This window comes from Limanda limanda, chromosome 7 (genome assembly GCF_963576545.1).
Source record: "Limanda limanda chromosome 7, fLimLim1.1, whole genome shotgun sequence".
NCBI classification, from domain to species: Eukaryota; Metazoa; Chordata; class Actinopteri; order Pleuronectiformes; family Pleuronectidae; genus Limanda; species Limanda limanda.
In genome coordinates, this window is record NC_083642.1 from 6,166,901 (window position 1) to 6,223,317 (window position 56,417).

General features: G+C 42.6%; 3 protein-coding genes across 8 annotated transcripts; 2 read left to right on the top strand and 1 right to left on the bottom strand.

Moving 5' to 3' along the window:
- Positions 1–20,165: 20,165 nt before the first annotated feature.
- On the top strand, positions 20,166–25,978 carry LOC133005683 (protein-serine O-palmitoleoyltransferase porcupine-like). 4 transcript variants are annotated; one of them, XM_061075439.1, is made up of 14 exons: positions 20,166–20,301; positions 20,406–20,598; positions 21,322–21,365; positions 21,464–21,645; positions 21,753–21,883; positions 22,127–22,147; positions 22,402–22,416; positions 22,527–22,652; positions 22,739–22,839; positions 22,964–23,040; positions 23,156–23,219; positions 23,430–23,515; positions 25,182–25,292; positions 25,877–25,978. In XM_061075439.1, exons 1-14 carry the CDS (start codon positions 20,166–20,168, stop codon positions 25,976–25,978), a joined length of 1,389 nt encoding a protein of 462 aa, XP_060931422.1. The 4 variants fall into 4 exon arrangements, with proteins under 4 accessions (XP_060931422.1, XP_060931420.1, XP_060931423.1 ...); XM_061075437.1 differs by lacking the exon at positions 22,402–22,416; XM_061075440.1 differs by lacking the exon at positions 22,127–22,147.
- A 4,617-nt stretch (positions 25,979–30,595) lies between these two features.
- wdr13 (WD repeat domain 13) lies at positions 30,596–40,215 on the top strand. The gene is made up of 10 exons (XM_061074379.1): positions 30,596–30,635; positions 31,942–32,029; positions 33,732–33,963; positions 35,176–35,285; positions 36,053–36,183; positions 36,270–36,577; positions 38,137–38,317; positions 38,468–38,609; positions 38,714–38,832; positions 39,816–40,215. The coding sequence occupies exons 2-10, from the start codon at positions 31,989–31,991 to the stop codon at positions 39,998–40,000; spliced, it is 1,449 nt and encodes a 482-aa protein (XP_060930362.1). The 5' UTR covers positions 30,596–30,635; positions 31,942–31,988; the 3' UTR covers positions 40,001–40,215.
- A 5,269-nt stretch (positions 40,216–45,484) lies between these two features.
- On the bottom strand, positions 45,485–46,705 carry LOC133005693 (probable G-protein coupled receptor 173). Of its 3 annotated transcripts, none has more exons than XM_061075454.1 (2): positions 46,603–46,705; positions 45,485–46,554 (listed from the first exon to the last, which is right to left on the bottom strand). In XM_061075454.1, the coding sequence occupies exons 1-2, from the start codon at positions 46,694–46,696 to the stop codon at positions 45,485–45,487; spliced, it is 1,164 nt and encodes a 387-aa protein (XP_060931437.1). In that variant the 5' UTR covers positions 46,697–46,705. The 3 variants fall into 3 exon arrangements, with proteins under 3 accessions (XP_060931437.1, XP_060931435.1, XP_060931434.1); XM_061075452.1 differs by having other exon boundaries at positions 45,485–46,595; positions 46,641–46,696; XM_061075451.1 differs by having other exon boundaries at positions 45,485–46,696.
- Between the last annotated feature and the right edge of the window lie 9,712 nt (positions 46,706–56,417).

A 56,417-nucleotide genomic window follows, 5' to 3' on the forward strand; every position in this document is an offset into this window, starting at 1 on the left:
GGCTTATTGGAGAAGTCGGACACTGTTAATCACGAGAACTATCAATGTTTGCTTTTTAAATAACCACTAATTTGATTTCGAATCAATGAGGCTCCACACATTCTCTTAATGTTTCAGTTTTCCACCTGATGTTATAAACACAACCTTTCAGGTTGGTATTCAACTCCCATTGGCTCTATGACTGCTTCCCTCCAAGATAACCTGAATTAGACTGGAAATAGAATCTCAGTATAAGTTTCTCCTGTCTCCTGGTCTCTGTCCTTGACCTCTGAGTCTCATCATGCTGGATGAAAAAGCTTTTTATCTTTAATCCTGCAGCGGGTAACTGGGAGCACAGTCTTGTGTGAACGCTCCGTGGACCCGTGCGGTGCCAGGGACAAGGTGTTAGAGCCACTAATCCTCATTCAAGGCTCGGCTACACCTGTATCCTTTCCAGAGGCGGCGTAATCCCGAACTCTAACTGGCTTCTAACCTCCAACCAGGCACAAACACACACATCCCGACTCATGCCACCTCAATGAGAAGCAAGGTAGCTGAGTTAGAGATAACCTGATAGTCAAAGCAGCCGCTAATCGAGCCACAAAGAGGTGTCAGACATCCTCAGCAGGCGGGCAACTTTCATCCCCTCTCTCCATCTCCTCTTCATCTCCTGTACCTCTGTCTACTGTAGCCCCCCATAGCATAGGACATGCTTCCAGAATCAAATACAAGACGGGAAATTACAAATACTTCCTTTAAAAAAAACACTTTCTTCTATTAAAGCACTGCGTATCAAAAAAGGATGTTCTCCTATGGCACAAATTCAGGTGTAAAAGTTAGTCCATCTTTAGGGGGAAAAGAGAATTCAGCAGTGAGTAAGTCCATCTTAATCCTCCTTTTGTCCTCTGGCCATTCACTTTGAAATATCCACAGGAGGGGATTTCTGCTCAAGGAGAGAAGGTATCAAAAGCCTGGCGAGTATTTCCAGGTGTCTGCAGTGCTGAGCAGAGTGCACCGCTTGTCTCAGGTCAGTGATAAATCAGCATCAGCACCCTCACCAGATGAGAGGAACCACTGACGGCTGATTGGAGGATACTTCTTGGCTTCTCCTCCTTGGGCGCGACGGTAAACGCACTCCCCCCACTCTGCAGCGGGGGGGAGGAGGAGGAAGGGGGAGACACACACACACACAAACACACACACAAAAAAAGGCGGTTGTTCCCCAGCAGTGGAGGAGCCTGCTGCTGATGTGTGTGTGTTCGCTGCACTATACTACCACAGCTCCTCTGGATTCTACACTGTATAATCTCTCTCTCTCTCTCTCTCTCTCTTTCTCTGTGTCATCCCCACCCTCTTTCTCTCCATTTCCAGGGCTGGGCTACTGCTCTCCTCTCTAGTCGCCCCATAATTTGTACCCACACCTCATTTGCTATACCCTCTCTCTCCCTCCCTCCGTACTCTCTCCTCCTCTCTCTCCCTCCCTCCCCTGCCTCCCTCTGCTTGTCTGCAGGCAAGAGAGCAAGCAATGGGAAGCCTGTGCATACTGTTTGAGCAGGACAGGGCGAGATAACCACATAAAAGTGAATGGAATATCAAGGTTTTCATGCATTTCACTATCAAGAAACACAAGCAGAGAATTGTCTCCTTCCCCTCGTGGCGTGCGGTCAATCCTGTGTGACCTGTGAGAGGGTTTACAAGGAGGAAGGGATGAACGCACTTCTTTTTCATATCAGTAATAAGAAAATGCAGTGTTCCAAAAGCAGGTGGAGAGCTCCTGAGCGTCCGTGCATTCAGATGAGATTCTGCATCGCCACAAAGGGAAGGGGGAAAAGAGGAGAAACAAGAGAATAACAGGTGTGACAGGAGCAATTGGAAGATATGGAGGAGAGCCAAGAAAAGGAAGAAATGCAAATGACTGTGTGGGAGAGCAGCGGAGACGCAGGGACGGGAACAACAGTTCTGTGCAGTAATCAAAATGACCTGCTGAGGGTGGGGGGGGGGGGAGGCATATGGAGACATTTCATTTTAAGTATAAGCCCAGTCTGGGTGGTATTTATGAGTAAAATCCCCCCCCTCCCCTTCCCTCGTGCAAGTCCACACTCACAGTCACTCGCAGAACCATTCACTTGCTAATTTTCAATTTTGAAAAGATTTCACTGGCACATTAGCTGCAGCTCCACTGCCAAGAAGCTCAGGGCGGGAGAAGTGAGGCAGTCCGGGGGGGCACAAAAGATATCCACACACCGAGAATCTTTTATTTATCATTTGCAGAGTGTAACCACGCTCAGGGATGACCTTTCTGTGGGGGGTGCTGCAATTTTCTACTTGTCCGTTTCCTGTTTTTCCATCTTCATGTGCATCAGAGTCGTTTATCAGCTGCCGTGAAATGAAGAACAACCTCTGTAGGCATGCTTGTACACAAATACACACACAAACACACACACACACACACACACACACACACACACACACACACAGACGCTCATTTCGCTGTAAGCCCGTCTGAAACAGGATTTCATGGTGACAGTTTCTGGTTCAACAGGCTTACACGTATTTCAGAATGCTGCAGAGCCACTAATTCTGAATGCACCGCACAAACATTCAGACGTACGCCAACCCGTGCACGCAGACACACACATCTTGTTGTTATCACTCGTGCATAACTCAGCCTCAATCTGTCTGCTTTCATTTTTTTCCCCATCTCAACACAAAAGGTCAGTGTTATGCAGAAAACTGGAGATGATCACTTCAAGTCGGACATGTCCTCCTACTACAGGTCATGTCACAATCTCTTTGCAGCTTAAATACAAGCTCCTGTCATCTGATATTAGCCACAACGGGTTTGTGCACCCCCCCCCCACACACACACACACACCTGTACAAAGGGCCGGTAGCCTGAGGCTAGGTGATGAGTGCTCCTCTACTGATCTCTGCAGTAGTCATGGAGTAAAATGCTGAGAGACTTTCACATCTCACTGTTCCTGTCATGTTCCACAAGGTCGTGTTCAAAATGCACGAGAGGGGAAAAAAATTTGTCTTGCATAAATGATAATGGGAAATATTATGCATACATGAGGACAAGTAAAAGGAGTTCGCAAGAGCGCCGCTTGACAGAGATTCAGCAGAGAGAAGTTTTTTTTTGAGGGGAATAAAAACAGAGAGACTGAGAAGTGACGGAGCAGAAGAGAGGGATGAACGGGATGGAAGGGATAGAAATGTGTAAGAAGAAAAGAAAAAGAAGAAGCAGCCGTCTGTGTTTCCAATGAGGCCTGGCTTTCCTTTAGAGGACTGAAGGCAGCAGAGCAATGGAGTACTGGCAGAATTTTAAGTGTTCTCATTATTTATTTACTGCTCTGAGGAGAAGAAGACTGGCAGTGAAGAATACAATTCTGCAAGAAACATATTTTGAGTCTTTTTTGTGCACATTGGTGTGTTTGCATGTGTGTGCGCATGGGGCCTGAGACATGACTGCGATATCATAGTGAGGGCCGGTGACTGACAGTCCATGGAAAAGGACTCCTCACAGCGGCTTCATTCACATTCTGGAGAAGTTGCCGTGAGTGAAAGACATTTCACAGCAGACACGACGAGGGCCAGTTGCCTCAGAGCGACACAGAGACTTGGACGGTGGAGAGAGGGAGAGATGAGAGAGTGAAAGAAACGAGGGGAAGCCAGTATGTTGACGGAGAGCAAAGGGATCTGGTGACTCTGTCTAATCACACTTGAGTGGAGGAAGCTTCGGTTTGGCAGAAGTACAGACTTGTAAATTAACTGGATGAGGAAAATAGACTCGAGACAGGATTCAACCCTGATGAACATCACAGGAGTTTATGAGGGTAGACACCATGAGGCTGCTGCTGCTGCTGGTAACTGAGCTATTCCTGCAGAAAAAGAGAGCTATCAATGGGAACTTAAACATTGTAACTCACATTGTGCTGCTCTCTCGTCTGTCCAAGGGTTCTGATTCTGCTGATTACACCCTCTGGTATAGTTTTCTTTCTGAAACTTTAAACGTGACCTGCAGGATTTGAGCTGCAGCAGAGTAAAGAGCTCCTGCAGGACTCAGTCCATTGAACCCTGACACTGCACCACCGCTTCTGCACAAAGAGCCGTTCACCTGTTCATTCAGAGTTCGGTGGATCTTGACTCAGTACGCACAAACACAAACTGGAGAATCAGTTGTCGTGATCGAGCTGTTGCTGTGATCAACAGTGTCATTCATACTAATGAGGCCCAAGCCACAGCTGCCACAGAGCACTGGTCGCCAGTTTATAGAGCTGATCATTCTGCTGGTAGAGTTCAGACTATTGATGCTGTTGGTTTCAAATCAAAACATGAAAAGATTGATAAAGGTGTCCCACAAGGATCAATGTTAGTCCCCCTACTATTTATTCTATAAATTATTCTAGGTTTGAGTTAAAGGACTGAACTCAAGCTGAAGTAAAAACATAAATTTGCTTATTTACAAAATAATCTAGATTTAGTATTTGCAAGCAGTCTATCAGCAACACAGGGTATTAAACAAATATTCATACTCATTCATAGATTTTGTGTCTGGCTGGGACCTCATCAGTGCTTCAGGCTGAGAGCTCCTGCTTGCAGCTGATACTGAGACAGTCATGCTGCTGTCAGGCTGCTGGCTGAAGGAGCTAAAGGAGCTGAAGGAGCAGAGGGTTTAGTGCCGTTAACAAAGGATACAGAGGCAGTGTGGCTGATTGTGGCAGAGAGAGCTGAGGTGGAGACAAGCGGTGATGTGTTGGCTGAGCAGACGGAGGGAGCAGGTGAAGCTGAACACAAGAGACAAATGGTTAAAGGTCTGTCAAAGCAGTTTCATGACCAGGGTGACTAGGTTGCAGATTAGAAGTGGTTGATGGAAACTGTCTGATTGATGACGGATGATTGATGCAGCTCAAGTATTGGCCAGAGAATCAGGAGAGCAGAAGCCACGCCCAGTTGAACACAGACACTGACAGGCTCAGCATCCGATAACTACACAACTCAGACCAAGCACAGAAAACATACTCCTAACAAATTAATAATATGCAGTGAATGTACAACAGTAGCTTTGATTTACCTCAAACAAGGGATTCTCTCTGGAGGTTTGTTCAAGGATTCAACTCAGACCTCATGAGGAAATAACAGAAACATCATTATAAGCAGTTGGGAAGAAGGTTAGATTGTAGGTTTTAGAAAAGACCCTCACGTTTAACACCACACTCGAACACTGAAAAATCTAATTGGATTCTTATGAAGATTAAGAAGCTTCCTCCAGTCAAATACCTTAAAAGCCATTTACCACAGTGCCATTACATTTATTAAAGTCAGACAGCCATTTCCACATAACATATAAGCTGTAAGGCCTAATGTGATTCTAACGTTTTTATCAATACCGGGTTTATTTAACTGTCATAAAGTGCAACCACTCAGTAGAGATTTTGACTCAGAGCATCATTTTTTAAACAGAGCTGCACGCCCTGTACATAACAATGACTTTTTTAATGAAAGTCGAGAGAAGGGACACGCAGACGCACTTGAGTGTTGCTAAAGAATTGAATTATCAGTCTATCACACGAGGCCGACTGGCATGTGGGACGTGTAAGTCCTCTTGCACAAATTAATGGATTTTCATGGTCGTCGGGCAGATGGGGCCGGGATGGGAGGGGCTGTTATTCCCTCACGCCGACCCATCACTGTTCTGTTCTCAAATCCTCACTTATCACAACTCCGTGCCCTCTATTCCCGGTTCTCCCTGTGTTTTGCTATCGTGTCACAACAGACTCAGCAGAGAGCAGGGACGTGGGCAGAGGGGAGACAAGGGAAGGGGGTGAGGGGTAAAAGGGGGATTGACTTTGGAACAGCATCATCTCACCTGGGCAGCAGGAATGAATGTGACGCCGACTGCGAGCACAGATTTCGGCGGAGAGAGCTGAGCTTCTTTTGGCCGTTTCTGTAAAAAAAATAAAACATAAGTGATGAACAAAAGGGAGAAAATGAGCGAAAGTTTAGAAACGGAGGCAAAGACGAGAGGGTGAAGAGAGCATGGGAGAAAAGTTGGGGCGGAGGAGGAGATTCAGCAGATGGAGAAACAAAGGGATTTGAGTGAGCAGATCACAAAAGAGGAGCAGTGGGCGTTGATTGTAGTTTTCCAAAGGGAAAGGTGATTACCATGGTTCCGTAGGGGAGGAGGACGGCTTAGTGAGAGTGGCCTAATTAATTTGAGAGCTAACACAGGGATGGCAATATGGAGTCCTCGTCTCCAATGTCTGGGCCTCAGCCTGTAGACACACAGCATTACACATGAATCCACACCTAACAGCATGGGCTGGAACTCGGTGTCGCATTAGCACAACAGGGAGGAGGACGGCGCTGCATCAGCAGTCACGTCGGCTGCTGAATTAAAAGAAGGCCCAGTGAGCGCTGATTCAATTCCCCGAATTAATAAATTACCTCAGAATTTAAACCTTCTGGCTGTGTGACAATTTCACTTGTTAGATTCCAGCCTGTTTTCTCCTCGGGCAGTTTGACTATCACAATGCATTATTCTTAGTGTCTCCTCCAATCAATGAAGACGGAATATCCTTCAACCAGAAATGTATTTAATAATCAATATCAGCATCTTTCGAACCCCAAGGGGCCACATGTGCATGGACACGCATGTGCACACCTTGATGCATTATAAAGAGAAAACGTACCAAATCCCATTAATTCCACTCCACTCCTCCTCCTCCCCCTTAGTGATCTCACTTAATGTGATCCCCAGTGACTGTCCGCTCCGTCTAAACGCCGGCTTTTATAGCCACGAGCTTCCATATTATTCTGCTCCATAGCTCAGTGCTCTGGCCGACGGCTGAGCTATCATTTTCCCGAACACAAAAACAATTAAAATTCCCTTCAAATGACTCTTTCGGATGCAAGCGCTGCAGTACGAGGTTGAAATATGAATATTGTCTAACAAAGCCTTGGTTCTGAAGATGTTTTTTTTCAAATTGCGCCTCGACTCCTTCACTCGAGGCAAATAATCAACCAAACTTCTCCCACCCAGGTGTTTTAAGACAAACTGGGACTCTCCACCTCCCACACACGCCCACTGATTTGCCCCAGGCTCAGCCAAATCAATACATCATTACCCACTCTCTCCATTTCTTCTCCATCCAGACAAACCTTCCCTCCCTCCCACTCTTCTCTCTCTCTCTCTCAGCCCTTCCCTTCAAATTCCACACCATTTCATTCTGTTTTTCCCTTCACCTCCTCTCTCATCTCTCCATCGCCTCTGCCTCTTGCTGACCCCGGCTCTGATGCTGGGGGTAAAACTGTGAAAAGAGGGGGCCCGAGAGATGAGACGGGCGGAGGTTAAAGGTGTAACGGGAGAATCTGAGCCGCTTCAGGTAGAGATGGAGGTGGTGGTGGAGTGCAGGCGTTGCAGAAACATGAAGGTGGTGGTGGTGGTGGGGCGAGTGGAGCAGAGCAGGGAGGAGACGGGGAGCGTGAGGGGGGGAGGGGAGCCTGGCTGGCAGTGCGGGTGAAATGAATGTGTAATTGCCTTGTAGTGGCTCAACCCTTCACCAGACATTTGAGCGATGGCAGGAGCGACAGCCGCTGGAAGTGGTTTGAGTCGAGGGGGCTTCTGTGCTGATGGCTGAGCAGAGAGGGCTGTCAATATCAGTGCACGGGTGCCAACTCCACCAGGTGACAACAGGCCCATCCCTCAGTGTAGACGTGGTAAATGATGAGCATGCATGTGTCAGGACTGCTAAAGACAGATGTGGTACAGTGATCACAGGAATAAATACTTTAAGCCTTCGTAAAAAAGGAGGATTTCTATCTTCTTACGACCCGGCCTGCAGATATCTCTCATATGTGACATGTGGAGAGGGTCTGGCACCGTGTCGCTCACAGCTCTGCAACCTTTGATTAAATGTGGCAACCACATCTGTCAGGAGTGGCCTCAAGTGCATGTGTGTATGAGCATGAAGGTGTAGGCCCTAAAGGCGGATTATGTCTTCAAAGGCGTTTATTGTTTGTTTCTCTGTTAGTTTGCAGCGTTACGGAAAAAAACATGTCACGGATTAAAAACATTCATAATTGATGTTTTATCAAATAAAAAATGAAAGGCAGAATAACACGTTGTAGCTGTCACCTTTATGACTGGATGGGATGATGGAGCCTTTTAATCTTGTGAAAGTTCCCTTTCAGTTTCCATCAAAAAGACGACTGGTTGTCCACAGAATCAGCCTTAAGAGAGTTTTTATTTCTTCTCTTCCCTCATTGGCTTCACGGTGGCGCCTTCTTCTACCAGGCTGCTGTATAAAGCTTAACATAAAAATGAATAATATATTTGAATACACAGTACACACGAGTCAAATATGTCTATCTGTACTCTTATCCACTCTGATGATGACAGTGAGCTATTGTACTGCATAATTATCCATTTACAGTTCGATTTATTGACCAAATCTATTATTTATTCTGCTGAAGAGGTCATCTGTTCACCCCTGTCCATTTGATCATTACTGAACTAATTAGCACTTATTTGTTCTTTTTATATCTCGTATATATCTGTTTTGCATTTTACTCTTTATTTTACTTTTTATGTCTTATGTATATTTTTGTTTTTGTTTTATATACAGTTATTTCTTTCTAATGTGAAGTACTTATTGTATTTTTATGCTTTATGTTAAATGTATGCACCTTTTTACCAAAGAAAATTCCAGGTAGGTGTAAACCCACTTGGCAATAAATCCTTTCTGATTCTGAGTAGAGCAGATGTCCTTTTGTTTGTCGCTGTGGTTCTTTTTGCTCTTTGTCTCTGTTTATCTTTAAAGGTATACGATTGGTCACTAGCCGTGATGCTCATTTGTAAAACTGAAAAAGAACAAGAAGCACAGAGGTGTTTAATCTACGCTGTATATTCTGCTGTTAAAAATAGAGACTGTATTAGTGACCCACTTGTGAACAAAAGCGGTGGCAGATTGGTTTGCGTCACCCTCCCTGTGTCTCTTCTTCCTCCTTGCCGCAGCCTTCACCTAAAACAGGCCACCCATCCACTCACAGCCCACCCCACCCTCCGTACACTCTTTCTTTTTCTATATTCTCTCCTCAATCTCCTCTTTATTTCCCTTCCCTGTCTTCTCACCCCCTACTTAGAGGGACGCGAGACGGGGTGAAGATGAGGGTAATTAAAAAAATGGGGATGCTGTGCAGTGAAATGAAGCCAGTACAAAGACACACCTCAAGCCTGACAGGGGGTTAATCAGAATGTGGATGGCATAAAACTGATTGAGTGTGTTATCAGCCTGAAGAAATGCAAATATATTATTTCAGATTTGTTATTTTCATATAATCCTTTGATACATAAAGACATCGATGGTCCACCGGCCTCTCACTTTCCCCCCCGAGCTGTAATTGATGAGCACAGCTCCAGGACTAGTGATGAAACAGGTGGGGCAGTGATAGGCTCTCAAAAAAAGAGAAGGGGAATCAGATTCCAGAAAGAGTAACGTGGTTAACTGCAGGGAGAGGGATTGGCAAAGCAGCGAGGGTGCAGATGGAGGAGTCACCTTGAGGCAGGAGAGGGGAAGGAGGGAGGAAAGGGACACAACGGCAATGCCAATGTGTTTCCTTTCAGGTCAGAGGCTTCTAAACATGGAAGAGACATGCCAGTCTAAATGATAGAATTCAGAAATGGTTTAACATAACTATAGTGGAGATACGCCTCTCCACAGGTGTTCACTGCTGTTTGCATTCTGTTGGGGGTAAACACTGCTGCTCTGTTCAGTGGCACTTAAACGTTGGCGTCAATAGGACTCTGCTCTTTCTCTCAGTGGAGGTGCGAGTGGAAATGAAATAATATTGATTTAACTCTCAGACCAAGCTCCACTGATTGATTTTCATTCCAGACTGCGAGGGAACTCCATGAGAAAGTCCAAGCAGCGTTTATCCACAACAATCCAGATGCTCCACAGATGTGAGGTTGGAGCTCTGCAGTGAGATAGAAGCACTCAAACAGGCAAAGTGAAGGAGATGGATAGATAATAGCTTTTTCTTACACATCCCTGATTATAAAGTCAAGTAGAGTAAATTTTGACATCAATCACCAGAGTGTATGTCAAATGTTTTTTTGATAAAATAGTCAATTGTCATTGTTTTGGTAGTTTACTCTTATTTTGCAATCCTGAAAGCTGAGCAGCACACTGCCTTCTCCACATTACACAACAGTGACATCTGTTGGAGGAACTGTGACACACACTCAGTAGAATCACAGTATTTCTATCTATCTATCTATCTATCTATCTATCTATCTATCTATCTATCTATCTATCTATCTATCTATCTATCTATCTATCTATCTATCTATCTATCTATCTATCTATCTATCTATCTATCTATCTATCTATCTATCTATCTATCTATCTATCTATCTATCTATCTATCTATCTATCTATCTATCTATCTATCTATCTATCTATCTATCTATCTATCTATCTATCTATCTATCTATCTATCTATCTATCTATCTATCTATCCTTTTATCTCTCTCTCTCTCTCTCTCTCTCTCTCTATCTATCTATCTATCTATCTATCTATCTCTCTCTCTATCTCTCTATCTCTCTATCTATCTATCTATCTATCTATATATAAGTCCTGCTTGCATTGTTCAACATTGTAAACAAGTAAAAGTACAAATTAATAGAGACAAATGTACTCAGGCTAAATTGGAAGAACCACATTGACTTTTCTACTTAAGTAAAAGTAATTAAGCACTTGCTGTTAAATAGGTATTAAAAGAAAAAGTACTTAATGAGAGGAGCATTTCCCCAAATCCAATCTGGTACTACATCATTATTGCTGAGTCTGACCTCATCCAATCAGTTTCAGATATTTCTTCTTCACCAGTGACAGGGTCTTATGTTACCTGCTCACTCTGATTGGATCAGTGGACCAATCCCCCTCTGGATATTGATTACTTAAAAAAAATATAAACATTTTATAAATTTATTGGAGCAGAAGGAATCCTTATATGCAGGGCCGGCCCTGGCAATGTTGGCGCCCTAGGCGGGGTTTCAGAATGGCGCCCCCCCCAACATACACACGCAAATTGTCATGCATCCCCAAGAACTTTTGGACTGTATACAGATGCACACACAGGCAGACAAAATTGTAAGCTATAAAAAATAATAAAAATATATAATAAAAATATAAAAAAGTCTGAACTCAGCTGTACTGACAGCATATCATGTCATGTCGACAAAAATAAACATTAATGATGAATTGGGGTGATTCTACCTCTAAATTGTTCTTTCTTCTCCTCCCCTACTTTGCTGCGCTTTCTGAATCGTGCACCTGATAATTTAATCCTTTTTTGACTCATCTTCAACTCTTACCACAGTCTAACACGCCTCCCCACACACACACACAAGAGAGTATGTGCTTGTGTGTTTCTGTCTGTTTAGACACAACTGACAAATGTGTGGATTAAGCAGTGTTTGGCAAGTTACTGAAAATTAGTAATTAGTAACAGTTACTAGTCACTTCTTTTAAAAGTAATTGATTTACCCCACCAGTTACTGTATATCAAAAGTAATTAGTTACTAGGGAAAGTAACTTTTAAGTTACCTTTATGTCTGCTTTTTAAATGTAATGAATATGAACAGTACTGAACAGTCAAACACAATACATATATTTTTTAGACCTATTTATTGTAATCAACAGGGCAACAGGCCCATTTGTGGGTCATTTGGTACCGGGCCGCACAGAAAGAATAAACATTTTACATGTTTTCTGTTTTATCTATTATCCGGTAGTTTTTCAAAATAAAACCGTTTTATTTTGAAAAATTACAGGATCCTCTGCGTTATGACTCATGCTTTATGCATGTCAAGACGCTCGTCTCGGTCACGTCACTTTTTCGCTGACCACAAACCAGCACGGTATTTGTCGGACCCATTTGTCAACAAACCAGGTGAATCCAGCAGGTCTGTTTAAGAAAAAGATCAGCTGCCCGAGATCGCAAATGACGGCGGCCCTTAAAGTATGTTTGAGAAAACAACTCTGCCGGTGTCCTGGATTAAAGTCACAGCAGAATACCCTGAGATCGCCACAACAGCATTTACAACACTGTTGCCATTTCCGACATCATATCTGTAATGACATGATAGATCGTTTGAAATATATCAATTTTCAGTGTGTTTTCCGGCCCGATTTGCTCGCAGCGAGCGAAAAAAATAGAACAGACCCCGGAACCCTCGCTGCAGATCGCGAGCCGGCCGCGGCGCTGCCCGCAGCTTCCCGGCACAACGCTGCCGGTGCGAACAGCCCAATTATTTAACATGGGCGCGGAAAGGAAGCGGACAGCTTTCGTGGCGCCTCGCTGCGCTTCTATCTCCGGTGCGTCCCCGGGTTTAGAAGATGATGTTGTGATGTGAATGTTTTGGTTTATATTGCATGTGTCACGTCATGATAAATCAGTCCCTTGTGCCGCCCTCTCGGCATTTTGCGCCCTAGGCAACCGCCTACTTCGCCTATGCCAGGAGCCGCCCCTGCTTATATGCTGATGGAAAAAAAGAAAGTAAATTCCCCCAAAATAAAATCCAATAAATCGACGCTCGAGACATATTTTTATGTGGCGCATTTCCTGATTTTATCTAATTCGACTTTTTATTATAATTATGGGTGGATCTTGCTGAAATTGGTGGAGTTTTTTTTGTTTTATTTATTCTTTTATGAATTTTCTTTTATGTTATTTTAATGTATTTTACTTGTGTGTCCTATATTTGTGATGCCACTTTGTTTTGAGAAGTGGTATGTGAAGAAAGATATTACTATTTACTGGGGTTATAAAATCCCCAAATCAAAGAAATAATGCATAGTAAGTACAAGTTAGAATAAAACTAAATAGACCTAAACTATAAAACAATATATATTATAAATAGAGTGGAGATTAAAACACAAAACTAATTTCAGGTCATAGAATCTGACTTAGAGAAAATAAAATACAACACAACTACTTTGTTACCTGATTGTTTTTTAAATGTTAAATTTGAAATAAAACTGTTTTAACCAAAACAGTAAATTCAAGGAAATATGGGACACCTTCATGCAATTTTTGGAAAGCGACCGAGTAGAAATTAATGAGTGAAACAGAATAAAATAGCAGCACCTAATGGGACATATATTATTTGTAACTAACTAATATTATGAATAAGAGAACGTTATTTTATCTAGGCTTTTGATTTTATTGATTGGAATTTAATTTAATTTATTTGTATTTGTATAATTATGTCTTTATTTACTTCCATTTATTCTTATATTTTATATATTTATTTTTTTATTATTATTTTATTTAATCTTATTTTAAGTTATTTGATTTCTGCCTCTTTTTCTTTACCCTGAGTGTTTGATTGTGGGTTGGGGGGGGTGTTCATAAACGTTTGTATGTTTATAAATGTTTGAATGTATGTTTCTTATATGTAAAACTCCATAAATATATTGTTAAAAAAAACAAAACGGTTTTAACCCAGTTTATAATCTTTACGGGGGAGCACCGCGCAAAGTTCTCCTCCAACTTCCATTAAACAACAGAAGAAGAAGAAGTAGAAGAAGACGAAGAATGCGCGCGCATCGTGGCAGCGGAAGTGATGGCTGCTCGCTAGCTTCCTTTAGCTTTCTGCTGTTTTCAGAGCCAACATGTCGTCGTGCTGCGTGGCGGACTGCTTCAACCGACCGTCCCGCAAGAGCAAGCTACAGTTCCACCGGATCCCGTCCGGCACCAAGCCGTTCCAGGTCCACAGGCGGAAGCTGTGGCTGCACGCGCTGCAACCATGGATTCAAAAAGGAAACCCCCCCCGCAGCACGAGACAGAGCGGAAGCCCTCGTGTTTGTGGAGCTCATTTTATATCGGGTAAGATAATAAGAGTTTAAAAAAAAGTTTAAAACCCACTGAGGACAGGAGAGGGGGGGCGGGGCATGTGCTGCCGTCCCTGTCAATCAAATCAATCAATCAATCAACTTTTAATTGAATTGTCCAAATTCAGAATCACAATTTGTCTCATTGGGGCTTAAAAAAGTACTGAACATCAACTGTGGTGAAAGTTGTGTATTTGGATTCAGACAGATACACATGAGGAGCAATAAGGAAAAGATACATAATTATGTTCATTAAATAAGGCTGAAGTTAAAAATCATGTCTTTTTAATGTCCGATCACGTCAGACAATAAAAAGAAGTGGATGGGGAATTAAATTTTATTTATTTGTATAATTATGTCTTTATTTACTTCCGTTTATTCTTATATTTTTATATATGTATTTTTTTTAATTATTTTATTTAATCTTATTTTAAGTTATTTGATTTCTGCCTCTTTTTCTTTACCCTTGATTGTGGTTTGGGGGTGTTCATAAACGTTTGTATGTTTATAAATGTTTGAATGTATGTTTCTTGTATGTAAAATGGAGGGGATGGAGCAGTGGGATGGGGGCAAGTTGGGGAAATGGGAGGAAGAAAGAGAGGTAGAGTCTGGCCCAGATTCCAGTCACAGAGACAAACACTAACAGTCACACTCAAGAGGAACTAAAGAAATACTAAAGAAAAGTTCAGGGCTGTTTTTAGAAAAGTACAAGAATAAGAAAGGTGATTTAATTGAGTTAGATTCAACAAGCGTTCTGATAAGCGTTCTGATCCACACTCCTTTCCTTTCCTGTAAGTTGTTTTCCATTAAACACCGGCAGCCCGAGAGGAAGAGAACTGGTTTTACAGGAGGATGGTGTTCTACTCTGAAGCTTTAAACGTTTTGCATGTTTTCATGTCTCACAGGGGAGATGTCACTGGACCGCAACAATGTCGACTTTATTCCCTCTGTGTTCCAAGGCATCAAACATCCCTCCGTGTTCCAATGCATCAAAAAGGGCAGAAAGAAGAAAATTAGACGGTAAGACATGTGGAAATCATTATTAGAAGGTTTGGTTAGTTAAGATAAGTCGGGGACATGATTATCTCGTTGTAGAAATACATGTAAACAAACACACATGTTAAATCCCGACAAGTACAAAAAGTTCTGGCATCAAAATCTACCTGATGCAGAAATAGTCACTGTGCAATGTGGCCCTACTGTTAAGTTTATTAATCAATATAGTTTACTATCATATGATAATTATTGATCTATTACCGACCCACGTTAATGAGGGTTCATACTTTCACTGATCATTATACGTGGAATGATTTAAGTTCCAGATTCCAGATTTCACACACTCATAGATATTAGTTCCCTAAATATGCCTGTTTGTTATTTTTTCCATGAGAAATTTGAAATAGGCTTTTTGCAATGTTAAAGAAAGTGATGTCCTCGACCCGCCTCTATTTTCAGATCTGCTCAAAAATGTTATGTCCCATCCTGCCACCATTTTTTGGGGGAATCTTAGTCCACAATATCTTTACAGTTGAAATAAGCTAGCTTTTCCTTCTTTACGGTTACAAATACATATTTGACACATAAACTACATATTCAAATTGTTCTTCATAGTTTTACGCTAAAAAAAAGGCACTGCCATAAAAAAGAGGCAGGAGAAGAAGAAATGAAGACTCCACCTGAGGCTGATCCTACGGACGAGCAGGCGCCTGTTATGATGGAAAGTGAAAGTGAACTTTCACAAGAGTTGGAGGCACCGTCCCCCCCGTCAGAGGCAAAGGTAACAGCTGTGTTATTCTGCCATTACTGTTTATTACACATCAAATCTCTCTTGTATTCTGTTATTATCATGTTAGAAGGCACAAAAGTTGGCTTCGGCTGTGACTGTAGGACTTATTCTTCTGCAATATCGAGTCTTTTCTTGTTTCTGTGTTGTGAGTTTCTCTTTTATGCTCCATTCCTATCGCTCATCTTCATGTTTGTACTTTATAGGAAGAGGAAACATTGACTGAAGTGGCTGAGGCTGAAAAAGGAGCCAGTACAATCACATCTCAAACAACCTCCAGCCCAAAGAAGACATCCCCATTAGTACCAGCAGTCAGGAATCTTGTCGTGGTCATAGAGCCTCTGATTTTACAAGCAGGTGGGTATCAGTTCCAACTGTGCAGCCGGAACCTCACCACTGCAGCTCAGCCTGTAGAAGACGAACAGCCGGATGAAGAAGAAACGCCCTCTTCCTGTGGAACTTGTGGAATGAAATTCACAAATCAGACCGCTGTCACCCAGCACCAGTGTGTAAAACCCGAGGAGCCCAGCTTTCCGTGCAACATGTGCGACCGATCTTTCACTTCATATCATTGCCTCAAGCGGCATAAACTGCTGCATGTCAAAGACGGCAGGAAGTGCGGCAAGTGTGGCGTCCTGTTCTGTCGACGTCACAATCACACCCCATTCCGTCCGGCTACTGACTTTAGAGAAGCGTCCTCCGATGACGAGTTGCAAACGGAGGAGAGTAATGTGAAGCCAGAGAAAGGAGTGCAGCAGAAGTCTGACCAAAGCTGGGAACCTGGCGCCATGACTGGAGAACCTTGGAGGAGAAATGCTACAATTGTGCCTACTCCTCCTTCTCCTAGTACTACTACTGTGCCTACACCTCCTTCTCCTAGTACTACTACTGTGCCTACACCTCCTCCTACTACTACTGTGCCCACACCTTCTCTTAGTACTACTACTGTGCCTACACCTCCTTCTCCTAGTACTACTACTGTGCCTACACCTCCTCCTACTACTACTGTGCCCACACCTCTTCATAGTACTACTACTGTGCCTAGAGGTCCTACTATTACTTTTACTACTATTACTACTACTACTACTACTAAAGTGCATAAACCTCCAAACCCTCATTGTTTATCCGAGACCCACAAGTTCAAACCTCCAACGCCGGAAAAAAGAGTCAGAGAAAAAACAAACCCCGCCCCTTCCTCTGCGTCGCGTCCCCCCCCACCAGATCCCGGGAGCTCAAGGAACTCGTATACCTCGGCTGCAGCTGTGCCACCTCCTACACTCCCATCCTCACTTAAGCTCTTTTCACCTCAGTACCTCACGTCGGCATTACTTCAGGTTACAAGAAATTACGAGTATATCCTAAGCAAATCAAAAGGGGAAGTGAAGGTTGTGAAGGAGGAACCAAGTGAGCGGCCGATCTCTCCAGTTGAGGAAATCGTAGAGCAAATCGTAGAGCAGATCGTAGAGCCAGTCCCAAAGGGGAGAATTGCTTATGACCTGGAGATTGTGGTCTGATCGAAACCTATTGGGGGATAAGATCTGTTTCTCACCTTGAGACACAGGCAGGAATCTGTCCTGCACATTGTTTTACTAAAGACTGTTTTGCATCTTAAAGCCAATAAGCTTGTTCTTTCTAACCTACTGAGGTTTGGCACCGACTAGAACTAAAACATAAGCTAACGTGGGCTTGTTGGGGAAGGACCTATTGTTCTGGTCTACGTTTGCCACCTGTATATTTTGTTATGGTTTTGTTCTCATTTTATACACATCTGAATGTACGACTGCACACTTTAATACCTCCATTCTTTGGCATTTGTAGCCTTAACCTGGTTCAGAATCTGATACATTTTAATGTAAGTGACTGAACTCATGCTGCTATTTTTTATACAACAGGTTAGTTGAGATTCTGTCACTTCTTAACCACTAGTGATGCAAGGCTATGTTCTGTACTTTGTAATAAACCCTTTAGTCTGAGTTATAAACAGGCTTGAAAGAATGGTCATGACATGGGGAAACTGCAGGACGTTTTCTAACACATTGTTTGTTTTTTTTAATCATAGAAATGTTTATAAATTCCAGTATTTGAGAGTTAAAATCTTAGAAGTTGGATAGTTGAGATTCTGATTTAAAGTGCTAAGTTAATTAGCACGACACAAGCTGCCTGCCTGTTGCAAAGCTGACGTTTTGTTGCTGACACTTCACAACAATTCAAACATATTTGAACCAAACATTTTAATCGACCGACCTTAGAGGCATTAAAGCAGTTGTTAACTTACAAACCTGCTGGTAATACTCTACGTTTTCCAATCAACTTCATATTAGTTTAATGAGTTTTCCTTTTCATCTGCCTAGAATTTGAGATTTACCGTCTGTCAATCAATAACTTGTTTTATTACACAAGTATTAACAAAATCATTCCTTCGACACATGCACCCTTGAAGCATCAAGGCCAAATTTGGAAGAAATTGAAATGGCAAATTATATTTTGTTTGCTTTACCTCATCTCCTAAATTCACTAAAGTAGATAAATAACGACTATCCTAACATGTAGATGTATCTCGATGCATTCTAACTACAAGGTGTACAAATCAGGCTGATTTTCTATTGGACGAAGGAAACAAACTGAAAAATGTCTTAACTGAATGTTTATATCCAGAAATAAAACAACTGTATGTTATTTGCTGGATTTTTTTATTGGAAGAAATTTAGGGGGAAATAGATTTACTGGCAAAATGTGTGTTTTTCAAGGTTTGTCCAGCTGGTGGCACTAGAAACAATAACTTGGTGCTGTTCTTGGCCATAATCTCCCTTGTAAAATTCATTATTAATCTCACCTGCTTAACTGAAGAAAAAATAATAAGCCATAAATCTCTCTCAAAAATGGAGACTTATTGCTTTCATTACACAAAATAACAGTTTTATAAAACATTTTGATGAACATAAATATAATAAATAACCTGCACCTGAAATCAATAATTCATGTTGGTCTATTGATGCTGTTTTTTTTATATTTCTGATGTGAATTTATAATAAACAAATATATGCAAAGAAAAAAGCAGCTCCTGTGTTATTTATTTATGTCCACTGTGCATTTCTCTGCATCCCAGTCCATCTGTACAACTTTGCTCCTCCCATTGGCTGGAGGGTCCCGGGCTAATGCTGGAAGCTGCTCTCTGATTGGTCCTCGTCCCTGTCACTGGAATCCAACGACGTCCACGATTGGCTGAGGTGCTCGGAGCCCAAGCAGCGGATTGGTCGACGCGTTTTTTTTCCGAGTGGTGCTGATGCTGTGACAATGGGAGTCATCCGGATGAGCATCATCTGGACCGAGTGTGTGTGAAAGTGCAGCGGCGGTGCAAACACTCAACTTGGCGCAGAGGAAGCAGGGGAAGGCGACTGGGTCCAGGAGGGGAGGAAGCTCCAGCTGCTGCCCGGAGAGGGTGAGTGATCCCCGGGTTAGGGTCGCTGTCATGCCCGGGGGCGTCCGGCTAGCTGCTGCTGATGAGTGGGGGGCTGGGGAGCCGCTGGTTTGATGGAGCTGAGGCAGCAGTTGTTCCAGCAGCTTTCTCCAGTGAATTCCCTGCGATGCTTTGCTCTCTGGTCTCAGGCACAAAGCTGCACATGCTCCGGTGTTCATGCATTTGCTTGTTTGACCAGATGTGAGTCCTCTCGTCGCTCTGCTCCACCGCATTGCGGAGAGAGAGAGGGATAGAGAGAGAGAGCCTTTGCAGAATAGTGAGTGTTCGTGCACATTGCTCTGCAGAGAAACGACCACTTCACCAGTCCAGCGGTCACGAGGCCTTGTTATTGTGCTGTGGTTCTGAGGCTGGCTCGCATCCTCACATTTCATTTAGTCCTGCAAAAACGTTTCAGTCCCATGGATGCAATTTGATGGAATCATTACAAAAACACGAAACATATGAGCATCATATATGTGCATGCAGAAAAACCTCATTTAACCTAATCGTCATTGAAAGTCTTGACAGCTACTGCATGGGTCTGCACAGATTTCAAGTGAGGTGCTTTGCATGCTGGGATTTGAAGTTTGAAGTGGTGTGCATCGTTTGACAAGTGAGTCCATCCTCACCTGCAAGCCTGCATATGTAGATTACCTGCAGTACACGTATGTTTTACTTTATGTAGGAGCTATGAATGCAGTTACTGGGAATTTATGTTTTAGTTATATCATTTGATTTGTTATGGTCGGCTTTTATTTGAAATTATCATTATGATTACAGTGAATGGTAACATTGGGTTCAGACAGTGTGTGGTGTAGGGAGAGAGGGGGAGTTTTTATCCTGGGGTCATTAATTCCTGCATGTTAAATAAACTCTAGCTTTGTTTATTATTCTTTTTTTTCCGTAATAAAACCATATTTTTGACTGGATTGCAGCGAATATCCCTGAACTTTGACCCGTCTGCCTATCCATCGATTTAAATGCTTGTTGCAGAGTGGCTGTTCTTGTTGCTGTAACGTTTTCCTTCCCTTCCCAGGTCTGGAGATGGGAGCGTTCAGCCGACAGAAGTTCTTCCAGGAGCTGGCCCATGGCTGCCTGCTGCCCACGGCCCAGCAGGGCCTGGAGCAGGTGTGGCAGCTGCTGGTGATTTGCCTGCTGTGCCGGCTCCTCTGGATGTTAGGTGAGAGGCCAGTGCCCTGTCAGTGTGATTCAGCCTTCATATTGTCTGAGTCAGCGTAATCACCTCTGCTGCCCTTTTGTTTTCCCTTCATCTTGCCTCACCAGGCCTCCCCCACTTCCTGAAGCACCTGGGCACGGTGGCCGGGGGCTTCTACGCTCTCTACCTGTTCTTTGAGCTTCACATGATCTGGGTGGTGCTTCTCAGCCTGCTCTGCTACCTCTTCCTCTTCCTGTGCCGCCACTCCACCATGAGAGGCACCTTCCTCTCCATCACCGTGCTCATCTACCTGCTGTTGGGGTGAGCGAGTCCTCCTCTGATAGTCGACAGCTCTTCAGCACACAGCTCAAGCATGTGTTCGAAGTGAACGCTTCAAAGCTGCCGCTGCAATCTCTCTCTTTTTTTGCACACTCTGTCTACATATTCTTACACTCATAGTATTTTATATTATCTATTGTATAGTCAAATACTTATATCTATACCTCTACTACATATCATATATTATATCATACTCTCTGTATATTCTTTGTATATATAAGTCTATTTACACATATTTATACATGTGCACATGTTATAATTATTATTATTATATTACTATTATTATTATATATACTGTTGCTGCCATTATTGCTATATACTGCTATTATATTGGTATAATTACTATCATATATAACTATATTTTTATGTTATATTATATACGATATATACTGTACTATTTTTATATACTGTCTAACAATAACATTACCATCATATCATCAGTACTATTACCATCATCTTGCCACTGCACCTTATCTACCTATTTATCTTGTGTTTCTGTTTTTTTATTCTTTCTACCTCAATATTTTTTATTTTATTATATTGTATTGTATTTTATTGTATTCAAATATACCGGCTGCTATGACGACTTAATTTCCCTTTGGGGATGAATAAAGTAATCTATCTATCTATCCATCTATCTATCCATCTATCTTTTTTCTTTTTCATGCCGCGTCAAAACTGGTTCTGTTCTTTTGTGATTAACAGAGAGCTGCACATGATGGACACCACCAACTGGCACAAGATGAGAGGTGGGTCCCAGGCATCTACGTTTGACACGTTCCAGATACAAGCGATAATTTCCCTCTTTCGTCTGCATTGATGCTGATTTGATTTGCCCTTCCTCCAGGTTCACAGATGGTAGTTGCCATGAAAGCCATCTCTCTGGCCTTCGACCTGGACAGGGGCGTGGTCTCCAGTGTCCCCTCACCCATCGAGTTCATGGGCTACATCTACTTCGTGGGCACAGTCATCTTCGGTCCCTGGATCAGCTTCAACAGCTACAAAGAAGCTTTGGACGGACGTAAGCTGGTAAGTGTGAGACATTATCTCTTCAGTATGGATGAAGGTGGAGGGGGGGAGGATTATTTAAAAGACGGATCCTGACACTAGCTGCTAATTTCCTTTGCTTTCCTCAGAGCTTTTCGTGGTTTTTCAAAGTGTCTGCGAGCTGGGTGAAGAGTCAGGTCTGCCTGGTTGTTTCCAACTGTGTAGCACCGTACCTCTTCCCTTATTTCATTCCTGTTTACGGAAACAAGCTACTGCGAAGGTGAGTCTCTGTTCAGACCCGGTGTTAACATCTGTCCTGACTGGTCCGATTTCAAGTGGTCAAAGTTCAGGTCTGAATCTGCGTCCTGAGATCCGATCACTCCAGATTCGGAGTTGGTCCTGGGCCACATTTAAAGTATAAGAACTGATTAAACCTCTTTACTTGAGTGAAAGTACAAAAGAGTATTTAACTTGGATCACTTATCTCTCATGGATTAAACCCATCCTTTTTTTTTTTTTTCAGTAAAAAGAGGAGGAAGATCAGGTAATTTATTTCTCTCTGACTCTGAACATACCCGACACGCTGCCTGCTCATCATCCTCTCACCATTTCATCCTCTTTATCTGCATGCATGCATCCACATCCCCCCCCTCTCTGTGCAGCCACATGTGCTGCAGGAACATCTGTCTCCAGACATAGCCCCTCACATGGTCAGTCAATATAAGAGCCGTATGAAATTAAATCTGTATCACTGACATTAACTGCTGCATCTTCTCTCTTCACTCTGCTGCTCCTCAGAGGAACACTGGCAAAGTATGTGTTTTAGTTTTTTCTCTAATTCAGCCATTTATGAAGTTGGAACTTACTTGAAAGTGAAACCTAATATCTGCCTGTTTCTTCCTCTGTTGATGTCGTTCTCTCAGGTGGTTGCTGGCGTATGAGAACACGATGTCTTTCCACTTCAGCAGTTACTTTGTCGGGTATTTCAGCGAGACCACCGCCACTCTGGCCGGGGCGGGCTTCACCGAGGAGAAAGACAACCTCAAATGGTCAGAATGTGTTTGTGTAATATCAACAATAAAACTCCCTTCTCTTTATTCACATTCGTAATCATGCTTTATCGTTTGTTTTGCAGGGACATGGCCGTGTCCAAGCCCCTGAGTATAGAGTTCCCCCGGTCGATGGTGGAGGTGGTGACGTCCTGGAACCTGCCCATGTCTCGCTTCCTGCACACCTGTAAGTCACCACGCTTGGAAAAATGCAGCAGCTGGTTCTGCTTTTCGTTCTCATCCTGATTGGAATCATAATGGCCTCATTATGGACTCGCTCTCACCATTAGCCCGATGCTCTCGTCTCACAGATGTTTTTACGAGTGCTCTCAAATTTGGGACTTTCTCTGCCATCATGGTGACATACGCAGCCAGCGCTCTCCTGCACGTGAGTACAGTGGGAACCATTTAGAATGCAATCAAACCCTGTGCTGTGAAACGTTAAAAGTGTCTGTGTGTTAACGAGTGGAATTGTTTTAATCCCGACTCCTGTGACTGGTTAGGGTTTGAGTTTCCACCTGGGTGCAGTGCTGCTCTCCCTGGGGTTCATCACGTACATCGAACACGGTGAGAGTTGTGCCTCACGCTGCCTCTTTTCCACATTAGAACCTTTCCATTTCACGAAGGTGCTTAGCTTTGCAGTAATGGTTAATTGCACCCACCATTACACAGTGTTTCTGTTCACTGCAGTGCTTGTAATTTATCTCTCGCTGTTGCAAGGGGAACTTTTCCTCGAGCTTCATGTAAATGCTTTGGTCTCGTTTTTTTCTGTTGCAGTGTTGCGGAAGAGGCTCGCTGCCATTTTTAACGCCTGTGTGCTGTCGAAGAAGTGCCAGGCAAACTGCACCCATCGAAACAAAAAGGTAGAACGCACCTTTCTCCTCCTTCTCCTTTGTTGAGAGGAAGTGCTTCATCACCTCTCATTCATCAGTGGGCTCTTCAGTTGAGCTTCAGTGTTAAAGGATTAGATCTGCATTCTTGAAAACACACTTATTTGTTTGCCAAGAGTTTGACACGATTAATGCAGATTTATGGTCTTTGCATAGATTCAATAAATCTGCATTACTGTCTATTGCACTATATTGCAATGATGCTTTATTGCAATTCTTTGTTTGATATTTTTTTAACTTAAAAAACCTGGTATTCCTAGTGGAAGGCAAAGAATGAATTTCATTGTACAGGGACTGTAGATATGACAATAAAGGCTTTGATGTATGTACTTCCACTAAGGCCCAGCAGCCCCTTACAGATCAAGCTGCACCAAATCACAACCTCATAGATATCAGTTCCCTCTGATTTCATTCATGGAAGAAAGTGAAAGCAATTCCTTGATCTGATCTGGATACACGCAGAATTTAATGTGTTCTTTCCCGACCTGCACCACATTCCTCCACCAGGTCTGGTCTATACTGCTGACTAACCCTGGTGGAGGTAATGAATGAGACTATCAGCGTAGCTTGGCATAGAGAGTGCGAGCAGGAGGGAACAGTCTGGCTCCGTCCAAAAATAACAAATCAAAAACACCTTCCAGCACTTCTAAAACTCATTAATGAACATTTTGTATCTTGATTGTTTAATCCATACAGAGACTGTGGCTGCAGGGAAATTTGGGTTTTGCTAATCTCGCCAAGAGCCAAGCTTTCCCCTCTATCCAGTCCTCATGCTTAGCTAATCTAATATTATTATTTCACTGTTTATCAGTTTTATAACTCCGTCCAATTTAAAACTAATTTCAGGATTTGTTTTTCTGTTTTGAATTTGTGTGACTCCCATGTTGCCTCATGCAGCATGAATTGAAATCTCAGCTCCCGCCACAGGACTGCAGTGTTTTACCTGGTTTGCTCTCATTCCTGCAAATGGCCACGGCGCAGTCAGCGCTGGCACTTGTGTTCAGAGCAGGAGGTGCTCGAAGGGGGCCGCCCTCCTAGACCCTCTGGCCTAGTTCGCATCCAGAAATTGTGCTCTCTATTTTTACCCTTCTACTCGAACACAAATATGAGAAATAAACCTCTCTCGTATAAGCTTTTCCCTTGGATTTAGACAAAAATCTAATAAGATGGTTTAATGCCAAAAGAAAATTTGAAGACCATAAAACACTGCAGTCTCTGTGGTCTGTCTTGTGCTGTCAGAAGATATATTTTAGGAGTTTACTGACACGATGCCCAACAAATGTCTCTTATGTTATGTTGGTTACACACATCAAGAGCAGCAGGGAGAGGAAATAATGATTTATGTGAAGCAGCAGCAGCCTGCATGAACTGGACAACATGTTCCCTAAAAATATTCAAGTATTTCTCATCTCTAAAAGTAAATGTTAACTAAAACACGTGCAAGGATTAAAGTTAAAGTTTGGACATCATTGATATTAAGATGTTATTTATTACTTTTTGTTTAACAGTCAAACGCTCGGGTTACGTGTTTCTTCAAGACCGTACAAGAAGCTGATTGAGACTAAAGATTGTCAGGTCCTTTATGAGAGAAAACCCAACACAGGCATAACAACCAATATGTCCATCTGTCCCTCTGCAGGAGCTGTGGGTCTATATGATCAACATAGCATTCAGCGCCTTGGCACTCCTCCACCTGACGTACCTGGGCTCTGTGTTCAACTCCAGTGTGGACTACATGGAGGAGGATGAGGTGAGATGAGATAAGACTGTATCGATCCCCTGAGTGGAAATTCACAGGTTGCAGCAGGGCGGGGGGGGGACAGGCTTCAGAGATAAGAAACAGATAAAGAATAGCAGAGTATAATAAATACAGCAAAACAAAAAAAGTAAGTAACTGCATTTAAAAAGGAGAAAAGCTTTGCGTGCAGTTTGAAAGAGGCAAAGGAAACTGCACATGTACAGTATATATGTGTGTGTGTGTGTGTTTGAAGTTTCCTATTGAGGGGGGGCAGTTGTGTCACACTGAAGTTGAAGGTCACCAAATGTTTAGGTACAGCCTGTACTCATAAAACATACGGCGCCCTATGTGGTCTGGACATATGAAATGCTATATAGAAATGTGAGCTTACAGCTGTGGTATTTATAGTTCAGTAGGCACGTGTACTGCGATGTTATATAATGATGAGTGGCTCTACTTTAGTTCTAAATCCGCTCATAAAGTAACACCAGATGAATTATGAATCCCGTTTTCTGTAAAGATGTTTTGAATGGAAGGTATAAAGACTAATGTTCAGGGTCCTATTCATTTTATGTTGTTTGTACCGCCCCCTACAGGACGATATCACCCATCATACCATTCAGAAGTGGTCGGAGCTGAGCTGGACGAGCCACTGGGTGACGTTCGGATGCTGGATCCTGTACCGCCTGGTTCTCTAATAACAGGAGAGCAGTGACCGGGTGGGGGAAAGCAATAATGAGAGACAGAGTCAGGCTGGTTCTCCACTTCTGCACAGTGACTCTATCCTGCATCACACCGGAGAGAACAGATTCAAACCTGCAGTGACGTTGGCTGGTTGATCTCTGAGTTAAACCTGCCTGGGACTAGTTTTGATAAACCAGGAAACGTTAACCCTGCTCCTCTCCTCTCCTCCTTGTCCCAACATCGCCTCCTTTTTTTTGGTGTTGCTTTATCTGAGCTGCAGTTATCGAGCCGTCGTGTTGTGACAGCAGTTACCAATGTCTCACTGTGAGTCACAATCAATACCTATCAGCATGGAGGAGATCTGCTGCTCCTTTCTGTGGACGACCGATAGAGGCCGTTATCTTTTCACCACGAGGCCGCGGCTGATGTCCCTCCGGGTGTGGTCTCCCTTCAACTCCAGGGTTTTACAATCAGACAATTTGACTGTGTTCTTATAGTCAACGACAAATCCCATTAAAAAATAAAGACCGGCACATCCCTTAATTCGGTCTGACTCCTCCAGATTGTCTGCGTGTGGCCCAGAACCCCAGGCCTGTTCACTCAACTTCTGTTTTTCTGAATGGGTAAATCGTTTCCTTGACAGCTGGCCACTGTACTTTCTAGCAAAACATAACCCGATAGGATTAAAAGAGATTTCTATGGAATCATTTTCAGGCAAGGATCGATATGTTTGGCGCTCTGGTGACTCCGGACGGCTGCAGAATTTGAGAATGAGCATTTTCTGCTATGAAAGAATCTGTCGCCCAGTGTGACGCTGGGTCATTGATGTTTTACACAACACTGGCAGATTAATAATTCAGATCAAACTGTGGCTGTGGAAACAACACCGTCCACAGAGTCAACTCACTGTTGGATTTGTCCTTTTTTTTTCTTGGGATTCGTTTGCCATTAGAGAAATAGAGATTATCACCACGTTTATCCTTTAGCAGAGCATGTGTACGAGAAAGATTTTACTTGTGATAAAAAAATTGAAAAAGCACAGGTTGTTGTTATAAGGCAGCAATTTTTTTTATCACCAATAATAATAATAATGACTTCCCCCCTTTTTGTGAATTTTAGATAAAGAGAAGTCATCAGTAAATCTATGAATTCATCTTTGTGGTGCAGTTTCCTAATAGTGTTTGTATATTGTTTTGTGTTATTTTTCTTAGAATGAAACTTAGTCTTACTAGTGGTTGTGAACCAAACTCTTTCACGCTTCAGTATTTAAATATAAGGTTTAGAATCAGGGTTCTGCACATGTGTCACTGTTGAGCAAACATTGTTTAAACCTCCCTTCCAGCTTCATAACACCAGATTGAATTATACATAATATTGAATATTTATCCTCAAAGTGCAGATTTTTATGACACTGCTGCTTTCACTGCTGCGTTTCTGTCACTGATGAAGGAGCCTGAGCGTCTGTATCAGATTCTGATTCTGTCTCTTGTCTTTAATTCAGAACGTCAAAGGATTCACTTCTTGACTGAGATGTAGTGTTTTAGATCAGAGCCTGAATGTTCAGTCTCTGCAGACCGGATTCCCCTCAGAGTGTTTTAAATGCTATTATAACATTTAGTTTAAGAGTTATTCTCCCTGTAAATGTGAAGGCACTGATACACCTGTGATATTTTTATAAAATTTTACATGAAACCTATTTTTTGTTGTCTTTGTGTTTGCAGGTGTGAAATGAGAATACACACAGGTCAGATACACCAAGAATGCTGTAAGAAATAGTTGTTTATTCCAATGATCATTATTTACAAGAACAATGTGTGGACTGTTAGACAGTCAATGGTGGTGGTAGGGTGAGTTGGGGGAAGAGTTGGTTAAACCTGGAGTCTATTTCTGAACATCCAGTAAGCCAGAGTGGACAGTAAGGGGGGGGGGAGCAGAGGATGAACAACAGATGGTGATGGATGGAGATTGGGTTCACTTCCTGCCGTCTGTGAGAGGTGAACAGATGCTGTATCGGGGGGCGCACTCAACCCTGTCTGCCCCGAGGACCCCCATGCTTACGACGGCAGGAACCCAGCAGTGTCTCCAAAGCCATCTTCACAAAGGCCTGGAAGTTATTGCTTCTCTCCCTTCGGCTGTCCTGCGAGGGGACGAAACACAGACAGATAGCTTCACTGGGGACACAGACTATCACCGAGCTCACGTCCACACCGTGGGCATCGTAAATCACAAATAAGAAAATGAAATGCTGTTAAAAAGTCAGTTCATATAGATGTTTACCTCCTTGCTTTTTGTTATCATCTCCTTTCTGATCATCTTTCTTCGGCTGCTCCTTAGGACTCTGAGGTTGCTGTGATATAAAAGCAAATATAGATGAAGTCAAAACATGTAAAGATTGAAAAAAATTAAAATCAGATTTTACATTAGAGAGGATTTTCCTACCTTGGTAGCTGACTTCTTGTCCGACTTGTTACCTGGAAATGGAATAAATATTCAGACACATGTCAAACATTTGGAAGCGATTACCCAGATAAATCAATTCATCTTATCATTTATTTATTATAGGGATAAATTAAAGAACACGAATATAGAATTAAAACTTGTGTCTAAACATGACTCACCTTTTGTTCCCGGCATTTTGGCTGGTGTCCAGAGGCTGTGCTGACTTTTTGAGAATGCTGTGCTTAATGTGCCGTTGAACCCGGACATTTATGGCCCGTGCTGGTGAATGGCTCGGTCACTGGGGCCCCTTCGAGAAAGAGCGCCCTGAACAAGCAAAGAGCGCCGTCAGCTGAGCAGCCGGCCCACAGCCCTGCAGGTCTTTGCTGAGCCAGGCGAAACCTCCGAGCTGACCTTGTAATACTGCCATTGTGAACCCACTGGAACTGTGCGTCCACCTATTGTCCGGGACAAGACAGTGTGTTTGCATCCTGTTACAGTGATGGTGACGGTGTGTTTTTTAACTTCTTTTAATGTATATATATAATGTCAGCGGGCTCATGGATAACATTGATTTTTCAAAAAGACGGTTTTATCGATATATATGATTGTCAGCACTATTAGAGGAGGATTATAGTGGAGATTGTTACATGATAATCAAATATACAACATATATCAATTCCCCAGTGAATAATTCACGAATCCTGATGATAAGTACAAGTAAACTGACATTCTGAACTGTGAGTATTACATTTGGAGTAAAGGTTTGTTGTCTTGCTGCCAAGAGAGGGATGGAAACACTGGTATCACTCTCACACATCTGCACTAATATGAACCAAATAAAAAATTATCTCAGCTAAGTTTTGCATTTTTTATCTTAGCTATAGCGTAAGGACTGGATACTGGGGAAACAAAATCCAAAAGTCCCCTGCGTCCTGCCAAGGAATAGTGGTGCACATAAAAACACAATAAACCAAGACTCTATAATTTGTATAATTAGTTTTTTTTTAAAACAAGATGCAACATTTTAATTGATGAGTTTTATAGGTGCTGGGAGGTGTTTTTGTTTGTGACGGAGCCAGATCATTATATCCTGCTTCCAGTCAGTAAACTGAACTCATTCATTTATTTGTCTGTGAGTCAGCAGAATTAGACATGTTCTCAGTTTTCCTTGAGAATAATTCATAGATTTAGATGAAGAAAATCAGGCCTTAGACAGACTTCTGTTTAATTGTTTTTATTTGTATTGTCTTGCTTATCTTTTATATGTCTTTATTATCTTGTCTACCTCAGTCTGAACTGCCTGTTGCTGTAACAGCTGAATTCCCTGTGTGTGGATCAATAAAGTTTTATCTCATCTTATCTCATATTTTCTTTACTTAGACTCCTTGTATTTGTTAGTTTGTGCTTGTGGATGAAAAGAAAAAACTGAATAAATTCAAGTATTATATGTGTATCTGTATTAAATGTGACTTAGTTTTGCTTATAGTATCTTAGCCTAGCATAAGGACTGGATACTGGGGAAACAAAATCCAAAAGTCCCCTGCGTCCTGCCAAGGAATAGTGGTGCACATAAAAAACACAATAAACCAAGACTCTATCATTTGTATAATTAGTTTTTTAAATAAACAAGATGCAACATTTGAATTGATGAGTTTTATAGGTGCTGGGAGGTGTTTTTGTTTCTGACGGAGCCAGATCATTATGTCATGCTTCCAGTCAGTAAACTGAACTCATTCATTTATTTGTCTGTGAGTCAGCAGAATCAGACATTTTCTTAGTTTTCTTTGAGAATAATTCATAGACTTAGATAAAGAAAACCAGGCCTCAGACAGACTTATACTATTTGCACTTTGTTATACTCAGCATTTTCTGTTTAATTGTTTTGATTCTTATTCTTTTATATTTCTTTATTATCTTGTCTACCTCACTGACCTGCCTGTTGCTGTAACAGCTGAATTCCCTGTGTGTGGATCAATAAAGTTTTATCTTATCTTATCCTATATTTCCTTTACTTAGATACATTGTATCTGTTAGTTTGTGTTTGTGGATGAAAGGAAAAAACAGAATATTATTATATATGTATCTGTATTAAATGATCCATGTGACACCTGATGAGCGCGTCATGTGTCACATGGCTTCACCAGGCCTCAGCAGGGGTGGGGCTGGTCTCCCCCCGAGTCATGTGACCTGACCGGAAACAGAAAGAGCAGCGATGGAGAGAAGCTAAGGAAGGTGAGACGTTTCCACTCGTATCCCCCTCCTCTCTCCCCCTGGTGCTGTCTGCTGTCATCACACTGATGACGTGTATCGACATCTTTCACGCTATTTATCCACGTCGGCGAATTCACGTAAAACCGCTTTTTAAACGAGGACATCGCCTTTGATGTTGTTGCTAACGTGCTAGCTGCTAAGCTAAGTTAGCTTCGGGGCTAGCTGTCAATAAGAAGAGGAGCAGTCGCCTACTCGCTTTGATGTTTGCTAACCACAGAGCTTCAAAGAGAAATGCTAACACCATTAATCACCTGGCTCCAATTAATGGCTTATGGTTATTTAAATGAGCTCAAAATAACAATTAGTAGATGTTGACTCGACTTGACTGTGTGTTGTGATTGGAGGAGATCATCTGTTTGTATGTATGTGATATAGATAGATAGATAGATAGATAGATAGATAGATTGATTGATAGATAGATAGATAGATAGATAGATAGATAGATAGATAGATAGATAGATAGATAGATAGATAGATAGATAGATAGATAGATACATAGATAGATAGATACATAGATAGATACAGTAGATAGATAGATAGATAGATACAGTAGATAGATAGATAGATAGATAGATAGATAGATAGATAGATACAGTAGATAGAAAGATAGATACAGTAGATAGATAGATAGATAGATAGATAGATAGATAGATAGATACAGTAGATATATATATATATAGATAGATGGATAGATAGATAGATAGATAGATAGAAAGATAGATACAGTAGATAGATAGATAGATGGATAGATATATAGATGGATAGATAGATACAGTAGATAGATAGATAGATGGATAGATATATACAGTAGATAGATAGATAGATACAGTAGATAGATATATAGATAGATGGATAGATATATAGATGGATAGATAGATAGATAGATAGATAGATAGATAGATAGATAGATAGATAGATAGATAGATAGATAGATAGATAGATAGATAGATAGATGGATAGATAGATAGATAGATAGATAGATAGATAGATAGAGTAGATAGAGTAGATAGATAGATAGATTACTTTATTCATCCCCGAAGGGAAATTAAGTCGTCATAGCAGCTGGTATATTTGAATACAATAAAATACAATACAATAGAATCAAATAAAAAATATTGAAACGTAATGAAAACACAAGAAACCGACAGTAATACCAGGAGCTGCTACGACAGGCACCCGTTTGTCAGCCATGTTGTGTTATCACGTGATGTAAAGTCATATTACACATACATATCATATTAAGTGTGTGTTTGATGTGTGTTGACAGGGACCTGCTGTGGCAGTGGCTCCATCTTTACCCAGAGTGCTTGTGGAATGGCAGCAGTTTGGCAGCAGGTGTTGGCAGTGGACGCAAGGTAAGCCTGAGTCACCCCCCCCCCCCCCCACCTCCGATGCTCCGAACAAATGATGAAGAAGATAGATAGATAGATAGATAGATAGATAGATAGATAGATAGATAGATAGATAGATAGATAGATAGATAGATAGATAGATAGATAGATAGATAGAGAGATAGAGAGATAGATAGATTACTTTATTCATCCCCTAAGGCAGTGGTTCTCAAACTTTTTCTGTCATGCCCCACTTTGGGTCTAAAATATTTTTCATTCCCCACCCGCTTCCCACGCCCCAACAAAATGGGCAAAGTTTAACATGTATATTTACTAGGGCTGGGCAAGTTAACTCGTTTTAATCGAGTTAACTCAAGTGATGAGTTAACTCGATTGTTTATCCGCCAATTATTTTCTTTTTTCCTGTTCTGCAGCAGTCAGCAACAGACTTTCACAAAATAAAAGCCTGACTTTCACAATAAAACAATAAATAATCAAACCTGAGTGAATGCGAGATAAAATAATTAATCGAGTTAACTCATCACTTAACTCGATTGAAACGAGTTAACTTGCCCAGCCCTAATATTTACATAACATACACATGAACATTAAATCCACATTACTTTCATGAATTTCTGACAAAAAGTTTTTTGTGACATTTGTAGGTTATTTCAAAAAATAGTGCCATAACTTTGCTTAAATTCAACATAATTGAAGTACTTTTCGTGACATTTATCACTACATTCCTCAATCAGTCTGTACTTTTTCAATAATAGAGAAAAAATTTATTCAATTAAAATCACTTTGTTACAAAGATGATAAAGCTCAACCAAAAAGAACACATGCGTGTGACGAGTGTAATGTTTCTAAGTGTCTTCTTAATTTGTTTGGTCTCATAGAGTTTTCACTTTTCAGACCTAAAATACACACTGGTCTCTCCTCATGTCCTACCACATTGACTGTGAACCCAAGAACAAGACAGACAGTTTGAGAATCACTGCCCTAAGGGAAATTAAGTCGTCATAGCAGCCGGTATATTTGAATACAATAAAATACAATACAATAGAATAAAATAAAAAAATATTGAGGTAGAAAGAATAAAAACAGAAACACAAGATAAATAGGTAGATAAGGTGCAGTGGCAAGATGATGGTAATAGTACTGATGTTATGATGGTAAGGTTATTGTTAGACAGTATATACAAATAGTACAGTATATATAGTATATAATATAACATAATATATATTTATATATGATAGTAATTATACCAATATATTAGCAGTATATAGTAATAATGGCAGAATCAGATCAGAAGTATTTTATTGCCATGTACGTTTACACATACAAGGAATTTGCTCTGGTTATTGGTGCGAACAATGAACATAGAAACATAAAAACGCAATAAATACAACATACATAGGAGAGCAATAAAAAATAGGAAACCAGTTTATATTTACGCACTGTTTACTTCTTATTAACTCACTTTTTACCAATATTTATACAAAGTAACATTTATTTTGACATAAACATTTCTGAATAAAATTATATAAAATATAACAGTATATATAATAATAATAGTAAATATAATAATAATAACATGTACACATGTATAAATATGTGTATATACAAGAATATACACATTCAGCTATTCAGACGTGTAATTGCTTATGGATCCCTTTGTGAGTCATGGTGTGCTTTGTGCTGTGTCACTTCCTCTCCTCCCCAGGTACAATGCTTACCGCACGCCCACCTTCCCACAGTTCCGAACTCAGTACATCCGCCGGCGCAGCCAGCTGCTCAGGGAGAACGCCAAGTGTGGCTTTGAGCCGGGGCTGCGCAGGCAGTACCTGAGGCTGCGCAGTCAGCTGCTGGCCCTGCGCTACGGGCCGCTGTCCGAGCAGAGCAGCTTCAGGGCCAGCAGTGTGCGCAGCTCCCGCACCACACTGGACCGCATGGAGGTCAGACCCAAAGAAACAGAAGGGACAGCGAGGGAGTAGAGGAGAGGGAGTAGCCAGGGGGGGGGGGTCTGTGCTCGTTTGAAGTAGGCAGATATATAAAAAAATATCGGAGCTATGGATTAAAACTAGGGTTGCAAAATTCTGGGAATATTCAAAGTTGGAAACTTTCCATGGGAATTAACTGGAAATGTTGTGGGTAATTTATACTAACTGTATTTACCTTGTCATATACAGACATAAATATAAACATTTTGTTTTGTCATAGGCTGATTTGAGCCCTGAGGAAACTTTGGGCACTTGACTATATGCTTCTGCATCGTTGTGTCATTCTTAACATAGGTCTTTGCACAGTATTTGCAAATGTACACAGCCTTTCCTTCTACATTGGATGGGGTGAAATGTCTCCACACATGAGAGAGTGCACGTGGCATTGTTCTGTAGAATAAGATGAGAAAAAAGTTTGTAAAAAAACACTAATGCAATGCCAGAGATATAAATAGTTAACCAAACAATTGGAATCGTCTGTGAAAATATTTTACAATTGATGGATAAATGTATGGAAATAGGCTAGATGAACAGATGAACAATCCTCAATTAGCATGCTAATATATTTTCCCAGTAATATCATCGAAACTTACCTGACTAGTCCTGCACACTACAGCAGGCCTCAATAGCCCTGCTGTAGAGTGAAGGATGCTGGGAGTTATCTGTGCATGTGATGGAAGAATGCACAGTGGAGGGTTGAAACTCAACGTGCAGCGTGTGCTACATTCCATACATCTTGAATGATGTTTTTATTGCTCAGCGTTTAATTTGCGTAGGTTTTGTTTTTTTTACAAAATTCCCGAGCTTAACTTCCCATGGAAAGATTCCGGAAAGTTTCCGGAAATTTACCAGAAACTTTCCGCCCCTTTGCAACCCTAATTAAAACATAGAATACATGAGAGCCATCTGGATGGGTAGATTTTAATTTTCACCAATCAGCATCATAGGAAGCAACACTTGGGATGTCCTTGATTATTAAACTGAGCAGCTTGGTTGAAATGGCTGGCACTGCCCGTATATGGGCAAGTGTCGTTAACTTAAAACTGCATGGTGATTTTAAATATTTATTGATGCTTATTTTATGATTATGTTTGGTTTGTACTTGCACTCATTCCTACGAGGTTCTGGCTCCCCCCCCTCTTCTCCTCTCTCTCTCCCACTGGACAGGACTTCGAGGAGGACCCCCGTGCCCAGGGGGCTCGTGGTCACCGCCGGTCCGTCAGCAGAGGCTCCTACCAGCTGCAGGCCCAGATGAACAGAGCTGTGTACGATGAGAGGTACCAGTACATCCTCAACACTCATCCAGCACCCTGTCTCATCACCTGGGGCAACTGGGTTCTCTTTGATTTATGCCTCACTTGATCTGTAATTCAGTTTTGGTTGCATCGAGCAATGATCTCATAAACAAATATGTTTATTGGGAAACCAATCACATAACAGAGAAATTAACAGTCGACAGTTATGTTTCCTTTGTTTTTTACAGAAGGTGAAAAAGTAATCCCTGACAAAAAAGACTAATGACAAAAAATAATAGCAAGTAAACAAGCAATGCCCTGCATCAACACAACAGATGAAACAAAAAGGACAGGACAAAAAAGAAAAGAAAAGAGACAACAGTGCGTACCCTCCCATCACCCCCCCCACCCCCCTAAGGAGTGCATCCAACTAGGGACTCAATCACATTCTTTTTCGAGATGGGAGACCAAAGGTTGCCAGATTTTATCAAAGTCTCTCAACTTGTCTTTCAGAATAAATCGAATTCTCTCCAAATGTAAGGTGTCTGTCAAATCAGTCAACCAATTATTGTTATAAGGCCATATGTCAGAAGGTGCTTTTTCTGCACTATTTAGCTTCCTTAGCCCCTCAGATGTTCCCAGAATTATTAAGATAAGATCTGGATCTAGTTGGATCCCCAAAATCAACGAAAAGAAATCAAATATTTCATGCCAATAGTTCTCACGTATTGAGTTGTCGTCTGTAGGCGGTGGACAGGAAGTGTATTGATTTCCTGCTTATACACGATGGTCTTTATTTTTGTCCGCAGGCCTCCGGGCAGCTTGGTGCCCACCTCAGTGGCAGAGGCCAGCCGAGCCATGGCAGGGGACACAACTCTGAGTGAAAACTATGCTTTCGCTGGCATGCACCACATATTTGACCAACATGTGGACTCTGCCGGTAAGTAAACAAAACCCATAATGATCAATTTGTGAACATCGAGGATGAAAATCTATTTTACTTAAACCTCCTTCATCTTATTTCAGTTCCACGGCTGCAGTTTGCCAACGATGACAAGCACCTGCTGGCTTGCTGCTCACTGGACGGCAGCCTGTCCATCATGACGCTGTCCCCGTCCCCTCCCAGTGTGAAGGTCACACTGAAAGGTCACGGTGGTCCCGTCACAGACTTTGCGTGGTCTCTGAGCAACGACGTCATCGTCTCAACATCTCTGGACGGGACTCTGCGCATCTGGAACACGGAGGATGGCCGCTGCATTCGGGAGGTCAGAGACCCAGAATCCAGCGAGCTGCTCTGCTGCACATTCCAGCCGATGAATAACAATCTGACTGTGGTGAGTCCTATTTAAGATAAGATAAGTTTATCCTTCTTATTAGTCCCACAAAAGGGAAATTTAGGGTGTTACAGCGGCAAAGAGGGACGTCAAAATGTGATCCGTGTTCTCTTCCCTGTCTTGCGAGCTGTATTATTTTCAGTTTTTTATTTTACAAACTTAGTTCTGTTTTCATCTCACGTTTTTAATGTCCTTAACTTTAAAGTTGTTAAGTCGATGCAAAGTCTGGCAAAGACTTTCTGACATATGGTGTTTAGAAAGCGTAGACATGAGATGTGGCTCTGCTCGGATGCTGGTGCACCCAGAAACCTCAAAACACAGATGTTGACTTTTGCAGCTTTTATTTCCTCCTCACAGTTTTTTATTACATGCCGTCGAGTTTGTTAATAGTTGTTTTTCTTTTATTCGCATCATTTCATTTTTGTGTGTGAAGCATAAATTGCACACAGAGGCAAACTAACTTCCCATTAGTTTGCTTTTATCGCATTCTAGATAACTGCGTGTGCGTATTTGCACTGTGCAGATATTGATTCAAATTTAAATGTCAGCTTTTGAAATCAAGAACAAAAGTGGAAAGTATCTTGGATAGTGTATGATTAAATCTGTCCTTTCGTTTGAATTGAGGAGCAGAATGTTAAGTGAAAGCAGAGCTGTGTCCCATTTATGTTCCGTTAAGTGAAACATGAGGGAGATGGATATTTGTTTTTATCTGACAGTCTAACAACGAGGAGGAACTCATTAGTGTCTTTAGCACTGGCTTCAAAATCAGGATTGTACAGGTTTAACTGGTCTCATCTCTCTGAGGACAGCGAGATGGTCATTGAATTCTGTTGGATTCAACTCTATATAAAGATGAAGACAGAGATTCACGTCATCAATCAAAAAATAAAATTTTATATGTATAGCCCATATTCACAATTTGTCTATAGGGCTTCCCACTATGTAGAAATCAAATCTAATATCCAGGATACAAACGCTGCCATCTTGAGCCGATGATGTCATTTGTTGCCATAGTGTGGCAGAGCAGTAGGGATGGGGGGGTGGAGCCGTGGTTTCCAGGTCCTGCTGATACACACACTTCACCAATCGTGAGTCAGTCTCAGATGTAAAGTGTTACGCTTCACTCTGTGTTTATAGCCTCATATAATTAATTAAATAATAATCAGAAAAACTAACAAGAATTACCTCAAATGACAGAAACCATCTCTGAGAAAATAACATTTTTGAGGTTTTTCTATCGTGGTCCATGTTCCATCAACTAACATGGAGGAGGAGGTGTTTACTTTTGGGGAGCCATCATTTCAACCATTTATTAACACAGTCAATGAGTCTGTGCTGTCATATCGGTGTATAAATAATACCACACTTAATATTTTGTACTACAGATGATGCATTAATTCTTAATGTGCTGTGGGCAGAGTAAATACCAGAGCAGGTTGTAACCAGTTTTTTACTGGTCTAGTGTCTAGTGGTAAAATCACTGCAGCCAGTGCTTCTCCACTCAGTGTCTCTGCTCTGTGGAAATAATGAAGGTCCTCACTCCGAGCTCTGTGTTCCAGGTGGGAAACAGCAAGCACCACCTGCAGGTGGTGAACATCTCCACCGGGAAGAAGGTGAAGGGGGGGTCCAGTAAGCTGACAGGCCGTGTGCTGTCTCTCTCCTTTGATGCTCCGGGCAGGATCCTCTGGGCCGGTGACGACAGGGGGAGCATCTTCTCCTTCCTCTTCGACATGGCCACAGGTAAGCTCTGTTTGACCGAGGGAAAGATCTGCACTGACCACGTTACAAATCAACACCATTTTGTGCACTGAACGGTGTCTGTGTTCGAGAGGGTAAAGCGGTTAATGTGTCACTGCCGGTCTCCGCTGTTCCTGCCTGCCCCCCCCACAGGGAAGCTGACCAAAGCCAAGCGTCTGGTGGTGAACGAAGGAAGCTCCATCTGCAGCATATCTGCTCGGTCCTGGATCAGCCGAGAGGCCAGGGACCCCTCCCTGCTGGTCAACGCCTGTGTCAATAAGATGCTGCTGTACAGGTTCGTCTGTGATGTCCCTGTTTATTAATCTGCGGTTTTGTAAACTATATATACTTACATTGCTGTATTGAATTGAACCGGTTCTACCACACTTTCCTGGGCAGGGTGGTGGACAACGAGGGAACACTACAGCTGAAGAGAAGCTTCCCCATCCAGCACGGCTCCCAGCTGGTTCACAGCATCTTCTGCCCTCTGATGTCGTTCAGACAGGGCGCCTGCGTGGGTAAGACGCTTCTCAGTGTTCCTGCTGTGATGTTTGAATAGAAAATGAGACCACAGTTCATTACTAGCTCCAGGCTGTCCAATGTGGGGAAGAGAGAAATGCAGGAAATAGCATATTGCCGCTTTTGGATAAAGAAAACTAATTAGAAAGCCTTTTAGCAGCCGTCTACCGTCCTTGTTTGCAGCTTGTATGTGTTTGTCTATCAAAAAGTTTGTACATTTTTAAAAGAGTGTTTACACAAAGGCCTGGCTCGACCTCGGAGCTTCACCTTATTTAACTTCATTCACCTTTTTAATTAATTCTAACAATCAACTCATCATTTCATTCAAGGCTTTTTCACTGTTTGAATTATCAGCTTTGCGTCTTTAATTAACAGTTTCTCACTCATAAAAACACCCTCGAGAGTCTCTGGTGAGGATGTTGAAGGTGTTGCAATTCATTCTGAAGCCCACTGATATTTTGCAGTGTGGTTACAGCTATTATTTCCTAGAGCTGACAAACTGTGAAGACACCTGGGAAGCACTCGTGTCATAACAGGCAGCATCTCCATATTCTTTTCTTCTGCTTTGCATGGGAAGGTCGTGTCGTTCGAGGTCGTTTAGAGGCAGCGTGAACAACTGAGCCATTCATGTTTTTAATCCAAAATGAATTTAACGAATTAGACGATTCACGCCATTGACTTACAAAGTTGTGTTTCTGATGGCGGCTGTGGCTGAGGGGTAGAGTGGTCGTCCTCCAACCTGAAGGTCGGGGGTTCGACCCCCAGTCTGAACCATCTGCATGCCGAAGTGTCCTTGGGCAAGATGCTGAACCCTCAATAGCCCCCCATAGAATAACAAAGTGCTGCAAGTAGATGCACTGTATGAATGTGTGTGTGAATGGGTGAATGTGAAACTGTACTGTAAAGCGCTTTGAGTGGTCTTCATCAGACTAGAAAAGCGCTATATAAATACAAATCCATTTACCATCCATTCCCCCTGCAGTGACCGGCAGCGAGGACGCCTGCGTCTACTTCTTCGACGTTGAACGCAACACGAAGGCGATCGTCAACAAGCTGCAGGGCCACGGAGGACCGGTGCTGGACGTCAGCTTCAACTGCGACGAGAGTCTACTGGCCTCCGCCGACTCCACCGGCATGGTCATCATCTGGAGGCGGGAGCAAAAGTGACTCATCCGCCAATGAAATGCTTCCATCTCTACCGCTTCAAGAAAAAAAAGGCCTGCTGCTCCTCAACCGTCCAAGTCTGCAGATTTTCACTGGAATGTAACAGGTGGCATTACGTGTTTAATTTAACGATAAGTGCAATCAGATTGAAGGATATGCTGTGTAGGTGGTGGGGATGTTTTAGAGGTTTATCTCTTGTGGGAGGGGGGGGGGGAGGGGTTGTAAATGTGTACGTGTGTCAGTACTCCTACAGCTGCAGCTGGGAAATGGCTTTTGGACAAAGAAAGGAAAAAGCACTACTCCCATGCATGTGTCATGGCTTACCTCCGACAGGAACTGACTGAACCCGTGTGCAGAGAATAATGACCCTGAGAAACGGACACTGTAGAGACGGGTTCCTCTGGCGTAGATTCTAGTTCACTATTTATGTAACTGTGACTCCAGCAGTGTAATCAAGTGTAGTGACGCCGCCTTTGTTTGCTTTCAGTTCTGCAATTTGCCTGTTTGCATTTGACCACGTGCATGATGTTGAACTCCCAATCGGTCGTAGGCATATCAAATTGATCATGAAAAATATACACAGGTGTGTTTTTAAGTATGCGTTTGTACTTATCTGTGTGTGTGTGTGTGTTTTCGGTTTATGCTGATTCCAGATTCATATAAGTTATTTAACACACATACACAATAAACTACTGTAACTGTCTGTGTTGTTTTCGTGTCCTTTTTTTTTTCACAAACCAAAATTGAAACAATGGATTTAAAAAATGGAAATACTAACGTGTGAAGAGCCCGATGCAGTAAAGGTGGTGAAAGCTATAGTGTAGGAGAGTGTTAGTCATCGTGTGGGTCTTCAGGAACCACACAGGATTCCCCCACGTCAATGACTAAATGGAGAAATGTGCTACATTTATTTGTCGTGAAGCAATAAACCCATAATGGTAAAAAAATACTGTGGAGATTTTAGTTTGAGCTTATTTTTCCTCTATGTGGTCTCAAAGACTTAATGGCTCAATTATAACTTCATATATCTAGAGATCTTTACCAGAGTCGTGAATAAAAACCACATTGATAATCATTGTTTTTCGTCACCATAGTGGGAAAGCTCATAGATGGCAAAGACAATGTTCATTCATGGTCCCCAGAGAAAACCTACCCTGACTATTCAACCAGCAACCTTAACATGGACATTTTGTTCTGGGATCTCGTATTGTCTATAGATAACATGAGAATGTTCTAATGCTAAACTATGATAGCGAACATGGTTAATATTTGACTGAACATCAGCATGCTTGTGGTTTCCTAGTTGCATGACTCCATGGATTACAATGTTGGGCAGCTGGGCCACAACTGGTCCATATCTCAACAACTATTTGATGAAATTCCACGTCCATAGTCCCCTGAATAGGAACTGAATGCTTCAGTAGTACTTGAGTTGAATTCTATATTCAGAAAATGCTTGCACTCTAACATGCTAAACTATAATGGTGAACATAGTATACATCATCGTGTGTTTTTTTCCTGGGACCCTTTCATTTTGCAACGTACTGCAATCAAACCTTAAAGCCCCTAAATTAGACTCTTCTATTTTCTAGGACCAGACAAGTTACAAAATGATCCTTTATTGTTGTTGGATTGGTCACTGCAAAGAAGTAGTATCACACACCGTTTGTATCAACAGAAGAAAGAAAGAAAGACCTTATCAACTGATGATAGTTGAAAATGGTTAAAAAAAACAGTCAAGAGGGAAGAACAGTGAGAGCAAGGATCTTAAATTGAAAGTTTCAAACATCTTTCGTGGTTTATCCACAGATTCGCTGCCTGTAACCTGGACTTTGCTCCTCTCAAGGTTGGCGAGGGGCATTGTGACGTGTGAATGTGGCCGAGTGGGAGTGAGGCCACAGTGAATGGTTGCTGTCTGGGAAGGTCAGGACCGGGCTTTGTCTGAAACAGGCAGGATAGATACTGATAAAAACACAAAACACAAAACACAATCCGGGAGAGCGACATTAAACTTCTCCCGTGTGAAACTGAGCTCCCTGACAGGACAATGCAACAAGGCTCCTGCACAACTCTGCGTCTTCAGTGGGCGAGCGTACGTTTCTCCAGTGAGTAAGACGGCCTTTGTTGTGGAGCATCTTGCAGAGAAGTGGGAAGCAAACTATAAATAAGAGCTTGAGACGGAGACGCTCAGCCGGAGAGAACCTGTTGAACCTGGAGCGTTTTGGGGGATGTTCACACAGCTGTAAGCGTTCACTATGGAAACATCTCTTCCATCAGACACTGTCCACGCTCATACAGACAATGGAAATTATCTCTCATTCAAATTCAAAATATAGGCTAATTGTTTACAGAGAGAATACACCATCACTCAACGGCTGGATTTCAATCGGGCTCTAATTAAGACTGAGAAAAGCTTTTCCTTTGGATTTTTTATTTTGTAAGAAGCATGATTGTGTAGCATGCTCGGCTGCTCAGGGTTTATTGTACATGTGGATCCTGTGCAACCACGAGGGAGACGGAGATTCAAGTGTTTTATTTATGTGCTTTCTGTTCCTTATCCTGCTGAAAAACCCTTATTATAATGTCTTCCATTGTCTGAAGCTTCATTTTAGATTGAATTATGGTTTTGTTTTTAAAACCCTTAATAATAGTAACGTTTTTCAGGGATTGGAATCCACCATTCTTCACTTTGCACAAGATATGACAGAAATGCAGTTATTTTTATGAACATGGTTTTGGGGTTGAATCAAATATGGTATATTCTGTACTTTATTCTAGAATATATCATATAAAGAAGTGATTTGAAAGAAAAGAAAATCACAAATCAAGGTTCTGCCTCAAAGCTTAAATAACATAAAGTTTTAAATTCATAGAAACATGTTGATAAGCTCCTGCATATATCGACCAGTGTTTATTCTTCAGCTCTCTCTCTTTGTCTGTCTTTGAGACACATTTAAAGCATCTTATTGAACCGTATATTTCATTTTTCTTCAAAATAAAAGCGAGATTTGTTAAAAATGTATGAATTCTTGATGGAATTGCTTTAATCAATAACCTAATGGATTTTCTTCCTATAGCCTGGTCTAGTGTAATGTTACCTTTCGAGAGATTTGGCTGAATATTGCTTAGTCATGTCCTTGACCTTTTTGATTCTTCCTTACTTGCTGCTGTGACACTATATTCGAACATTTACCATTATCCTGTACTTTTCATTCATGGTTAGATATTTAACAGCGCTGTAGCTTGAGAAACTCACTTGTTGGACCAACCGCACATTTTGTTTCTGTTCCCACACAGTTGTTCAGTCCAGCTCTTGTGTAACAACAGTTACAAGTCACAGACATCTCTCCACTCTTTCTGTGAATTCGTACACCTGTCTCTTCAGATTTGATGGGTTGGCACAGCGAACAAAGAAATAATCGTTTCAATCATTCGGACTCTGCAGCTGTTGTTGGTCAGCGCTCGCAGGAGAGAAAGCCGGAGCCACACCGATGCATCTCAGAATTCATCTTCTGCTGCATTCAGGAACTAAAAGGCACACAGGGTGTAATTTGTGCCACGCGCGCTGCAAAGTGGTCTATTTCCAGTGAAGTGTTCTCCACAGGGGATGCAGCCATGTCAACATCCCCGGCAGGTCAAAAACTCACAATGCATCAAAAGTAGAGTCTTTATTGATGAGTGGGCAAAAGAACCACCTCAGTTAAACTGTACACTTACAGGATATCATCTCGCCAAAAAGGAATGCCAGACGTAAAAATGATGGCCCCCCCCACCGGGTTCACGTCTCACTTTGTCTTTCCCGTATCAACGTCTGTACAAGTTGTAATCCCCAGGCTCGAATCTATGAAATGCAGTGGAATGCATGCTAATACAGTATGCAGTGCAAGTGTCCACATTTAGAAAAAAATTGACTGCACAAATATATCTATGCTTAACATACTGTAGGTATCAGACATTTTGCATTACATGAATCTTAATTTGGAGAGACAGCTCAATGTAGCCTTTACGCCGGTTTTCCATACTGCCAAACATCTCTTGGGGCGTGTCCAGCCTGAAGACGGTTTGATTTTCAGAATGTTCTGTGATTCCAGACGCACACATGGTGACATTGATGTCGGGGGGGGGGAAATATAAGACGTCCTGGTAACATTCAAGATTCCTTCGCATTAAGTGCCACTTCATTTTCTTCTTTTATTTTTTTTTTGTATTCTCATAACAGTACTTCAAAAACATTCTCAAGATCATCATTTGCAAATAAATATCCATTTGCTCATGATTTTTTAAAAAGCCTTAATTTACATTACCATTCAAGTCGTTAAGTCCTGTGGCCTGTTTGCAATGTACAAGTGTTGTTCTCTAATTGTTCGGTTCCCTTTTTCCATTTTCCATCTGTATTTCACATTTGCTTGTACATTACCCATTTAAAATAAAACTGTATTTTCAGTTAGCGAGATCCATTTAAAGGATTTCCATATGATGACTGTTCAATTTTGCATGATTTTGAGGCCACAAGATGGTGGCTGCTTTCACATTGACTCAATTTTACTGGAACCTGTTTTATCATCATTGTTTCTCTCTCTCTCTCTCTCTCTTTTTCTTTAACCCTCCCTCCTCTCTTCTCTTTCTTCTTCTTCCTCTCTCGCGCACACATACACACGAAATGCTATATAAAAACACACAAGCAGGAATATACATTCCCGTACAGTCTATACAATATCAAATCAAGTCATATTTCAAAATAGTGTCATCTGCTTAACATGTATCGTTTACAAAGTAAAGGAAAAACAGGCAATTTTTTTATGATACAAAGAAACCTGACACGCCCTAAATCAAGTTGAAAAAACCAAGCATGTTCGGGGCTTCTTAGGTTCACGACAGCTATTTAAACGTGTCCAGGGTTTTTTGGGTCCATTCAGTATTCTGTAGTCTCCTTTTGAAACAGATGAAAAGATGTCCAGGGTGGTCTATCAATCCATTCAGACCCTCGTGTTTCAGAGTCGGTCGTGTTCTCGTCAACACTTTCTTTTCAGAGTCCACAGAACGTTTCTGAAAGGAGTTCAACCCTCCGCTCGTCTGTCTCGTGCCCCGTGTGACACACAAACTCATTCTCAGTCGAAAAAACTCTGGGGTGTGTCCCTTTTGAAATAAGGCAACATCAATTTAAAATGGCATCTGTCACACCTAGTTGGGGGGGTGATTGTTGTGATCTCTCCCACCTATTAATCGTACAGTACATCGTCAGTAACACAAACCGTTGAAGGAGTTTCTCTCTCCCTGTTCAAACCTTTGCACCCGACACATTTATTCAAACATCGACATTCTTCATCAAGTGGCACTGTGCCTGCGTCTGTTGGCAAAATTTGGGGTCTTGTTGTGCAAAACAACAAAACAGACACTTAATACGTAACCAAGGTGCATTACATCACTTCTGCTCGCCGCGTTTCCCGTGGAAACCTGAAACATTCACCTCACAGAGCTCACGTCCTATCACATGATGCAGTAGGCCTCGTCCTGGGGCAGGTGTTGTTTAGTCCTCCAGTAGGTGGGCAGGTGAGCTCGCAGCACTTTCCTCAGGTCCTCGTTGAGCAGGAGGCAGAAGATGGGGTTGACTCCGGCCTGGGCGAAGCTCATCCACACTGTGATGGACAGGTACCGCTGAGGGATGGTGCAGGACTTCACAAACACCCTCCAGAAACACGCCACGATGTAGGGAGCCCAGAGGACCAGGAAGAGCAGGGTGATGGTGTAGAACATCCTGCCCAGCCTCCGTTCTGACCTCACCTCTTCCATCCCGAGCAGCCGCCGGTGTTGATTGTGTAGATTTTGCCTGATGCCCAGCAGAGTGGGTGGCATGGGGCCGCGGCCGAACCCGGCAATCCAATTGGCTGCAGCTTGACCTGTGGCCCCGGGACCGTGGAAGGTCCAGTTCTGGCTGATGGCCGGCACGAGCTGGACGGGTTTCATCTTGCGGTGCCGGTACTCAAACAGCAGCAGCTTGGCGTAGAAGCCGTGGGTGGCCAGGACCACCACCGCCAGCATGAGCATGAAGCCCAGGGTGTCGTTGGTCTTCAGGTAGCGGTGTTCAAAAATACACTGGTCCTCGTCACGGATGAACTTGTACGTCCCGACGTCGAAGACAGGTGGGAACGCCATGGCGACGGCCAGTGTCCACACCATGCAAATGATGGCAGCGCAGGTCCAGATGGTCATGCGCTTGGCGTAGAATCGGTGGTGGGCGATGGCAAGGTAGCGGGTGACAGCCACACAGAACAGCATGAAGGCAGCGTGAAAACAAAAGAGCACGGCCATAAAAGCCACGACTTTACAGCTCAAGGCGCTGTAGGTCCAGGTGGAGCTGTGGTGGACGGACACCAGCACGAAGGGGAAGCAGGCGGCTGAGCGGACCGCATCGGCCAGGCACAGGTCCAGGAGAAAGAAGTAAGGGGCCTTGTGGAGTGTCCTGTCTCGTAGGACCAGAAGGGACACCAAGAGGTTTCCTACCAGGCTGACACAGATGATCAGACCCAAGAAGACCAGCTTAAAGTAGGCAGACATATCTGTGGCAGAGACCCCTCCGCTGCCGCTGCCGTCACTGCTGCTGCCGCCGCTGCTGCTGCCGCCTCGTGCCAGTCCGCTCTGTGACGCCAGCACAGCCATCAAACTGCCCGGGCCGTCCATGGCAAAGCTCTGGTTAGCCATTCTCTCACCTTCCACAGGAGCCGGCCTCGTTCGGCCCTTCCCAAACACCACTGATCCCCCCCCAGCCGTCGTCTCTCCCGCGGCTCGCTCGTCTCTACAGGGAGAGGCTGCGAGGATCTGTTCTACCCGACAGACTCATCTTTCCTCTTTGTCCACAAGCACGCCACCTGCGAACAGAGACACACGGATTGAGGAATAGAATAAGATAGAAGAAAAACCAAGATGTCTGACGTGCACGTTGGGTCTGGAGCACTGAGCGGCTACAGAACTCACATTTTACAGCATGGATATAGAAGTGCTGTGTCGGGCACCACAGTGGAAATCTCTGCCTTCCTGTTTCTCTGAGGCTGGGATCAGATCAGCAGCTCTACAGCATGCCAGCTCCTTGGCTCTCTCAGTAATTACCTTGCCCGTTGCTAAGATACAACAGCTCACATACTTTGTGCAAGTGTGGGTGTTTGAGTGAATGCACGGGGGTGTACAGGGGGGGGATGGAGCAGACACAGGACAACCAACACTGGCTATGTCCAACAAACAGTGATGTTGTAAATGAGCAAAGAGCATTCAATGCTTTTCTCGGTGGCGCTCGGGCGAATGTGTGCGTGACAGTCGCTTAAAGAGCAGAGGGTGTAATCTGTACCATTCACAGCACATAGCAACTGGGAGGAGATCAGCAGAGCAGGCAGACATTTAGCTTTTTTCTTTTTTTTCTCCTTATTATTATTCCTTTTTACCGAGGATCTATGTGTGAAAGGAGGAAATCTCCTCAACAGGAGGAGAAAACCATCAATGTGATGATCAGCCAGGCCTCGGAGCTGGAGCAAGGAACCTGGAATCCTCCCTGTTTCAACACGACAGGATTCAGGAAACAGGAAGATCTGATTTTTTTAAAGAAGCTGCTTTTGTTTTAGAGATGCAAAAAAATTAATTAAAAAAACACAATTCACAGGGAGGAGGTGATAATAGCTGTGGCTCGTCTGGGTGGGCCTCGTCTATGTAGGCCATGAAACACAATATGATTTGCTTGGAACTGTGGGCTTATTTTTATCCACACACACAACAGCCCTCTGCCACCTTGACAAATATAATTTCACCTGATTAGATGGCTGCCGTGTCAGCAGAGGCCTGAAACACACACTGGAGTGGGTAACACAAAAAACACACACAGATGAACAGGTGTCAAAATCACCTCTGCTGTGTTTTTGTGTCGTGTGTATGTGTGTGTGTGTGTGTGTGTACATGTATATGTGTGTGTGTGCAAAGGGAGGGAGATGATAACCTACCTTTTCATAGCATCATTCTTCTCTCCAGATCTTCTCAAAAACAACAGAATGACACAAAAACAGTAAAAAAAAAAAAGAGAGGAACGATCCCAGTCGCTGTGTGTCGGTCGCCAGGAGATTAAAACACATAATCACGCTTCATGCTCCTCAGGCTCTAACGACACCTGTTATGCACAAATCCATCGCATTGGAATAAACACAAGACGATGTGATAATCAACAGCGGGATGAGGACCGCGCTGCTGCTGGAGGAGGAGGAGGAGGAGGAGGAGGAGGAGGAGGAGGAGGAGGAGGAGGAGGAGGAGGAGGAGGAGGAGGAGGAGGAGGAGAGAAAAAAAGACATCCTCTGCCTCCCTGTTACTGGGAGAGGGATGTGTTCATCTGCCCAGTGTCTGAATATCATCCGAGGGTTTTATGTTGCATCACGTCGAGGATGGTTTGTCCAGAAGAAGAGGAGGAGGAGGAGGAGGAGGAGAGAGAGGAGGAGGAGGAGGGGGGGAAAAAACTCAAAAAAAACCCACCACAAACGTCTCGCTCAGTTCATGAATCCAAATGATGTCAGATTTTCAATGCTGATAAGAAGCCACCCAGCGACGATGGAGAGAAGGAGGAAGAAGAAGAAGGATGGTTCCGCACCAGACTGGTTCCTGCTTCCCATCATCCGGCCACTAGCAGGCCGAGGCTCGCATCCTCCGCCCGGGATGTGTGGGGGTCTTTGTCCCGGTGGAAGGTGGTCCACGACAGAATCCTCCGCCACCCAACGCACTCATCCTATACGAATTATTGTTATTATAAAAAAAGGGAGGAAGCGATCCGACGATGTCAAGAGCCAATCCAAAGAAAAAAATCACAATCAAATGAAGAGAGGGATGGAGGTGGGGGGGGGTGAAAAAAGGAAAAAAAGGAAAAACAACAACCCGGCAGGATCAGGCGATTTTTTTTTGATTCCTGAATTATCCCCAATTATGGCTGCTGGCGAGGAGGCAGCTCGCACATTCACGGAAAGCGTCGGTTTTATTCGGAGAGAGAGAGAGAGGGAGAGACAGAGAGAGGGAGGGAGAGAAGGAGAGGGAGGGATGGAGAGGTAGAGAGAGAGAGGGAGGGAGGGGGAGAGAGAGAGACATGTGCAGCATTGTGGGTCATAATAACTTGAAAGTGATGTTTTTTATTCTCTCATGACGCGTCTGTTTCTCTCTCCAGTCCGGAACCAGTGAGGGGCCCCAGCTGCCAACTCGCCCCCCCCCCCGGGTACCACTGGTCTCCTCCCGGCCTCGGTGACAGGGCAGGGTGGCCTGACAGGGCCGCAGCAAGGCATTCTGGGTCCTCTTTCAAAGGAGAGGGGGAGATGGGCACTTTAAACCTCAAAACATCTCCACCACAATCAATCTTTTCTTGTAATGAGGATGTGACAACTCCAAGTCTTCTTTTCTCTTGTCATATTCACAGTTTTTTCTGGTATTTTTACCACAACCATTATTACATTTCATAGATGTATGTTCTGTTGAGGATATATAAAACTACAGATCATCTGTTTTTCTTTCCTTTATAACAGAATTTCTCTTGTGCCATATGATTGGAGAGGTTCGGTCTAGACTCTAGAGAGCCTGTCCACTTCCTATCTGCAATTCAACTAAAGGTTTTTTATTTTAATTTTGGCAAATACATTTTTGATTATACGGTGGCACGGTGCTGCAGTGGTTGGCACTGTTTCCTCAAAGCAAGGAGGTTCCCAGTTTGATTCCTGGTTGGCTTCTCCGGCACAAACCCATTTGGTTTGGGTTTAAATTTAAATTAACAAAGTGTTCTTGTCATTGACAGATAAAATAAGTGATGCTTTAAGGTTTAAAGGTTTGCAGTGATTTTAGAATCTAAAAAATACGATTAAAGATGGGGTTGGTAATCCTGGACAATCCTGGTGATGCGGTGGTTAGCCTCACACCTCAGAGCAAAATAGGTTTTGGGTTTGAACCTCACGACTGGCCGGGGCCTCCTTGTCTGGAGTTCTGCAAGTTCTCCTGTGTCCGTTTGGGGTTTTGTCAGCTTCCTCCCAAAGTCCAAAGACATCCAGCTGTGACCTGCTGTCGACCTGTCCAGGGTGAACCCTGCCTCTCGTTGAATGGCGACTGAATCCAGCTTCACGTGACCTTCAACGAATAAGCAGTACATAACACGGATGGATGGTTGTGTGGTCCTGAAGACTAAACAGACGTACAGATGTTCCTGGACAAAGTTTAGACTGAATCAAATGTACCAAACAGTTCAATCTGGCCTAAACGACAGCGGTGATGGAGCAGTTAAAGCCAATGAGCATCTATGGACCATGGGTGCTATAGTTTCCTTTGAATAAAGTGACATGTTAAAGGAGGGGGAATTACAGGAAGCAGGATTTGTCTTGTCTTGGGGGGATTTTGCTGTCAAAGATGTTATTTAAGTGAAAGCTTGGGGCCCGTCGCTGTTTCAGCTGTTTCTCGAGATGAAATAGCTCCATTCCAACAATCCCACTGCCCATTAGAGTGATGTCACACTGGGTAAGAGGAAAAGAGCAACACAAGAACCACTTTAACTGCTGTTGTATATGTCACACAACAAACAAACAGAGAACCCTTCTTTCTATCACCAGGGCCTAACACGGCTTTCAGGGTAGATTACTGCTTTAAAAGGCATTAATTATTTCAAAGTGAGCGTCTGAGGGAGAATTCTTACCGATTATCCTCCCTGGGTCAGTTTTAAGTCCGCTTAAATTTTTAATACATTCCACACTCGAGCTATGTGACCATCACACAAATTCATCCACTCCCAGCCGCTTCCCTGCAGGAGTCTGAGAAAATAAAAGTGCGCTGTGTGCTCGGATTAACAATTTAGTTTTAAGGGTCCAAATGTGGAACTGAGATCAAATGTAAAACGACACCCGACACCTGAAGAGTGACGGAGACATTTATGGGTTTGAGGTTGTCATACAAGATAGAGAAGATAGATTCAACAACACTGGATTTGTTCTTTACTGTTTTCAGATATAAGCCTTTATAGGAAAATAATCAGAATGAGAGTGTGTGAAATGATCCTGCCTTTTTTTTTCTTATTTTTATTTTTATTTATTTTATTTTTTACTCCTTTAGTTTGATGTCTGTTGTCATTGTCCATTTTGTTTATTTATTTTTTCTTTGTCTGTGTAAATGAGTGGCTGTTCGAGGGGATATAAATACAAATGTTTGTAAATTCTGCATAAAGTTTGATATGCACTTGAAACTTCAATAAAAAATATTGTTAAAAAAAGAAAGAATGATAGTGTGTCATCTGAGGAGGTTTCCTGAAAGCTGTCAGCTGACCTCAGCTTCCTCTGGCCCTCGAGCACGGTATGAAACTATGACCTCAGTGCAATGCGTGACCTTTGGGTTCTATCTACAGCTCATGTTCCCGTCTGTGTGTTTCCACTCAGCCGTGTGCACCGGAGGCTCTGATGTGATTTTAGTGTTTGTGTTTATTCCCTCTGCAGAGTCATGACTGTGCAGGAAACGTCGCACATTTGCAGAATGGATTTAAAGAAAAAACACAAACCAACACACACTGTGGCACAGGATATCAGAAAATATTTAATGGCAACACACTGCAAAATCTTTCATCACTTCAAACGTGTCATTCAGTGCTCCGCTCTGGCTGTGAGGTCGTCAAAGTATAGTGCGATAAGGTTTGACGCTATGCTACATCAACAAGTGTTTAACAGGAAAACACACAACAGTGGAACAGTTCTCTAATGTTCAATGATAAATATCATGTTAACATTTCACACTGGATGAAGTTTCCCACTTGTTTTGTCCCTTGAGCAGCATCCACTTCAATCTGGTGTTTATTAAAAGTCATCCTGTTGTTTTTGCAGCATTAAGGTAAAAATACTACTTGTTGTACTTGTGCATATCTATGGTGATTCTATGTCCCGCTATGGTCATGTACTTTTCAGACATAACAGTTAAAGTGATTCACAACCTTGGTTTGCAGACTGACAACAACACTCACAAAGAATACACAACAGGTTCATTTCAGAACTGCACATACACACATGACAAAATACATTTGTGATGATATCTAGTTATTTGGCATTAGAGTGATAACATTAATGTTGTAAGAATTGGGAAATAACAAACAACTATTCTATTAACACTGCAGGAAAATATCACATATATCTTTTATAGCTTTCTCCATGAAATGGAAATACTCACGAGTTGAACCCTACATGTTTTTTCTTTCATGAAAAGAAAGCTATGAAAATACACATAACTCTCAGAACTCACACAGTGATTCACGACTTCAACGTGGTTTAAACTCGATTACTTCTTTTGGAATCATACAAAAAGGCACTTCACTAGCAAACGGATCAGAGTGAACTCGTGTGGGCGTGATCACAAACGGTGCAACACCAGAAGAAGTCCGAAGAGGAAGATCGCGCTGGGCTCCTGCATCACTATGGAGAGGGAGACGACTCCGCTCAGAAAGACGATGGATGGCATCAGATTCCTGTTCACGGCCGACTGCTGCTCACACGCCTCTGACAACGTGTTTGATAGATTCTCTCCTGATGTGTCAGGTGGAATCTGGGGAGCATCTCCTTTCTCTCCGCAGGCCCAGGCAGGCGGAGCAGCCGAGTTTTCGCACGCCTCAGCTACACCTGGGGTCTCGGGGGCCGTCTCTGTGAGTTCAGGTGACGGTTGAGCTTCACCTTCTGCTCCCAGAGCTGCCTGACCCTCTGCCACAGGGGATGTGAGCGTACTGTCATCGCGACACTCTGCAGACCTGGTGAAACCTTCTGTTAATCCTGCGGCGAGTTCACTGAATCCCAGTGCAGCCTCTCGCTCGAGGCCCTGAGCCGCACCGGGAGCAGAGACACGTGCAGCAGCCGGTTGGAGAAGAGGATGACTAGCCGGGCTTTCGGTCGATCTGTCCTCTCCTGTCGGCCACAGATCCGTCTCTGTGGTTGGAAGTTGCACGCGAGAGGCCTCTGAAGGGAAAGGGATTTCCTCTCCATCAGCCGGGGAACTGTCTGATCCGGGCCTTGACTCTTGCTGCAGTGGAGCGGGACTACTGGCTACGGGCTGCGCTGACGTTTGGTCGACTAATTCACAGTGAAGTCTGGGTAAAGGCTGTGACTTATTTGGCTGGACCGATTCGCTGGCACAGAGTACAGAGGATGAATCGGTTTGTGGTGCGGTTTGGGGAGCGGTGCAAGGGGGGCGTTCACCTGGGGATTGGGTGTGAGCGGACAGTGTGCCGGCAACAGATGGAGGCTCGTGGTTGGGGGGGGCAGAGGGACCTGGTGGGTTAACGGCAATCTGTGGAAGTAAAGCAGTGAGACAACAGTGACGGCTGAGAGAAGGAAAGCAAACAGGGAACGATTTGTATTCGACGTTAACGAAAAGCATTTTACCACATACTGATGCTTTTTCTGTGAAATGGATCCCATGCTGACAAGGTAATTGTGAGGAAAATGCAGACAGACCAGGAGCGTTATGATGGGACTGACAAACATAAATTCTTACTCCTTTACTTCCCCTGTCATGAGAACAAAACCCTTTCCTACCGGAGTCCAAACAGCACAAGGGCATAAAAGAGTGAAATCAATGCAAATGTATAATTATTTTATCCTCAAAGTACAGGAGCAAAATGCCACCTCTTGTGATTTTTCTTTGAGAATAAATACAAGAAACGAGCTGAGGTTATTGAAAAGAGCTTTGAGGCTGCTGTGACAAACATACGAAGGTCAAATCAAGATAGTCACAACAATATAAAACCAAAGGACAGAAAACACCAAGAACATTCAGAGGAACAAGTGCAAGAGCAAGATTCATAAAACACAGATAGAGCAGCGACGTGTAAATGTGGAAGATGTGAATATATTAGAACATCCTGTTCTATGTTAATATCATGTCCTGCTGTGACTTTTCCGAGGGAAAGACGTAAGTGAGTTAAGAATTGTTGCATTTCTTTTAACTGGAATCCTCATATATTCACACTAAATGCTTTCCAATAATTTCTCTTTTCATTTGGACTAAATCGAGCACTTTGTGTCAATCTTTTAAGAAACGACCTGGAAGCTCCATAGAATCAGAAATACTCAGAAAGTGAATCACACTCGCAATTATGCTGATGAACTTTCCCTTGAACGTGGAGAAATAATTTGTCAGTAATGATGACGTTTGAATAAAAAGCATTGAATTGGATTCTCAATATACATTGAATTACGTATAGGGAAGAAAATAAATAACTTATTTACCAAAACACGGCATGCATGAGACCACTGATATCAAATACACATACCGATGAACTGGATGAGTACATGCCTAACACAGAGAACCAGTTAGTCACTGGTACCAGATCACATCATGTTAGGAGGTGGACGTCCTGGTTTATTTATATTTTGACAAACTGTGGGATGTTTGCTCATTATTATGCATGCACAGTAACTTCCTCCTGCTTCTGAAATGCACATTCATTCACTCTGAGGTGTTTTTTTCTGTGGAATTGTTCCAAAATCAACTTATTTTTGCCAAAAATGCTGCTTCAAGCTCCCTTGAAATCCTCATTGGAAACAGCTCAACATTTCTGGCATCCAAAAATGTGTTGTTTTAAAAAAAGATGGAATAATGTAATATAATAATTCCTTAACTGGATTTAGCATTGCTGTGAAAATATGTATATTTCCCCATCTATTTATCTGCCAGAAAGCAAATAAGGCCAATTCCATAAATGTTAAACTGCTCCTTTAATATTGCAGCAGAGCGATAGTCGTTAAACTTCTCTTCAAAGATCGTCCAGTGTTCGCAAGACTGAATGTGATCTAAAATGAGTTTCACTAACATTTCAATACGAAGACTCTTCATTAACAACAGCACAGTGACAGAACAATAACCACAAATAATGACAACTACGACAACACATGGTGTGAATGAACATTAGTCTTCACACTCACTTGTCATGACTGAAAAAAAGACACCGACACAGATTTCAAGAAGCCAATTTAAAATGCAAAGACACGGAGAGCATGCACAGTGATGCTGACGAGGAGGAGACAGACAGAACTCGTGCTACAGTGGTGAGAAGCGAGACGTTACCTAAGTTGTTGCTGAAGCTTCAATGAGCTGTGAACAATATAAACAACCAAGCCAATGATGGTGAGCGTTAGAAGTGGAACTGGAATGTTTATTGGACACATGAGTCGCATAAGAGGGACACAGCACTTCGCCTGCTCACCTGTTAAATGGGAACGTGTCAACAGCTGCATGCAAATCGGGATCATTTCAACATAATCCAAAATGGAATTATCTAAATGTTGGCAAGTAAGCCAGCGAAACTGCAGCGGCACATTCCAGTTACATTGACCCGATTTTAAACTGCTGCAGGTCAGAGAAAGTTCACAAAGAGGAAGAAACACAATGAACCCTCCAGTTATTTATATTCCATTAAATCTGTTCCCGTCTCTCTGATTCATTCCTCTCACCTCCACGTCGATCTCGGGCTGTATGATGACAGGGCAGACGGCTGTAGGTCGGAGGAGTCCGGTCCTGCAGGTCCCTGTTTCCTCTGTGGATGTAAAACAGGAACAAAAAAGCTGCGAGATAAAGTGTTGACCTTGTTCGACAAAACACCAACTGTCAATATTGGATGAATAATTAAAAGGGGGGCGCTGTACTCTGCATTTTAAAATGTTGAATAATGTTTGTCTGTGGCTCTGGAGAGAATCAGAGAACATGTTTGGGCGGGATCATTTGGTGACGAGCTGCATTACAAACTGGGATATTACATAGAATTTATAATAATGAAAGAATGGCACTGAGAGGCATTATGGGAAATGTAGTGTTTTCAGAGCCTGACCCCCACTAGGTAATAAAAGACTCCACCTCTGTCTATACTATACTTAATCAATGGATTAAACCTTTAAGTAAACCTAACAATTTCTACATCCCATATAATACCATGATTTATATTAATCTATAAATACTTTAATTCTTCTGTTTACCTCAGGATTTTGCAGGATTATGGAAAAACTGCAGAACTGATTTTATTGAAACCTGGTGGATGGGGGGGGGTATAGGCCAAGGAAGAATCAATTTACTTTTGGAGCAGAATTTATTAAAGGTCCAGTGTGTAAGATTTAGGTGAAAGGGATCTATCAGCAGAAATTGAATATGAAGTAATCCTAGAGATGTTTTCACTCGTGTGTTTCATCTCAATTGGTTGAATTGTTGTAGTTTCCGATAGTGAAGCCATAAGTCAATATAGATTTTGTGCAGCAATATCCACAACGTACCTTCTTCCTTTTCCTGCTCGTCTTCTGAATCAAATTCATCATCATTCATACTGAAAAGAAAACAGAAACAGTTTGATTTTGAGACAATATGAAAACAGGACAAAATCATTAAATTCTACACTGTTTGACACACCTAAATGAAA

What these genes read in the sequence shown, in the direction of transcription:
- LOC133005683 (XM_061075439.1), top strand. Translation starts at nt 20,166, where the DNA reads ATGGGAGCGTTCAGCCGACAGAAGTTCTTCCAGGAGCTGGCCCATGGC. An exon ending in CTTTGGACGGACGTAAGCTG is followed by an intron (nt 21,646 to 21,752) that starts GTAAGTGTGAGA and finishes TGCTTTCCTCAG; the next exon opens with AGCTTTTCGTGGTTTTTCAA. An exon ending in CAGCCAGCGCTCTCCTGCAC is followed by an intron (nt 23,041 to 23,155) that starts GTGAGTACAGTG and finishes GTGACTGGTTAG; the next exon opens with GGTTTGAGTTTCCACCTGGG.
- wdr13 (XM_061074379.1), top strand. Translation starts at nt 31,989, where the DNA reads ATGGCAGCAGTTTGGCAGCAGGTGTTGGCAGTGGACGCAAG. An exon ending in AGAGCTGTGTACGATGAGAG is followed by an intron (nt 35,286 to 36,052) that starts GTACCAGTACAT and finishes TTTTGTCCGCAG; the next exon opens with GCCTCCGGGCAGCTTGGTGC. An exon ending in CCTCTTCGACATGGCCACAG is followed by an intron (nt 38,318 to 38,467) that starts GTAAGCTCTGTT and finishes CCCCCCCCACAG; the next exon opens with GGAAGCTGACCAAAGCCAAG.
- LOC133005693 (XM_061075451.1), bottom strand. Translation starts at nt 46,696, where the DNA reads ATGGCTAACCAGAGCTTTGCCATGGACGGCCCGGGCAGTTTGATGGCT.